Below are 72,089 nucleotides of genomic sequence, written 5' to 3'. Positions count from 1 at the left end.
TAAATTAACACATATAAATATATATGCATTATAAGAGTAAGGAAAGTGTAAAAATTTTTTCAGATACAATAAATGTTGGCCAAAGCCCAGATTTTTCTGCTTTATTGAAATTTGGGACACAGGTATAAATATTGGACATCATTTATCCTGTCCCTACTACCTTTACTACTGTGTGGCTAAATTATAACATTGGTTTATTTGACATAGAATTCTTCAAGACTTGAATGGCCCTTTGAGCCCTTTTCAGCATCCATTTACATGTATGTCTCTTGCATTGCATTATGAGCCTCCTGAAGCAGATGCATGTGCCATTCAACCTTGCATATTCTACAGGATATGTGCTAACTATAAATATTTATGAAGTTTTTCCTACATATAACTTAATGAATGAGTGTGTATTCTTTAAGTGTTTACTGAATGCATGAATAAATAAATGGATAGAGGTATCTTGAATTGTTTAAAGGAATAAGGCTTGCTACTTTTTAATGTATTATTTATGATCAGAAATATATTCCAAATGCTTAATCTTCCCCCAAAACCAGTGCCATAGATTTTAGTACTTTCTCCATATTTTTAGTGATGTAATCTTAGTTTTGGCAGATTAATTAATGTGTTCAAAGTCATGAATTTGGGGAGTGGCAGAGTCCAGATAAATTTCAGGCCAATCTGACCATATAGGACATGTCCTTTACCATTTCTGAAGGGAATGTAAAACTGTTTCTCTTATTAGGCCAGCATGCGCTCTTTTAGGTTGAAGTCGGAGAAACCATATGATTCAGATACTGAACTTATTTCCTCTTGCTATATTCTAATGAGAATCATGCAATGGTATCAATTTTCATATTATTGGGGATAAAACTATTCTAGAAATTTCAGTCAATGACCTAGCATAAAATATTTGTCTTGTTTTATAAAGTTTTTCTTCTTAGTCTCCCATCAGAAAATGTGTGAATGTGTATTATTAGTTTTCTTTGTTCAAGTTTGTAATGCACTATTCACAATGAAAAATTTGCTTTGCCTTCTTATACCAGAAGCCGTTTTGAAAGGTTAAATGTAGCATTTTTAAAAATTAAACACAATTTTAAAACACTGAAACTATTTTCCATTTTAGTAAATTCTGGAGGAAAATGTTTTATAAAAAATTTAACCATATACTCTTTCAAAATTAAGGGTTTTCTCTACACATTTCTATCCCCAATACTTTCCCAGGATTATGTTTACTTCCCAGTGCATCAACTGAAATTCTACCCTTTCCCGCCAATTCAGTAAAGAATATTGAAAACAGAGGGTGGTATTATTAAGTGGATAACTTCTCAAATTTGTTTAAGTTAATAATTTGTTAAATGCATTATTTTTGTCATTAATAAAACATTTTAACACAAATCATATACAACAAGCCACAATGGAAGTAAAACATTTTAACACAAATCATATACAATGAGCCACAATGGAAGTAAGTTTTAGGTAGCAAAACTTCCCATAGTGTAAAAAAAAAAAAAAAAAAATATTTTCTCTTGGTGAATCCTTTTTAACAAAGTTTCCTAAATAATATGGGGACGTTAAAGAACATGATACTATAAGGAATGACATTAGTTTCTCACTGAGAAGGAGGTCTATGCCAATTTAGCAAAGATTGTGGATTTAGATATAACAAATTTGGAATGACTCATATTAGAACTGACAAGACCATTCCCAGGTAGCAGAGTAGCAAATACAAGGAGAGATATGTACCAAATACTCAAGGTATTCTGACAATAGGTTTATAAGCTTTATTTCCTTTAATAATTTCTAATCTGATTCAGCAATGTTGTGTGGTTAGTATTTTTAGTGTCCTTATTTTATAGATGAGAAAATTGATACCCAAATTGGTTAAGTAATTTGGTAGAGATCACAAAGTTAATCCTAACTTCAGAGTAATACATAACAAAATAAAAACAAAAGTTAAACTTAGGAAAATATTCACCTTTGCGCATAAAAGGGGATTTACTGTGATCCATCACTGAACTTGGTATATGTGTATAATTCACCAGAGGGTTGTCCTTCATCATTCCAAATGAGGTGTGATGGATGATCTTATTTAAGATCTCATCATTTAGGTTTTTCTCTAGAAATGTAGCAATCTTCTTGATTTCCTGCATTGGATTCTATTAGTGGGTAAAGAAACATATCCAAGAAAATGGTAAATATAATGTAAAAACTATATTTATAATATGTATTCATAAATGTTTATTTTGAATAGTGAATCAATATTTTATGTTTAGCAAAAATAGAGTAGAAATGTTTTGTTTGTTACAAATCTTATATTTTTAGTTTACATTAAAAGTACAATAAGAATAAACCTTGAGCTAAATATTAACAATACTTACAGAAAACAATCTTAAAACCCATTGTAAGCTCAATTTGTAATCAGATTTGAATTGTGCATGTTTTAGAGACCCAGTATCTTTTTATTCTTCCCACCTCTCTTTTTCTGCTTTTAATAAAAACTTATTTTACCCAACCAGTGTGGCTCAGGGGTTGAGCGTCGACCAAGAGGTCACTGGTTCAATTCCTGGTCAGGGCATATGCCCGGGTTGTGAGCTCAATCCCCAGTAGGGGGCATGCAGGAGGCAACCAATTCAATGACCTCTCTAATCGATGTTTCTATCTCTGTATCCTTCTTCCTTCTCTCTCCAAAAAAAATCAATAGACATATTTTTAAATTTTTCTTTCTTGTTTTTAGTAACAACATTTAAAAACAAAAATAATAAATTCATGGAAAACTTCAAGTACACTTGCTTTAAGATATACTGATTAGACCTTGCTTAGACATAAATTATGAAAAATAAACTCTAATAAATGAGCAAAGTCATTGAGACCTAAATTATCCATTAGCTATTGGGGATAAAAAGAATAAAATATAAGAAATGGGTCATTTTCCAGATTCTAATGACATAAATTTAATTTTTATAGCTTTTTAGGATGCCAAACTAAAATCTGGATGAATATGTCTAGAAAGACTTTGAGGAAGTGATATCTATGCTGAGTTTAAAATGGTGAATATAATTTAGCAACATGTGTGGTCTTTTGAGGTGTTGGACAGTGAATTTTCAATAATGAAAAAATTAAAACTCTTGGAGGTATTAGTTTCTCATAGTTCAAGGGAAAAAACCCCACACAAAATGGTTGGAGTTAGATCTGAGATTTTTTGTAGGAGTGAGAGAGGCTATAAAACTGTAAAGATAAGTTGTGTTTAAATTAGGAATATCTTTAGATATCTTGTTGAAGGATTTGGACTGTATCTGTAATGCCAAAGGAAAGAAACAGCTTTTAATAATGTGTCTTATTAACTCTGTGCCTGTATGTGTGCACATGCATTTATACACATGCCAGAGGCTAAAACCAACAGTAGTTAGCATATTAATGCAAAAAGACCCATTGGAAGGCCAATATTCAGCAGGGCTGAAAATCAGCATGATATTGTCCTGCTGTGGGCTCAATGCTGAAGGCAATTCCCTAACCTGATAATCCTTTTACTGTTTACCAAACTTTACCTTTGATATGCCTGTATGCATTGCTAAGTGCAAATGTGTATTCAAGTAAATAAAAAGCAGACCGGCCAGAAGTCAGAGAACTTCTCTAGAGAGAGGTTTCCACCTGACCCCCCATGCCTTCTAAATTCATGTTTCTTATCTAGTGTTTTCATTTGTGCTTGGCCCCCTCTTCAGATCCTGTATCCTCACTGCAAAAGGTTGCAGCATACACGTGTATGTTTTGGAAGGGAGGTCTCTAGAAGGGAAGTTATGATAATAGTTTATGCTTGCGACCTTGATGAGAGAAAAATAAAATGGCTAATTAAGGCGTGGCAATGCTTAGACTGAGTAAAAAGTCAGAAATGATGATCGTGAAGAAAAAGCCAAAAGAAAAATTAGTAGTAGTACTAGGAAAACACCTAGATGAACAGGCGAATAGAGAGCAATTTCTCTTAGGGATTCAATGTGTTTGGAGAATAATCTGGCCATAATCAAAGTATCAATGGAGACTTTGCTTTATAAACCAGCACAAATTCAAATACAGGGTGCTGACTCCTTTTGAATCTCCCTCTCCTGCATTTCTCTTTCACCTCACTGAGAATTTATGCAGCCACTCATAAACTAGATGCAACTAATTAGGCTTCTCTCTGAATTTTATTCTTGATATGTAATTGTAATTTTGCTCTAATATTGTTATATTATACATCTTTATAATAGCATTGTCTAGGAATATCTGTGTGGCAGTAGAAAACATTATATTTTAGTAATTATTATCTGTGTAGAAGATCTGAGTGGGATTCAAGTATCTGGATATGCTTACAAAGCTGATTAGACTACACTGCAAATCAATCAATATAAATGAGTTGATTTGAATAAGGCATGTTAACTGAATAAAGAGGAAATGTTGACACCAGAGCGTCATGTGGGAGACAGCATGATGTGTGACTCAGAATTTGGATGTCAGCCCAGATCAGGAAATGTATTTCTCCATTCTGTGGAGAAAAGGAACTATATTAAGAAGGAAAAATTGCTCTTTTCATAAAGCTAACAAGTGCTACTCATGTGTGTAGAAAGAGAGATACTTGGAACAGAAGAGCAATTTTATATCTTATAAAGAATAGGTAATTGAATATGATTAATCAACACCACTTTAGTTTTACAGCTGTGTATGCCACCAAGTTGACATTAATTGCCTCAAACACTGGTAAGATTTAGACCACAGATTCTCCATGGGCTGCAAACAAGTGTGACAGAGGTGGGAGCCTGTGCAGAACAGAAACACTGAGGACTCTATAGATATGATGTGAGAAATAATCTGGGGGTTAATCAGAAATACATGGAGCAAGGGAGATTTTACCGGAACATGATTCCTGGTATGCAAAATGGGATTGTCACTAAAATGTTTCTTAATACTGCTTACTCATTTATTTATTAACTCATTCAAGCAATCCATTATTCACACAATATAGGTGCTATATTAAGTATTGTGGATGCAATCACAAGAATAGTAGCTATGATATCTTCCTTCATGAACCTGAAAATCTAAAAAGTATTCTCATTTGTAAGCCCAAGCTTTTAAGAACTAGAGAAACTTGATTTCCACATATTTCCCATATGTGTGCATGCACACACCTACATATTTGCCTAATTTGAGTAAAATAGCCCCTGAATAGGCCTGGAGCTTTGCAGTAGTATTTGAACTAATACTGGTTCATAAGGAGACTAGATGAATAATTATGAGACCCTGACTAAGAGGGAGGTAGTAAAAAAATAAAGGAGGGGAGCACATTTGAAGAATATAGTAGGGCAGGTGAACCCATGGGATGTTCTAGTTGAACTAGATTCACTATATGGAAGCTAATGAGGACAATTTACTTTCAAGTTTTGAAAACTGAATGGACATATAACTAACATCATTAACCAAAAGAGAAGAAAAGAAGAAAATAAGTACATTTTGGAGAGAAAGAAGCAAGGTAAGTTTAGTTTTAAACATATTAAATTTGGTGTTCATGTTAATAAAAGCATGGGTTTGAATTCAGTGTAGGAATTAAAATAAAGTTTGGGGGACATTACTAGCACATAAATAGTTTTGGTAATAGTGTGCATGGGCATGAACACCAAAATATAGCAAACAGCTTAAAAAGAAAAATGACCAAGTGATAGAGATACACTAATAAACCATGAGAGAGTGATAATGTGTTAGATGGAGGAGAGATTTTCAGAAAGTAAAGGTACTCAAAACAAATAGGATCAGAAGAATAAAAATGTTAAAGTTTTCACAATTAGAAAGTCATTAATGATCTGAACAAGATTTGGGTAAGCAGACATGAAGAATTGGAAAAGCAACCATATCATTTTGAAAATTTTATATTAATCCTTTTATCCCAGAATGTAGTGAGGAATTATTCAGAATGAATTTTTACCATTTTACCTCTTTCATATCTTCATAGTGCAAGAAAAGTATTGGGTGTTCTTCTTTTTTCTTCCACCAGCTCTTAACATGATTAAACCAGGAACCATAGGCCACTAAAACAAACAAACAAACAAAAATATATTTCCATAGCATTTCATAAAGATTTGTTCCTGAAAAATAAGTGAAATTGTACAACCATTTTGTGGATGTTAATAATCAAAGGAACTGAGAATGTAAGGGCAATTTAACCATGAATTTATAAATAATCAGATTTTAAAATATAAGGTACAAGGAAGCATTTCAATTGAAAATACATTTACCTTCAATAGGTTATACTTAGCCTCACATGGAAGGAGACTATTCTTTTTATGAAGTACTCATATCAAATATTTACCTAAGTACTATGAATATGTGTATAACATTTTTTACTAATGGTTTTGACAAGGTAAACAATTTCTATCATGAGCAGAAATTGAGAATGGATTTCTAGCAACTAAAAAGAGGCTAGAGAATATTTTCATTAAGCCAATGGTTTTGTTTTTTTAAATATTTTTTTATTGATTTCAAAGAGGAAAGGATAGGGAGAGACAGAAACATCAAAAGACGAGAGAGAATCATTGATCCAGCTGCCTCCTGCAAGGCCCCTACTGGGATTGAGCTCCCAATCCAGGCATGTGCCCTAACCTGGAATTGAACCGTGACACTCAACTACTGAACCATGCTGGCCCGGCATGCCAATGTTTAACACCAAGTTTATATTGAAAATCATAGGAAAATATTAGACATATTTGATTTAATTTTTTAAATGGTATTTGAATATACTTGTTACTGACTGGGAAAAATAAGTGTTTTAAAAGGAAAAGTCATAGCAGTAATAGTTAATGGTATTATTAAAAATTAAAAATTAATTATTAATTTTAAACCAAGGTCTACCTACCATTTCCAGCCATGAATCTCTCTAGATATTCATCCCAGGTGCCAGGAAGAGGTTGCAAATTATTCATTAAGTCAAAATGATAATATGAGACTGCAACATCCTTGGCATTTCGAGCCAGATAAATCATCTGCAGGAGGAGAAGGAAGAAATGGATGGCATTTTTAAAGAGAAAAATGAACAAAATGGCAAAGAAAGCATATTTGAAATCTATGAAATATCTACAAATCAATTTAAACATTTTAAAAATAAACATACTCATACCATACAATTTAACGATTGCACTACTTGGTATTTACCCAAAAGAGTTAAAAAATAAAGTACACAAAAAAATGTGCACATGATAGTTTGTAGCAACTTTATTCATAATTGCCAAAACTTGAAAGCAACAAATACGTCCTTCAGTAGGTGAGTGTAAAAAAACTGTGGCACCTCCAGACAACAGAATATTATTCAACACTAAAAAAAAAAAAAATGACTATTAAGTCATGAAAAGACATAGAAGAATGTAAAATGCATGATAGAAAAAATACAATCTGTAAAGGCTACATACTGTGTAATTCCAATTCCATACTGTGTATTTCTCCAAATCCATAAGATATACAACACCAAGAAAAATTCCTAATTATGGACTTTGGGTGATAATGATGTGTCAATGTAGGTTCCTCAATTGTAACAAATGTACCACTCTGGTAGGAAATGATGATAACAGAGAATCTAAATGTGTGTGAGGGCAAAATGTGTATGGGAAATCGCTTTGACTTCCACTCAATTTTGCTGTGAACCTAAAATTGGTCTAAAAATAAATAAATTTCCTATAAAATAACATATTTTTTTAAAAAAAGAAGAAGGGAACATTATGAATAGCTTTTCAAGATTTACAAGATTCAACAACTTAGAATTTCTCACACATCACAAACTAGCAAAAGTCAGCTAAGATAAAATAGATAATCTGAATAGCTCCACGATTATTAAAGAAATGAATTTAAAATTTCTCCAAAACAAATATCCAGCCATAAATGTTTCACCAGAGAATTTTATCAATCACATAAGAACATCCTATGTTGAATTTTCAGAGAAGACCAGACTACCGGAGACAGCTGGGAAACAACAGCAGCAATATTGTGCTGAGATGAGAATCCTTTTGCTACATAATGTTGGAAACCTTTAGTATGTAGGATTAGACTAAAATAATTGAGCTCTAGGCCAGGAGGCTCAACTGGTTTGGATGTTGTTTCATACACCAAAAAGTTTGCAGGTTCAATTCCCAGGCAGGGCAGTTAACTAGGTGGTAGGTTCATTTCCCAATTGGGGCACATAAGGTAGGCAATAAGTCAATCTCTCTCTCTCTCTCTCTCACTCTCTCTCTCTCTCTCTCTCCCCCTCCCCCCCTTCCTCTCTGTTTAAAATCAATAAAGAACATAACTTTGGGTGAGGATAAAAATATATTTGAAGCACATTCATTGAAACACTTTCTTATGTAGCTCAGTTCTCAAGGTAACAAGTAAATAAAACATCTGAGCAATTATTTACTATGTGAGTGAGTCAAGAGTCACATTAAAAAATTGACTGGCACCTTGCAGTTGTTCTTCCAAAAAGACTCAGGAAGGAGATCAATGGGTAGATGTGTCTTCACAAGCCGGGGTGATGGATTCTTCTCTAATTGCTCTACACCTGGGGAAATTTAGTTTGGTATATAGAGATATTAGAGTCTCCAAGGACCCTGCATTTCCTGATTTTCTCAACCAGCCTTTCAAAATATTTCTGAACAGTATATAATGTCACTGAATTTTAAACTAATCATAGGCATTATTTACCCAGATTCTAAGAGGCGATATTGTATGATGGTTCAGGGCATAAGATATGAGATTAGTCTCCTTGGATTCAAATCCTAACTCTATCACTGACTCACTGTGAGACATGTGAAAGTAGCCCAGTCTCTATGCTTCACTTTCTGCATCTCCAAAATGAGGAGTAAAACTATCAATCTTAGCACTTTGGTTTTATCATACCTGTGTATGTTATAAATAATTATAAAAATGTTTTCTCTATGTCAAAGAGATATTAATATTTAGTAAGTTTCACATCAACTATAGTTTTACATCAGCTATTATAGTAACGGTGATGTCATTTTTGTGTAGCATCAGCTTTTTTTTCTGCATTTTCATTCTTTCCTTTATGTGTCATATGTATATGCAAAATGAAAATGGTGTGCAACTTTTAGGTGTTAGCTGAATTCCCCAAAGTCATACAACTAATATGTGGTTGAAGTCTTTGGACAAAGGCTATATAAACTCCCCTGAGGCAGAAAGCATCCATTTATTTTCTATGTGAGAATCAGGAGGATCTCACTACATAAGCGACTTGGCCAGCCTGAAGGCACCTGTGGAGTAAAGACAGAGAACTTGTGACATAGGCTAGGAAGAGCTGTGCTAACCCTTTTAACTTACTTTTCTCTTGATGGACTTGTGGCCTTTATCATACACCAGATATAGCTGTTACAGATGTCATTTCCTATAGGTTCATCAAGGTCTCATTATTTGTCGCCTCCTCTTTCAGGTTTCACAGACAATAAATCATAAAGTCCTATTCACAATATTACTTATATCCAGTTTAACATCTAGATTACCTGTTAATCCTACATTATCTTCCCACCTTTTGAATATGAAGACACACCTGCCCCAAATTTTATCTGATTCACTCATTCAAAGCAATCCTATGTTTCTCCTGTTTACAAAATTTTATTGCAGATGCTAAAAAGTCACCCAGTATCTCTCTACTAAAACATCCTTTTAAAATGTTCTATATAGCACTTATTTTTGTTTCATCATCCATTTGCCATTGTTTATTGTCAGTTCTCATGTGTCTTCCTTGTCACCACCCCCAAACACACAGGGATAGTGTTTGTTTTGTTTACCAACAAATGCTTTCTAGAGAGCAGTGCATAGCACATGGTTGTATTAGGAAAACCCCTTAATATCAATGAAGATAGAATTGGAAGACTTAGAACAGTGGTTCTCAACCTGTGGGTCGCGACCCCTTTGGGGGTCGAATGACCCTTTCACAGGGATAGCCTAAGACCATCGGAAAACACATATATAATTACATATTGCTTTTGTGATTAATCACTATGCTTTAATTATGTTCAATTTGTAATAATGAAAATACATCCTGCATATCAGATATTTACATTGCAATTCATAACAGTAGCAAAATTACAGTTATGAAGTAGCAACAAAAATAATTTTATGGTTGAAGATCACCACAACATGAGAAACTGTATTAAAGGGTCGCAGCATTAGGAATGTTGAGAACCACTGAATTAGAAAATAAAGATGCAGAAATTCTGGTTAAAATTGAATTTCAGATTAACAACAGATGCCTTTTAGTATAAGTATCTCCCATGTAATATTTGAGATATACTTATCTAATCAAATAAAAGAGAAACATGCAAATTGACCACACCTCCACTATGCCCGAAGCCATGCCCACCAGCCAATCAGAGTGACCATATGCAGATTAACCTAACCAAGATGGCGGCTGGCAGCCACAGAGCTGGAGCAAGCAGGAGGCTTGGTTGCTCCGGTGATGGAGGAAGCCAAGCTTCCTGCCTGCCCTGGCAGGCTGTGGCCTCCGCTCAGGGCAACAAAGTTTCAATTATAGAGGATAAATAAATCCCAGATACCTGCTTCCAGCCAGCCTCCACTGGGAGCTTGGGTGGCTGTGGGCCGTGGCCAGCCTGCAAACAGCCATCAGCCTCTCACCCAGGATGGCCACACCCTCATGGGGTGAGGTTCCCTGCTGGGGGCCTTTGCCGCCCTGCAAACAGCCATCAGCTACTCACCCAGGCTGGCCAGGCACCCCAGCGGGGACCCCCACTCTTAAGGGGTTGTGACCATCCTGCAAACAGCCATCAGCCCCTCACCCAGATGGCCACACCCTCATGGGGTGAGGGTCCCCGCTGGGGGGCTTGGCCAGCCTGCAAACAGCCATCAGCCCCTCACCCAGGCTGGCCAGGCACCCTAGTGGGGACCCTCACCCTAAAGGGGCTGTGGCCAGCCTGCAAACAGCCACCAGCCACTCACTCAGGTTGGCCAGGCACCCCCGCAGGACCCCCCTCCCTGAAGGGGGTTTGGCCAGTCTGAAAATGGCTCTCAGCCCCTCACCCAGGCTGGTCAGGCACCCGAGCGAGACCCCCACCCTGATCTGGGACACCCTTCAGGGCAAACCAGCCAGCCCCCACCCATGTACCAGGCCTCTATCCTATATAATGAAAGGGTAATATGCAAAGTGACCCTAACAGCAGAAAGACTGGGAATGACTGGTCACTATGACCCACACTGACCACCAGGGGCCAGACGTTCAATGCAGGAGCTGCCCCCTGGTAGTCAGTGCGCTCCCACAGGGGGAGCTCTGCTCAGTCACAAGCCAGGCTGATGGCTGCCAGTACAACAGTGGAGGGAATCTCTCCTGCCTCCTCATCAGCGCTAAGGATGTCCAACTGCAGCTTAGGCCTGTTCCCCGCTGGCAAGTGGACATCCCCAGAGGGCTCCCAGGCTGCCAGAGGGATGTCTGACTGCCAGCTTAGGCCCAATCCCCCGGGGAGCAGGACTAAGCCAGCAAGTGGTCACCCCCGAGGGGTCCCAGACTGTGAGAGGGCACAGGCCAGGTTGAGGGACCCCCTACCCCCGAGTGCACAAATTTTTGTGCACCAGGCCTCTAGTACTAAATAAAATTGTTATCTGAATTTCAGATTCAATTGATTATCCTGAATTTTATAAGAAAAAATTAATTATACATCTATAAAATTCCTATTTCATTATGCTTGTACTGACCTGGTAGTTACAGCCACTTTACTCAGCATATAGAAATGAGAGATCATAACATTCCACAACTCACTATTCCTCAGTGCCATGACATGAACTCATGTTTATTTCTTTTGTGGAGTTTTCCCACATTGTTGCTCCTTTTCCCTTCCTCAACTTTCTTCTGTCTTGTAATTGTTTTGCCATTGATATTCTTTAAATGAACCCTTTGCATGCACAGATATAAATGTTGGCAATATGTAATGACACCATAAGTATTCACATTCAGGCTCCAGACTAAATCTGAGTGCCAGTTTATCCTCCTTTACCTGGTGTACCTCACCTGCTCATTCTCTGGCAATGCTACACAGCCTTACTAACCACCTCCAGCCCCCGTCTCCCACAAACAGTCCCTGACTCCCCTATTCCTGATTACTTTGATTCTACCACTTTCTTATTTCATACTTTTCTATGGGCCTCGAGTCTTAGGTCACTCTAACATTCATTTGGTTGCTTGTCCTTCAGTTCCAAGCTTTAGCATTTGCCCTCTGACTTCAGGCAACCACACAGGAAAAAGGACACATGCCCAGTTGGTCTTTCTCTGCCTGTGTAAACAACTAGCTCCAGTAGGCGACAGCATTTGGATTCTGCTCTTTAAATTGCTGTACAATTTCTTCACTGTAATTATTCCGGGTTTCCAATAGCACTAGAGAGCCAGGCCTCACTTCTTAACATCTCTCACTTGCCTTCAGGACATCATACTTTTCTGATTCTCTCTCAGCTCACTGTTTCTTTCTTTCTTTTTTTTTTTTAATAAATCTTTATTGTTCAGATTATTACAGTTGTTCCTCTTTTTCCTCCCAAAGCTCCCCTCAACCCAGTTCCCACCCCACCCTCTACACTTACCCCTCCCCCCACTGTCCTCATCCATAGGTGTAGGATTTTTGTCCAGTCTCTTCCCGCACCCCCAGCTCACTGTTTCTTAAAAATTACAAATTCTACATGATCTGTCCCCAGCAAGCCTCCAATTGTTTTGCATCCCATTCTTCCCTTCTTTCATTGTTGTTGTTGGTTATTGTAGTTTTTTTTGTTTTGTTTTGTTTTGTTTTGTTTTGTTTTGTTTTTTAATCCTAGGACTATGCCAATGCCTTTTCTGCACTTAGGCCTTTATGGCTAATATTTCACCTTCCGGAAATATGCTTTCTCCAACTATATGCATGGTTTTAGGTCTCAATTCAGGAGAGCTATTCCTCATCATCCAGTCTAAAGTAAACTCTCCTGTTGTTCTCTTTCATAGAGTCCTAATCTCTGGATACATAAGACCAATAATATGCACGTGTTGGTAGTTTATTTATTTAATGTCTCAATATTACCATAAGTTTCTTGTGGTTAGGACATCTAATTTACTAATCATCTTGTATCTAGTTCATATAATAGTACATAATTATTTGGAAGCACTTAATAAATATTTGTGAAATAATAAATAAATTTTATTAATAATAAATTTTATTTTTAAAAGGGATTGGTACTTATTTATTTATTTATTTAACTACAGCAAAGTTCTAAATTAGGAACTTATTGTTCTACTCCACCAAATTCTATACAATAAGTCAATAAAATATAAGGAATTTTTATATTATCAACTAAGTTTTTAGTTGTTTCCTACAACAAAACTCATTCATTTTTGGTTACCATACCCAAATATGTCATAGGCTAAAACTGCAGTTTTTCTATATGCCTCAGTTATTGTATTGCTTTCAAACTTCAATTTTATGTTACCAAATTCACTCCATTTTTAGTGGAAATCATAAACACAATAATTAATATGTTAGATAAATAATCTTGCAAAATAATAATTACCAAATGGTTTAAAATTACCTGACGTTCTTAATCCAGGGACAGCCACTTCCAACATTGGAACTTTCACAGTTATAAAATCTCGCTTACATTTCTCAACATCTCCATCATTTAAAACCATGTCCACAATTTCACTTACCCAAGTGGTACCTGTGGCAAAAAGCAACATTTTTTATAAACCATAATCTGAATCTGAGGGGAAAAGTACCTATTGGAAGCTTGCTATCATGATATATTTCATTAGAAACTTAATTCTGCAGTTTCATTTCCTATGCCCCAAATGCCCATTTTAATATATTTGAAGTAGATTGCTAGACTGACTGATAGGCATATTAATTTTATTTAGGATGATAATATTTTATAGAGAAGTTGATTTTCAGAAAACAAAAGTTGATATGAGACCTGCATTTTTCAGGCCACAGAACTCACCTGATTTGGGGTAAGTGGCTATCACAATGTCATCTGGCCTGCTGTGGAACTGTTCAATCCTTTCCCAGTTGTCCACAAAAGCATAGATCATGGGATAGCCATGAACCATCTTCAAATTTTTTCTCAGGACGTCTTTGGGAGTAGTCATTTTGTACCAAATTGTACAGATTCTTAATAGAATATTTTTTTTTACAGTAAAATCCTGGAGAAATAAAGAGAATGAAAATCAGAAGCTGAGTAACTGATGTTATTCATAAGAGACCGCAACATGGCACAAAGTAAAATTGGCCTCTAACACACTGAGCACAGAGATCTAAATACAAAGGGCGTTTTTGTGGGTATATAGCTGTAGATTGCAAGAGCAGCAATTGGCCCAGTGACAAGCAGAACAAAGGTCTTTGGTGGAAGCTTTGGAAGGAAAGGGAACTGCATATCTTACTTTGAATTTAAAAAATCAGACTTCAGAGACTTATGTTAAAAATATCTGGACTTAATGCAAAGTAAGTGTATCACTCATGATTATACTTTACCTCATTTTTCCTTATAGAAATATGTTTTCTTTCCTTCCATTCTTTTTCTGTCCAGAATGCATTTGTTTTCTCTGTCTGCTTGTAAGTTCGTGGTCACTGATTTTGAGCAATTAAATTACGATGTGCCTTGGTGTGGTTGTTTTCATGGGCGTGTGTCTGTGCTCACGCATGCATACTTCAGGTTTATCAAGCTTCTTAGAAATGTGAGTTTTACAGTCATTATTTCTCCAAATCTTTTTTCTGTTTCTTCTTCCTTCTGGGATTTGAGATCCCATACAATTTCTAACAGCTAACTGATGCCCTATTCGTTTTTAAAAATCCTTTTCTCTTTTTGTGTTTTAATTTGGATGATATCTATTGCTATGCCTTTATGTTCACTAACCATTTCTTCTACAATGTGTAGTCTGTTGTTAATCCCATCCAGTGCATTTTTTTCAGACATTGTGGTTTTCATCTCTAGAAAATCATTTTGGGAATGATTATATATTCCCTGTCTCAACTTTTCAAACGTATTGAACACAGTTATACTGACATGTTTGCAGAGTCTGCTTAGAGACACAAAACAAGTTAATGGCAACCCAGAAATAGACTTAATTTCACCAGCTCTGCTCCCTTTGTCACAGTGCAAATCTACCATGGGTGGGATCTACCCAAAGTCAACAAATGTTCGTGATTTATCCTATTCAAATAAGAGGTTTACAGTATATAAGGAAATCTTTCTTTGACAAAGCAAACTTTCCCTGACAAAAAGCACAAGCTCTCCACACTGTGAAAATGTCAGAGATTAATGGTATGAGTAACAAGATGAAAATAAGGCAGCTGATCTGAATACACCCTGGTCACATCTAGGATGTGGGTGTAACCAATTTAGAAACCCAGGAGGATTAATCCTGAATTAACATGGCTCATTGTGACTAGTGGCTGACGATGATTTCAGAATAATATTGGGAGATGAGTCCAGGGGGTAGGACTGGAAAATATAAGAATACTAATCTCATTGAACCAGATACATTGGAAGATGGTTCATTATGATATTCACTTTTAAATATAAAGTTAGTTCATAAAAAATCTTTTAACTATAAGCATGCTCAAAATGGAAATCATTCAAAAGAGCACAATTATCTGTGGATACAAGACAAAAACTTAAAGAAGAGAGATTTAAAAAGCAAACTTTGCCTCACAATTTAATCCCCTATTTTAGTTTTCATTGTCTGTCGATAGTGCTGCTGTTGAAAGGAACCCTGGGAGCCTGAAGTAGTCCAGGAAGGGCAGGGCTAGGGAGTCCAGGGAGGAGGGAAAAGTAGTTTCAGGATATGATCTGTATGTAGTAGTCGGTGACTTTACAGTCAATTAAGATATAAAACAGAGGCAAGGCCTGCTGTTTCAACAGCTGGCAAAGCCAGGAAGCACTGAGGAGGAAATGAATCAGGGTGGTGGACAGAATTGAGCAAAGTAAAAAATTGTATAGATTTGAAGGTTTCCACAAGCCTTCGAAGGATCTGAGAGGAATGCATGGACCAAGAACCAGAAAGATCAGTGGATGAAAGACCGTTGCTTCTCTAGCACATATAAGAATGACGTCTAATTTTGGTTGTGATGAAAAGTCATGATGTTTGTGTGTATGTGTTTTCATCTGGAAGAAGCATAAGTTCCCAATATCGTGGAAAGAGCAAACATATGCTGAAGCAACAATTTTGGCAGCAGAAACAGAGAGGCTAGAGCTAATGGTTTAAGAATGGGCAGATACACAGAGAAGGAGTGAACAAGAAGCTTGTGTGTGGAGGAGTAGAAATGTGCTTCTGCCCTCTACCCCAACTACATCTACCGCCCTATAAGATTCCCCTTTTGGTCTAGTTTCTGGTATCAATCCTTTTATGAAGAACATTTGTTTCAAACTTAAATACAACTATAATCACCAACCCCTTACTCTGGTAATTACACTGATCAGGGTAGGCTTGGTGAAGTCAAAAGGCCCAGAAAGAAAGTAGCACACTTTTATATATCCCATTTTACTTACAGATTTAAAAAAAAAAATTCTAGACATATTTGTGTTTCTAAAAGACCTTGCCATTAACAACAGATTTCTAATTTTTTTCAGCCAGTGCTTTAATTTTTAATTTGTGTGGAAGGTAGAAATGTGTGTGTGAGGGAGAGAACCTGGTTTATTTGTATTTTGCTGCAATTATGGGAACCATAATCCTTCTCAGTGCATGTGCAGTACAAATCTGGAGAGTATTGAGACCCATCCTGTTAACCCATCCTGAGACCCATCAATGTGGCTCTCTTTGAGGATTTGGAACATATGATTTTTTTCTGTGATATTCTCTAAGCTAGTTTGTTCATTTTTTGTATGATTTTGTAAGTCTGTAGACTAAGGAATTTTCTTTCCTTTTGATGACACATGCAGATATTGGTTTCCACAAACTACCACCTTCCTGCTCACCAGGCAATCAAATGACATGTTCCAAAGACACAGGGTCAATATAGTCCTACCAAAGTTTAGAAATAATATTTTAAATTGGATATACAGATTTGCTATTAAAAATTAACTTTTTCAGTGTTTGTTTAAAAATAACTGGGGCAAGATAATAATGGACATCTAGACAACCTGAAATCAGGCAAAAATTGGAGAACTCATAAATAAATTCATCAGTATAATAGATTATTGGACTAGCCCAGCCACAATTAGTGAAGCCATGCAAAATAACAGCAGGACCACTGAAGTCAGTGCAGGGAACCTATGGGCAAGAGGGTGGCCTCTATAACCAAACCCCCCGAGCTTTAAATTCCAAACTCAAGTTTCACCTTTCTGTACCTCTACAAGAAAAAGAAAATTCTAACAAAAATATTTAAAACTTGTTTATCTTAGTTGAAGTTAAGTTTAAAATTATCTTGTAATATAAGTTCATGCATCATAGGATAATAAGGGGGAAAAATGATGAAACCGCATGCTGTAGATTTAGGCCAGGCTGTTGGGGTAGTAAAGAGAAAGGTGTGTCAATTAGGTCAATTTGTTGTATCAAATATATGAAGGGTAAGGAAGCCCTAATAATGAAATTTTCCATACAATAATAGGCTTTTGTTACTCTTTTTTTATTGTTTAAAGTATTACATGTCTCCTTTTTTGCTTTTGTTATTCTTGTTTGCTAGTTGTTCTCATAAAAATGTACACACTGATAAATGTGTACATTTATATAGCACACAAGAATATATATACCACACAAGAATAAACTCAAAATGGATTAAAGACTTACATGTTAGATTCAAACCCACAAAAACTCTAGAAGAAAACATAGGTAGTAAAATCTCAGACATTTCTTATAGCAATATTTTTTCTGATATATCTCCTAAGGCAAGGGAAACCAAAGAAAATTAATAGGTTTACATCAAACTAAAGAGTTTTTGCACAGCAAAGGAAACAGTGAAAAGACACCTCACTTAATGAGAAACATATTTGCCAATGATACATCTAAGAAGAGGTTAATATCCAAAATTTACAGCAGAAACCGGTTTGGCTCAGTGGATAGAGCGTCGGCCTGCGGACTGAAAGGTCCTAGGTTCGATTCCAGTCAAGGGCATGTACCTGGGTTGCGGACACATCCCAGTAGGAGGTGTGCAGGAGGCAGCTGATCGATGTTTCTCTCTCATCGATGTTTCTAACTCTCTATCTCTCTCCCTTCCTCTCTCCCTTCCTCTCTGTAAAAAATCAATAAAATACATTTTAAAAAAAATTACAAAGAATTTATAGAACTCAATACCCAAAATACCAACGATCCAATTAAAAATGGGCAAATAACCTGAATAGAGACTTCTCAAAAGATGACATATAGATGGACAATAGACATATGAAAAGATACTCAACATCACTAGTCATCAGAGAAATGCAAACTAAAACCACAATGAGATATAACTTCACACCTCTCAGAATGGCGATCATCAGTAAATCAAAAAATATGTGTTGGCAAGGATGTGGAGAAAGGGGAATCCTAATACAGATTAGTGCAGCCACTGGGGAAAGCAGTATGAGTTATCTCAAAAATTAAAAAAATGGAACTGCCTCATGACCCCGTGATTCCTCTTCTGGGAATTTAGCTGAAGAAACCCAAAACACAAATTTGAAAGAATGTATGTGCCCCTATGTTCCCTGCAGTATTGTTTACAAATAGCCAAGATCTGGAAACAGCCCAAGGTCATCAGTAGGTGAATGGACAAAAAACTGCTGTACATTTACACAATGGAATACTACTCTGCTGTAAAATGGAAGAAAATTTTACCCTTTGTGACAGCATGGATGGTCCTGGAAAACATTATGCTAGGTGAAATAAGCCAGTCAGAGAAAGACAAGTACTGTATAAATTCACTCATATGTGGAATAATGAACAAACTGAACTACCAAGCAAAATAGAGACAGACTCATAGATAGAAAGCAGGCAGACAGGAAGGGTTTGAGAGTGGTGGAGGGATTGAGAAAAAAAAGATAGAGAACTAATGGACATGGACAGCAGTGTGGTGATTGTGGGGTGGAGGTGGATAGGTGGAGGTAGTAGAGAGCATAAAAGGGATAAAATGTGGTGGAGCCCTGGCTTGTGTTTCTCAGTGGTTATAGCTTTGGCACATGTACCAATGGTTGCAGTTTGTATTCCCAGTCATGGGTACATACCTGGGTGGCAGGATCAATCCCAAACCCTGATGGAAGTGCATGAGGACCACAACCAATTGATGTGTCTTCCTTACATCAATGTTTCTCTTTCTCTCCCTCTTTCTTTCTTTCTCTCTCTTCCCCTCTCTCTATCTTCCTTTCACTTACTCTAAAAAAAAAAAAATCAATGGAAAAAATATCCTTCAGTGAGGATTAACAACAACAACAACAACAAAAATAGTGATGGAAAAAAATAAAACAAATTAAAAGAATAAATAAATAAATAAATAAATAAATAAATAAATAAATAAATTCCTGAGAACTGGGCCATCTGTTACCACCTGTGATGGAATAGTAGTAAGAGTCACCTTCTTGAAATTCTTGGTGTCTTCATACCTCACCTACCTGAGAAGGCAGGGATTACCAGGGAGATGAATCTACTTCCTTCTCTGAAAGAGGGTCACACTGACAGTTTTCACTAGAATGCTTTTTCCTCACTTCCCTCTTTAGAATTGGGGAAGTTCCTCATCTGAATATTGACATCCCATATACATCATTCATGAGAAAGTAGGATAATAACAATGAAGGAACATTCCTGGATAAAGAAATATCCACAAGAAATAAAAATTATTTACATTACAAAATAAGAAATATCCAAATAGAGCCATATAGAATCTGAATATTCTTTCTTTAAATGTCTTCAAAACCAATGGAATCCACTCCTGAATTCTAGTTTAAAGTCCCTTGATGGAAAAACTTGGGGCTTATTACTCTTTATAAAGTAGCTATCCTTCAAAGTCCATGCTGTGACTCTGCGTTGTGTGGGGCAATATGAACGGCACCTTTTGGAACTGAAGAGTGTACAAGATGCACAACTGTAGTTGCTGGTGCCATAGATGAACAATATAATCCTGACCCTTACAATACACTTGGTAAATATTTTGGTGAATGAAAGGCTTTAGATTTATGTTAATAATCATAATTTTATGATATATTAATGAGTTTTAGTTCCTAGATATGGAAAATAGCTTAATCTTAGTCAGTTGTGCTTGGCAAATATTAGAAGACAATTATTCTCATATTGTTTTATCTTTAATTATTAGTTTGACACAAAGTCCTAATAATCTGCCTTCAATGGGAACAGAGTATAGTGATGAGATCATGAATTTCAGTAACTGAAGGATAAGCTTGAGCTTAAACCCAGATTCTGTCACTTGTTCTTTTTGGGTAAACACAACTGAAATAAAAATGAGCATAAAAGTAAGTTCTTACATACAACTGCCACCAACCAGATGTAGGCTCTTCTTCCTCAAGCAAGGGAGGTGTGTTTGGTTAGGCAAGTTCAGGTTCTTGGGCTATGACTATGTATTTTTTTTTTTCTTTCCTTCTCAGTAGTAAATTGAATTTACAGAACAATAGTCGGTGACCATCTCAGCACCAAAGTTGTCATCTTGGGTGCTATGACAGTACTTATTCTCTTATCAGCCCAGAGAAAAGCCCTGTTTGACAGCTGTGGGTTTTGTATGCACAGTTATCCCCCATGTTTTCAAACTTCACTGTAGGCCATTTGCCTTTTACAAAAGACCTGCATTTGTACCTGTTTTCACTAATCAAAAGATATCTGAAGAGAATTTTTTGCTTTTGTGAAAAAAAGGTGAAAATCAAAAATAGCATTAAGCATTTGTTTTGTGCCTTTAGAGAGGCAGCCAGCACCCTGAGCAACAAGAGGTCCCTGCCAAACGCCTTCCCTGGGTACTACACTCAGCTAACTCTGCATCAAGCCATCAGAGCTTTGAGCTGTGTCTGTGAGCATCTGGGCTTTATCTCGATTTATTTTGTGCATTTGTTAGCAAATTGCTTCTTTGCTTTCCACCATTTCAGCTTATGAAAGCTTTCACAGGAAGACTCTACATTTGGATAGTGTGGGAAACCTCTACTCCTGACCTCATCTTGTCCCTGGAGAAGAAAAGAATAACAAAGTTTGTCCAGTCTCCATTTATATATACCTCACCCACTTCCAACACATACACACACACACACACACACACACACACACACACACACACCCCTCCTTTCTACGAAGAAATGGAGGATAAGAATTGCTTTCCTGGAAACCAGACCAACACACACACTCTGACTCAAAAAATACAGGGAGGGCATAAGCCCCACTCTTGTTCTCCATAGAGTAAAAGGGCTTGAACTGAAACATTCCTTCTCTTTTCCAATGTAAGTTGGTTCTTTCTTTCCTTTAGTGGCCTTGGGAAAGATAAGCAACTGCCTGTACTACCCCATAATTCTGCCAGTGGTTTCCACTTCCAGAAAAAAACAAAGTTTAAGGAAGGTGTCTTTGGCCTGAGACCTCATAAATTGCCTCAGCAAAACATTAAAATGATATATTCTATTAATATGTAATTTACTCTTTATAACCCAAATTTATCTTCTCATTCCTCCCTTCCTGACCTGAACAGCTATGAAGATACCTCCACCCCATATCTGCACCTCCTTCACTCTCAGCCTGACAAAGTTTATGGTTGGGCAAGAGTCCCTGTTGACTACATTGCTTGGTCTAAGTCTTAAAAATTGAATACTTAATGGTTTGTATTTTAGATTGAATAGAAGCTCTTTGTGAATATATTAACAACTGAATCAAAATAGTATATAAGCAATTAAAAATATATCTTGCCCTGGCCTGTTTTTCTCAGTGGTTAAATTGTCAGCCCACAGACCGAAGGGTCATGGTTTGATTCCTGGTCAAGGGCACTCACCTGGATTGAAGGTTTGATATCCTGTTGGTAAATGTTTCCCTCCACGTCCCGCGTGGTTCAGGGTTCAGGATCTGGAACAAGAGCCACACACAAATGAAAGAGAAAAGACACAAGATAATTTGGGAATATTGGGGGCCAGGTGGGAAAGTCCAACTCAAGAGGAAAGACTTCCACCCGTGCTCAGGCCGCACCGACCTTTTATAGTCAGAGGTAAATAGGGCAGGGGCCACCATAGTTACACAGTTCTTGTGAGGTTCACTTGTTTTGACCATAGTTACACTTCCTGCACTTCCCTCAGCCCATTAGCTTCCCAGATAAGATCAAGGGAGTGTTATAAGGTCAAGCCTAATTATGCTAAGAGGACTGTGTCCTCTAAGCTGAGACTTGTTTGTGACTTTGCCAACAGGCCAGTCTGAGGCTTAACCCTATATCAGTTCCCCACAATATCCAGCTCTGGTCACCAGAAGCAACCAATAGATGTGTCTCTCTCACATCAATATTTTTCTCCTCTCCCTCTCCTCCCTCTAATCCACTCTCTCTAAAAAATCAATAGAAAAATATCCTAAGGTGAGAATATTTTGTTAATCCTCACTCGAGGATTGATTATATGTATATACTAGTATATACATATATATTTCTAATTGATTTCAGAGAGTAAGGGAGAGGGAGAGAGAGATAGAAACATCAATGATGAGAGAGAATCGTTAATTGGCTGCACTCATTCATAGGTAGACACTCAACCACTGAGCCACGCCTGCTGGGATATATATATATATATATATATATCATAGCTATATTAGTCCTTAGAATTTTATGCTATCTTTTAACTGTCTACCTTCTAAATTTTTGTACAAATTGTTTTTTGCAGATAATTGTTACATTTACTGCTTTAGAAGTGCTGCTTTTAATACTTCCGACTTTCAGAATTGGATGAGGTGAACATGTATTAAATGGTTGTTTTACCACTATGAGATGCTAATGATTGGTTTGATTTTATTTGCAGGAAATAGAACGGATCTTTTTCTTTTAAAGAGAATAATAACATATTAATTTTGGTTTCAGTAAGATTAAGGTGATATTATACATTACAGCTGTTAAACTTTCCAGAGTTTATGCTAACTTGAGAACTGTGAGACCCTTTAAGGTTTTGTATATTTTTAAATAAATAAAGAGTGAATTTAGGGTTTAATTTCATGTCACTTGTCTATACAGCATTTTAATTGATATGGTTGGATAAATAGACATGTTACAACTATCTCAACGTACTCAAAAATAATAAAGTACTTTAAACAGGAAATAAATATAGAATGGTGATTCAGACTTCTTTAAATATAGGTGGCTCAGGCATTTGCTCTTCTGGGTATCATTTTTAACTTTCTGGAAGAACTATAACTTTCTGAGACAGGATTATTACATCGAAAATCCCTAAGGGATAAAGCTATAGGAAGCAGAGAATGATATATTACAACACACACTTACCTCATGCACTATTGTGCATCATTTTCCCAGGATGTAGTTAACAGTTTTATTTTTCCCTTACTTTATTTTAAAATCCCCTTCACTCTCTGGTCTACACCATCTTCAGACAATTATATTAGAAATTTAGGATTGAAGGTCAGAACTAAAGATACTTTCTAACCCGGTCTCTTCCACTCTGCTATCAGTAGTAGCCTGAGAAATATTCTTTCATTTCTTCACTGTCAATTTTCTAATTTATAAAGCACTGACTGACAGGATGAAATAGGATTTTATAGCAAAGCAGAATTGCCTAGATTCAAATGTCAGTTCTGCTGGACACTGGGGAACTTATATATTATCTCTGCACTTCACTTTTATACTCTGGAAAATGGGGATTATACTGTATCAGATTTATACAGACAGTAGGCACATTGAAAAAGGTGTTTGTGAAGGACTCATTACAATGTGCCACTGGTAGTCAGCACCATGCAAGTGTGAACTTTTATCATTATTATTCCTGCATTCACTTTCTAATTCAATAGCAGAAAAGGCTAGTACAATGGAAATGGCTTATGAGCAGTGATTAGGTAGAAATGAGCTGTTTAGTTGAATTCTTAATGAGCCAGAGGCAGTAAGGCTTACAATTTTGTAAGTATAACAGTGGTGACTTTACCCACTAAAAATTGCTATTGAGAGCTGGCTGTGCTTATACTACTTTTCATGAGAGGACATTCCTAGAAATTATGTTTAAATTTTCCTTTCCATTGTCTCAGAAAACTCCATCAGGCTCAGCTGGCAAGGTTCAGTGGTTGAGCATTGACCTATGAACCAGGGGGTCTCGGTTCGAATCCCTGTCAGAGCATATGCCAGGGTTGAGGCTGGGTCCCCAGGGTGGGGTGTGCAGGAGGCAGCAGATCAATAATTCTCTCTCATCACTGATGTTTCTATCTCTCTTTACCTCTCCCTTCCTCTCTGAAATCAATAAAAAAGTATATTAAAAGAAAGAAAGCTCCATCAGGATGCCCACCACTGCCACTATAGACCTACCTCCAGGTGCAAGTAAATCTTCAGTGCATGTCTGCATTTGTCCTCTTCTCTAGCTGTCTTACTATCCTATCTAATAAAAGAGAAACATGGTAATTTGCCATACGTCCGCTACCCTTCCCATTGGCTAATCAGGGTGATATGCAAATTAAGATGCCAGCCAAGATGGCGGCCAGCAGCCAGGCAGCTTGAAGCTAACATGAGGCTTGCTTGCTTCAGTGACAGAGGACTCCAACGTTCCCCACCTGCTGCTGCCAGACTCTGAGCTTGCAGTTTGAAACATTGTTACAGATATAGAAGCTAAACAAAACCCCAGAAACCTGCTTTCAGCCAGTTGGGATCTCAGAGCTGGAGTTGAAACAGTGTTTCGATTATAGAACCCAAACAAACCAGATACCTGCTTTCAGCAGCAGAGGCCTAAGAGCTGGAGCCAAGCCTCAGAACTAAAGCTGGCCCAGAATAAAAAAGAAAAAAAACGAAAAAAAGGAGCTGTTGGGAGCTTCAGTCATCCGCCAGCCTGAAAACAGCCCTCAGCCCCTCACCCAGACTGGCCAGGCACCCCAGTGGGGACCCCCACCCTGAAGGGAGTGTGACCAGCTGCAAACAGCCATCATCCCCTCATCCAGGCTGGCCAGGCACCCCAGTGGGGACCCCCACCCTGATTCAGGACACCCTTCAGGGCAAACCAGCCGGCCCCCACCCATGCACCAGGCCTCTATCCTATATAGTAAAAGGGTAATATGCCTCCCAGCACCGGGACCAGCATGACAGGGGGCAGCGACCAAACCCCCTGATGGGCCCTGCTCTGTGCATGACAGGGGGGAGCTCCCCAATCCCCTGATCGACCCTGCTCTGCGCGTGGGTCAAATTCAAGCTGGTTTTGACTTGAGGAGTGTTCGTGGTCTGAGAGTGAAGCCAAACATCTGGCTTCAGAGTTAAAATTATTTTATCCCCTGATGGTCCCTGCTCTGTGCGTGACAGGGGGTGGCGCCACAACCTCCCCATCGACCCTGCCTTGAGTGTGACAGGGGGCGGTGCCCCAACCCCCCAATGGCCCTACCCTGAGCATGACTAAGGGTGGCATTGCAACCTCCCGATCCGCCCTGCTCTGTGCATGACAGGGGGTGGCGCCCCAACTCCCAAATCGGCCCTGCTCTGAGCCTGACCAGGGACTACACCTAGGGATTGGGCCTGCCCTCTGCCACCCAGGAGCAGGCCTAAGCCAGCAGGTCGTTATCTCCCGAGGGGTCCCAGAATGCGAGAGGGCACAGGCCGGGCTGAGGGACCCCCCATCCTCCCCACGAGTGCACGAATTTTTGTGCACCGGGCCTCTAGTACTATATAATAAAAGCCTAATATGCAAATTGTCCCCTCGTCCAGGAATTCCACCTCTTGCTATGATGTGTGCTGACCACTAGGGGGCAGTGAGGAACATGGCGGGCATCAGCGACGTGGTGCTGGCAGCGAGTGTCAGTGGAGGAGCTGCTGGCCCCAATGGGCTCCGATGAGAGCAGGACCGTGACAGGATGGTGGAGCAGGTGAGTGGGCAGCTCTAAGCCAAGGCAGGTACGAGTGGGGTCTGATCACCCCACTGATGGCCCTGCAGATGGCGACCAGTGGCGGTGGCAGGTGGCGGGGCTGCCGCCTGGTTCCCAGGCGCTGAGCCAGGTGGGGGCCCGATCATTCAGGCAGGGGGTGGGGGGCGTAGGGGCTTGGGGGCCCAGGTTCTGCCCAGGACCCAGAGTTCAGCTGGGACCTGCCCTTCCATGCCATACACTCACGCTTTGATTTCTGTCCAGGCCTAGGGACCGCACCCATGCATGAATTTTGTGCACCGAGCCTCTAGCTCTCTTATAACACCTCAACACCCAGAGCTCCCACAGACTCCATTGCTTATTACACTGTTTACATTTGTTTTTACCAAATTTGTCCTCAGGAATTTTGAAGCTGTTCTAGTGCCTTGGACATAGAAACTTTTACCACAGACACAGCTGAAGAAATTGTAACTTCTGTTCTGTTGAGAATTTTTTTGCTTTCCCCCAAAAAGTATACCATGGATTGCTGAGTTAAAAGCTGGTTTTGATTTATTAGGCCTCATGTTATAATCTTTAGCAGATATCTAACAAGGGGATGTAAGTAAGACACACACATCATTGCAAATTGGTTGACTGTCAGGACCATATAGGCACAGATGTTGTTTTTTCCTGAAACTGTTGTAAATGAGGAGTGTTGGTGGTCTGAGAGTGAAACCAAACATCTGGCTTCAGAGTTAAAATTATTTTATTAAAGTTTGCTTAATGTAAAACTATTCTTTTTACTTTTCCAAGTTTTATTCCAGCTGAACACTAACTGAATCTGTTTTCATGGGCACATTTTAGGGAGTGTTGCTTGCAATAAAAACCAACACAATTCATCAGAAAACTCCACAATATTGAAGCCAGTGCCATTTTCTATTTCATTTCTAAACTTTTGTGTGGTTCCTGCTTTTTAAATTTTGGTAAAATATGCATTAAATATTTTATTTTGTGCCATTATGCAGTAATTTCACCATCAGTTCCTAGAAGTCAGAAAGAAAAAGTGAAAACAAGGTTTTAAAGTGTAACAAACAAAGAAATTCATTCCATGATGAAATAGAATTTATTATAGCACATATTGCAGGGCTAATGAAATCAAGGTGACCCTGGAATGAAAGCTGCCTGTCCTTGATAAGTCTCTGAGCTGATAATATTAATAATAACACTGCATTTGAATTTGTCCCTGCAAGCCTGCGGCATGTGGGTCTGTGATTAAATGTACTCTCTAAATAGGTTTGAGAATTGGAACTCAGATATTAAAGCTACAGTAAAATTATTCTAGGTTGGTATGAATACTGATATCTGAGAGATACAAACACAAATATTTACTAAAGAAAAGTATTTTAAATATGGGTCTTTAAAAATTCCAATATTTACACAATTATTACCTTACAATAAAATCACATGACACAGAAGAAAAATGCCCATTATAAAAAAGAGAGTTTTAGAAGCAAAGATAATAGATGTAAATCTTTCAATATGTCAGTTGTTAGATGTATCAGACAATTGAAATTTTCCTATATAGTAAAAGCCTAATATGCTAAGTGTCCGACCATTTGTTCCACCATTTGACCCATGCACTGACCACCAGGGGTGGTAGGTTAACTTGCTGCTGGGGTCTGGCCAATCGGGACTGATCAAGATGGGCAGGACATGCCCTGGAGCCCTTCTGTGGTCCCTCCCCAGCTGGCTGGCCCTGATCAGCCCTGATTGGGACTGGATGAGAGCCTCGATCAGCCCCAATTGGCCCCGATCAGGACTGGGTGAGAGGGACCAGGCATGCCCTGGACAAATCTGTGCACTGGGCCTCTAGTGTATAAAATATTTTCAGAAATAAAATATAAGAAGTCAAACTATCAAACTGATTATCTATGTAGCCATAATAAAACACTAAAATAACATTTTAAAAATAAAATTATTGAGATAAAAAATTCAATAAACTGGCCAATAGCAAAATAGTAAAACTGAGGAGCACTAAAAAACTGAACAGTTTTTTAAAAGGACTACAGCAAGAGAGAATATGAAAGAAAAGAGTAAGAGATGTAGACAGTAAGATAAAATGAGAAATTCTAATAGAATTTTTATCCCTCCTCTCTATGTCTTACTAATTCTTTAATTTTTTAAAAAATATTTGTTTTAATTTTGCTATTTAATATTTAATATAGAAATTCTGATCTATGTCTAGTTATGGCTTTGATTCTAATAATTTTCCTTACATATTCTCAGTCCTTATATAGAGCAGTCAATGTTTAATTGTTTAGAAAATTTATTTATACAATCCTAAAGAAAAAAGTCCACCTCTTTTTTTTTAGAGACAATAGACAATGTCAACAGGCAATATGTACTCTGTCTCTCCCAGCTGAAATAAATAACATATCAGAATTTCCAGGGCTATTTCATATCTGAAGAAGACAATTTAACACATAATATGTACTCCTGCATTTCTCTTTGTTTTATTCATTTGTGAGTTCCCCAAAGACAGACAGAAGCCACCTGCTCTCCTTTTTTTGTTTGTTTTGTTTTGTTTCTAACTTTGACTAATATAGTGATAGAAATATAGATCCACATGGTCATTATTCAATTGATGGTAACAAGAGAACCAGCTATAGAAAAGCATGATTTAGAAAAACAGTATCTTTTAATGATTCTTTAAGAATTCTATTTATTTATATGTTTTGTAGGTTTTAATATTTTTAAGTGTTGCCATTCTAAATAGAACATGTATAAATTTAAATCATATAGATTTTGACTTATATTCTTCTTCCCTTTAAGAAACTCTAATTTTTGCTCTTCTTTCTTTGGGTTCTTTATAAGCAATAAATATCCCAAGATATATCACCTACACTTGGTTTTCATCCAAGTGTAGGTGATATATCTTGGGATATATATAATGTAAAATATTATATGGTTACCGAATTTATCAAACATTTTGTATACTTTATAAAATTGTTTACTTAATTAGAAATGGGTCATTTAAAATAATGCATCAGTGGGCCATTGGTTTGCTAAATTAATTACTATTACAAGAAAAGTGACTACATATTATTTGTTGTAACATAAGACTGCTGCTTTGAGAAACCACCTACAATTTTAATCTTGAATACCTATTCGTTATTTCTCCATTTTAGTTTTAAAAGTGTCATGTAGTGCCGGAGCCCATTCATTGTCTTCACTAGCTGAGTTTAGACAGAGACCCCCAAAAGCTAGTAACCTTTGAAGTCCTAGCAAAGGTCAGGACTGCGCACCACCCAGTTAATCTAGGAACCGCCCAGTTAATTTAGGTAATGGCAGTTGAAGCATCATCCCCACCTTAGTTCACTTAATTCCTTAGATTCTTGTGTAGATCCTTGTTGATTATTGTTGATCAGATACTCTGCCTATTCCTGGAAATTGTCTACTGATGAGCTAATCAGATACTCTGTATATTGCTGGAAATTGTCTGCTGATCTGTGTGTCATTGAAACCTCCTTACCCTAAGGGCTACTCCAGATCAATAAAAGATTAGAGCGGCCTGAGCATCGGTGGAAGTCCTTCGGGACTTGCCCGCCTGGTCCCCCAATATTGCAAAATTATCTCGTGTCATTTCTCTCTCATTTGTGTGCGGCCCCTCTTTCAGATACTGAACCCTACTTCACACAGAACGTGGAGGAAGTCTTACATGACAATGTAGCTGTATTTATCTGAGCAACTGTCTTATAGTTTGTTTTAGGTGAGCATGAGATACTCAAAACTACCACATTTTCTCATAAATACTGAGAATATGCCAAACTCAATTATTCAACTGCTAATTTCAATAAATTGAGATTTCCTAGTTTTAAGTCAGAGCTTTTGATGGTTATTATAAAAGTAGAATAGTTGAGAGTTGAATAGGACCTGGTTGTCAAAATCACATGATATTATACTATTTATCAATAACTTTCACATCATTTGAACATCAAATGTTTTACATCAATTCTACATTTTAAATAAGTCCATGTGAACTCATCCATGTCAACTATAGGAAACATTTAATATTTTTAAAGCCCAAAGTATTATTTTTATGTTGATTAAGTCAAGAATTACAAGTGCAGTGTCAATTCTTTCTGAATCAAAACACTGGTAACATGATTTGAAAATTATATATATATATATATGAAAAAAAATAAAGCATATTAATTCACTCATTAATTGGTTGTGAAATTTTTTTATTGTAGAAAAACGTAAGATAGTTTTCTCATTTCAAAATATTGTGTGCTTTTCTATTTTGGAAGAATAAATTTTCTATTTGCATAATTTATTTGAGTAGATAAACACAGTTGACCAAATCAAAGAGAATAAAAATTACAATGAAAGCAATTATACTAAGGTAGAGAATTAATCTAAATTATTTTTATACTTAAAATATGGCATTCTAAAATTTTAGAATTTGATGCACAAACAGCATTTTGAAATATGTAGAATATTTTATTTCACTTTGGAGAATGCCTTTATTTCACTTTTGAGAACCTGAGAAGCATTTATCTAATGTATGCTAAAGGTGTGTGTAATTGAGAAAACAAATAAACAATGAACTTTGGCCCAGGAAAAAATGAAAAGATTTACTCCATCTGGCTTAAAAGACCCACTCTCAATTCTACAGCATGGATATATTATTTTTCCTTTTGGAACAGTTGAAGTGTAGATTTTCTTCCTGGAAACTCAGTATCTTTAATCAGCTTTCATTAAACGCTTTTCTGTTAGGAGATTAATGAATAAATAATTCAGTCACTAGGTCACATACAATTGAATGATGTGAGGCCATTACTAAAAGACCACCAGAGTGCTAACAGGTATTATTTCCTGTATTTTCCATTCTATAAACAATAATTGAAAACTCAAACTATTGAGAAAAATATTTGATCCAACCTTCCTTCAGTCAAGGTCATCATAGCAGTTTGAACAAATTTCAATGTTTATTTTTTTAATATTTGTCTGTTGATATAGCAAGACTATTAATCTTTTTTTTTTTTTTTTTGAAGAGAGACCTTTTCCCAACTTTTATTTGTGCATATTCAATTGAAAAAAGATAACTTTTACAGGTTCTTTGGTGCCCATATTCAGCATACAAAAATGTAAAAGACTATTCACAAATAAAACACATTAGCTCAAACTGGAAAAAAATAATAACACAACAATTTAAGGTAGTGCACACTGTGACAGTTCTGCTTATGGGGACATGAGAATTACTGCGAAAATAAATAGAATGTCCTTCTGTAAAAGCAGCAATGTCATGTCTTGTAAACTTCCTTTTTATATTACAGCAAAGTTTGAAATAAAATCCAAAGGGACTGGAGCTTTTTACACTGTAGCTGTGAATGAATAAAAGAGTCTATTTTCTCAATTACTGTTGGTCCAGTTTCCTTTTGTTTTGAGTCCAATGTGCAGCAGGTCTTAAAAGGTGCTCAGTTAGGGATTCTAACCAATTAAGTGATGAATTATAAAATCTCTTTCCTGCTTTCAAACACAAACGGGTAAATCTGTTCCACAGCAGTAGCGACAGCCTTTACATTGGGCCCTGTTACTGTGATGCTTCCTGTTGAAAAAATCTGTAATGTAGCTCGTAGAGATTTTATCGGATAGCACACAGCAGGATGAAGTTCAGGTTCATAACTGGCATGAGGTCTATTGTTCTTCCTGAATTCTGGCAAACGGATTTCAAATGGCATGTTACACACTGCTAAAACGTTAACAACCTTAAAATCTGTAAATATTACCTGAAAACCTAGTTTCTGCAGACTGCGGGCTAGACGTCTGGCACCAAATTTAGCTTCTTCTTCACTTGTTGCTCCAGTGCAAATAATTTTTCCTGAGGACCAAATTGTAGCTGTAATTCTAGGTTTTCTAAGTTTCATTAATACTTTTCCAACATCACGCTTATAAATTACACTAGGGGCCCAGTGCACGAAATTCGTGCACTGGGTGGGGGGCGGGAGTGTCCCTCAGCCCAGCCTGCCCCCTCTCACATACTGGAAGCCCTCAGGCGTTGACCCCCATAACCCTCCAATCGCAGGATCGGCCCCTTGCCCAGGCCTGAGGCCTCCAGCAGAGGTGTCAGGCCTGGGCAGGGGACCCCCAGCTCCCCGCAGTTGCAGGCTCCACCCCTGCCCAGGCCTAATGCCTCTGGCCAAGGCATTAGGCCTGGGCAGCAGGGATCACCAGCTCCCCGCGATCTCCCGCTCTGCCCCTGCCCAGGCCTAACTCCTCTGGCCAAGGCATTAGGCCTGGGCAGGGAACTCCCAGCTCCCCAAGATCTCCCGCTCTGCCCCGCACGTGCTTCATCCCACATTTAATGGCACATGCAGCACGGAACACGGATAAACAGCGGGTACGTGTCACAGTCACCCACACCACGGCCACACGCTGGCACCCAAACGGGCTCATGGCACTATTTCCACTGTTTCCGGGGCCACCAGAAGCTGCCAAGCGGCCTGCAGTGGCTGAGCCCTCCTGGCCTGGCTCAGGGTGTTGCTGGATTGAAAATGCATCGATGGGGGGTGTCCAAGCTGGTGATTGGGGGTGTGGGCCCCGGGGCCTGAGCTCAGGTGGTGGACTGCGCAGGGCGAGGCCCCCACCACCGGGATGTGGTCCTGACAACTTTATCCAGAGTCGTCTGGGACCCCTCCCCACTCGGGGCCCAGGAGCGGCTCTGCAAACAGGACGCAGACCTGGCTCGGGCCCCGGCTCCAAGAACAGCGCTCACCCGCCTTGGCAAGTCCTAAACTCATGCATGAGGTCTCCTCCATCCTGGGCACCTCAGCCCGGCCGGCTGGGGCAACAGTGGGACCAACCGGCACCTGGCGAGTGCCCCAGACCCGACAAAGGCTTTCCAAGACAGGTGAGCGCCCGCCACTCCTGTAGTGGGGGTCACCTGCAGGCGGCTCCTCCTTCCTGGGCGGCCATGACCTGGAGCATCTCCCACAGGACCCCCTGGGGGCGGGGCCCTCTCTTCCCTCAGCTCTCCCGGGTTGAGGGCATGAGTGCTGTCAGACGGCCGCAGTCGCCCGCCGGCCTGCATCCTGGTCTGCAGGCGGGATCAGGTCTCGGGCGACTGATGGCACTCACACCCCCAACCAGCTCTCGGATGGCGCTGTACCATCCTGCCTGCAATATGCAAATTAGCCGCCATCTTTGTTGGCGGTTAACTGCCATCTTAGTTGGCATTTAATTTGCATATCTCGCTGATTAGCCAATGAAAAGGGTATCGGTCGTACGCCAATTACCATTTTTCTCTTTTATTAGTGTAGATTTGCTCCCTCCAAAGCAATCTTCCTTAAGTTCAAATGGCATCTTGTTCTATAAACACAGACTACATTTGTAATTAGAATGTCCAATGCAACATCACTGTCTGCATCCACTGGGGTAGTTTAAAAACTTAGCTTCCCACCACGAAGATCACATCTGGGGGAAGAGGGTACGGCGGCAGGAGCGCTGATGCCAGTGGCGTCGGTCAGGAAGGATAAGCTGGAGGACGAGGATGATGATGAGGCGGGCGCGCTCCCCGGTCTCCATGGAACTCCCGCCCCAGCCCATTGCTAGGAGCCCCCGAGGCAGAGGCTCCCTCTTTCGCGCTTTGGCGTTCCGAGTCCTGGAAGACTATTAATCTTAAATACAAGGGCATATTCATCTCTGTGTCTCCAGGGCTCAGAACTAAATGAGCCCTATGAATAGATAGTCATGTGCCCCATAACAAAAGGTGACTTCTTCATTGGAGCTTCCTTTTATCACCCCACCCCCCTTAATCAAGCCTTAGAAGCCTCTTAAACTGCAAGTTGATTTTCTTTACTTAGGTTTTTTTATCAGACTTCTAGAGGCCCAGTGCATGAAATTCGTACATGGGGGTGTGTGTGTCCCTCAGCCCAGCATGCACCTTCTCCAATCTGGGACCCCTAGAGGGATGTCTGATTGCCCGTTTAAACCCAATTCCACTGGGATCTGGCCTAAACGGGCAGTCAGACATCCCTCTCATAATGTAGGACTGCTGGCTCCCAACAGCTCATCTGCCTGCCTGCCTGAATGCCCCTAACTGCTTCTACCTGCCAGCCTGATCACCCCCTAACCACTCCCCTGCCAGCCTGATCAATGCCTAACTGCCTTCCCCTGCAGGCCTGGTCACCCCTAACTGCTCTCACCTGCTGGCCTGGTCACTCCCAACTGCCCTCCCCTGCAGGCCATCTTGTGACCACATGGGAGCAGCCATCTTGTGTGTTGGAGTGATGGTCAATATGCATATTACCTCTTTATTATATAGGACTAGAGGCCCGGTGCACAAAAATTTGTGCACTCAGGAGGGAGGGGGAGGTCCCTCAGCCCGGCCTGTGCCCTCTCGCAGTCTGGGACCCCTTGGGAGATTACAACCTGCTGGCTTAGGCCCGCTCCTGGGTGGCAAAGGGCAGGCCCAATCCCTAGGTGCAGCCCCAGGTCATGCACAGAGCAGGGCTAATCAGGGGTAGGGCACAGCCCCCTGTCACACACAGAGCATGGCCCATTGGGGGGTTGGGGCTCTGTACCCTGTCACGCACAGAGCAGGGTCACTCAGGGGGTTGGTGAGCTTCCCCCTGTCATGCACAGAGCAGGACCTATCAGGGGTTGGGGTGCTCCCCCCTGTCACGTACAGAGCAGGGCCGATCAGGGGGTTGAGGAGCTCTCCCCTGTCACTCACAGAGTAGGGCCAATAGGGGAGTTGGGGCACCGCCCCTTGTCACACACAGAGCAGGGCGGATCAGGGGGTTGGGGTGCCACACCCTGTCACACTCAGGGCAGGGCCGATGGGGAGGTAATGGCTCTACCCTGTCACACACAGAGAGGGCCCGTGGGGGGCGGTTGGGGCATCGCCCTCTATCACCCACAGAGCAGGGCCGATCAGGGGGTTGGGGCACCACAACCTGTCACACACAGAGCTGCAGGGCGATCAGGGGGTTGGAGAGCTCCCCCCTATCAGGCACAGAGCAGGGCTGATCAGGGGGTTGGGGCACCTTCCCCTGTCACGTACAGAGCAGGGCAGATAGGGAGGTTGTGGCTCCGCCCCCTGTCACACACAGAGCTGCAGGGCGATCAGGGGGTTTGGGCGCTACCCCCTGTCACGCTGATTCTGGTGCCGGGAGGCCTCGCGGCTCAGCTGATTCCGGTGCTGTGAGGCATATTACCCTTTTACTACATAGGATAGAGGCCTGGTGCTTGGGTGGGGCTGGCTGGTTTGCCCTGAAGGGTGTCCTGGATCAGGGTGGGGGTCCCGCTTGGGTGCCTGGCCAGCCTGGATGAGACGATGATGGCTGTTTGCAGCTGGTCACACACCCTTTTGAGTGGGGGTCCCCACTGGGGTGCCTGGCCAGTCTGGGTGAGGGGCTGAGGGCTGTTTTCAGGCTGGCGGATGACTGAAGCTCCCAACCGCTCCTTTTCTTCTTTTTTTCTTTTTATTCTGGGCCAGCTTTATCTCTGAGGCTTGGCTCCAGCTCTTAGGCCTCCGCTGCTGAAAGCAGGTATCTGTTTGTTTGGGTTCTATAATCGAAACACTGTTTCAACTCCAGCTCTGAGATCCCGACTCGCTGAAAGCTGGCTTCTGGGGTTTTGTTTAGCTTCTATATTTGTAACAATGTTTCAAACTGCAAGCTCAGAGGCTGGCAGCAGCAGGTGGGGAACGTGGGAGTCCTCTGTCACTGAAGCAAGCAAGCGTCATGTTCGCTTCAAGCTGCCTGGCTGCCGGCCGCCATCTTGGCTGGCAGTTAATTTGCATATCACCCTGATTAGCCAATGGGAAGTGTAGCAGAGGCACGGCTAATTACCATGCTTCTCTTTTATTACATAGGATAGTTACATAACTTTCTCAGAACTGTTCTTTTCTTATTTAAATGTTAAGGTACTTATAGATTTCTATGAAGTTATAAAAAATAATACAAGAACCTAAATGCCCTTTACCTAGTTTTCTCCAATGGTAACATCTTGCAAAACTGTGGTATAATATTAACACCAGAATATTAATATCTAGGATACAGAATATTTCTATCACCACAAGATCCCTCCTGGTGTCCTTTTATAGCTTCACCTACTTCACTACAGTTCCTTCCTTAAATCTAAATTCTAAAGAATGTTCATAATCATTAGTCCTTGTGGTCAGGATGTCTGCTTTATCCTGTTAACTTTACAGTTGTTTATAAGAGAATGCTGGTTTAGCCCAGTCCAAAGACTATTTTTCCCCAGTTAAACATTCCAAAGGGTTCAAGGAGTAAGACGCACAAAGCATTTCCTCTGGACTGATGTCTCCGACTGCATTTTGCAATGCTCGTTTATTTAATTTTTTACATTATACTAGTAAATGAAATAATATAGCCTTTGACTTTTGGGATTTACTGTTTTTACTCCACATAAATCTCTGGACATTTTTCCAAATTGTTTGATGTATCAATAGCCTGTTTCTTGTTATTGCTCTGCAGTGAATCTTGGATAAAAGGTTTTTTTTTTTCCATAACTGAGAATGATTAATGCCAGAGGGAGAAGTGCTATAGCAAGTGCTCTGATGTAGGCCAGACTCCAGGTAAAGAGAAGAGGTCTGACTGAAAGTTGATTCAGTGTAAATAAAAATTCTGACTGAAGCCACCCACATCTAACTAAGTACAAAAGGCTGGTCATTGCTGGGAATATTTTGAGTAAATATCACTAGCTGCAGCAGCAGAATTTTACAACAGCTTCATTATGTGACATAAAAAGTGAAAGTAATTGGGTCATCCTAACCTTCCTTGCTTCAGATTATACAGAATTAGTAGTGTGATTCATTTTTTAAAAATGTAATGTATCTAAAACAAGGTATTCTGACATCATGATTGATAATATTGTCTGTGTCAAAGTCACGATATCTAAGATATGAAATAACTTCAAAGTAAGTCAGTGAGTTGATTGTAATTTCTGTCTAGAACAGGGGTGGGGAAAATCTGGTCTGAATGCTGAATAAGGCCTGCAAAATCATTTGGTCTGGCTCTGCCAAGGCATTAGGGGTGAGTTAATTAAATGTTTGAGAAAATATCTAATTTTTAAGTTGATAAATTTGTATAGCTCGTGAATGATGTTATAAATATCCAAATGGTCCTTGGCAGAAGAAAGGTTCCCCATCCCTTGCCCTGACCAGTTTGGTTCAGCGGATAGAGCGTTAGCCTGTGGACTGAAGGGTCCTGGGTTTGATACCAGTCAAGGGCATGTACCTGAGTTGCGAGCACATCCCCAACGGGAGGCATGCAGGAGGCAGCTGATCGATGTTGCTCTCTCATCGATGTTTCTAACTCTCTATCCCTCTCTCTTCCTCTCTGTAAAAAATCAATAAAATGTATTAAAAAAAAGAAAAGAAAAAGAAAGATTTCCCCATCCCTGGTCTAGATGGTGACCTAAATGCTGGATTCAAATGACATTCTTCAGAAAGTTTGGTTTTAAGAGCATGAGGAACTAAGTATAGAGTTATGGGAAATCCTTAGTCAGTGAAAGGTAGTGGAGCCTTTGAAATGAATACATTGGTGGAAAAAAGAAAAAAAAAGGGTGTGGACACTAGTTAACTCTTCTTTTATGGCAGAGACCAAGTCAAGGATTATTATCTGTGATTTATGAGACTGGTCTCCAGTAGCATGCATGCACTCCACAGAACAGCAAAGTCAATAAAATGTGACTCAAGAAAAAAAAAATTATTCATATTTCTCTCTGTGTGTCTCTGTCTCTCTCTTCATTTATATATATATACTAGAGGCCTGGTGCATGAAATTCATGCATGGGTGGGTGTGGGGGGGGGCTCAGCCCAGCCTGTACCCTCTCGCAATCTGGAACCCCTTGGGGGATGACCGACTGCTGGACATCCCTCTCACAATCTGGAACTACTGGCTCCTAACCGCTCACCTGCCTGCCTGATTGCCCCTAACCCCTATGCCTGCCTGCCTGATCACCCCTAAGTGCCTCTGGTTGCCTGCCTGATTGCCTCTAATCACCTCTGCCTTGGCCCCTGCTGCCACTGTGGCTTCATCTGGGAGGACATCCAGAATGACATCCAGAAGGTCATTTGGCTGTCTGGTCTAATTAGCACATTATGCTTTTATTATAATAGACCAGAGGCCCAGTGCACACATTCATGCACTCGTAGGGGCCCTCAGCCTGGCCTGTGCCCTCTCACAATCTGGGACCCCTCGGGGATGTCGGAGAGCCGGTTTCAGCCCAATCCTTACAGGCCAGGCTGAGGGACCCCACCGGTGCCCGAATCAATACACCGGGCCTCTAATACATATATGAGATCTTCGGTTAATCTCTTTCTGCCCTCTCCTCCTTCCTCTTCCCTCTGAGATTCATCAGTCTGTTCCATATTTCCATGCCTGTGGTTTCTGCTCCTACATTAAGTGACTGCCCCGTGGTGGTCAGTATGCATCATAGCTATTGGCCGGTTGGGCAGTCAGCTGGTCACTTAGACTTTTATATATATATAGATAGCAATTATTTATAATTATATATATACCATATATAAGGACAAAAATTTTAAAAAAATATTAAGCCTTCAGTACAATTACAGATTCACACTGACATCTTTTTTAAAATTTATCTTTATTGTTGAAAGTATTACCGATGTCCCCTTTGGTCCTCCCTACCCCCATTGACCCCCTCCACCTTGTGCCTGCCTCTCCCAAACCTTCACCACACTAACACTGGCATCTTATTTTGTCCTTATGTCAGATGACCATGAGTCATGTGTGATAGCACCACAAATATTCCGAGGAAACAGGAATTCTAAGGAAGACAGAGGAGTTGACAATGGTACTCTTAATTGTTTTTGTTGTTTTAATTGAGATATAATTGACATAAAACATTATATTAGTTTCAAGTATACAGCAAAGTAATTCACAGATGTTTATATTGTAAAATGATCACAATAAGTTCCTAGCTAACATTCATTACCATACATAGTTATCATTCTGATCATATAACAAAGATAAACTAAAACCTTTTAAGGGGATATTTTTGTTCTAGTCACTCTATTTTGAAGACTCCCCTAAATATCTTCTTTGCAAGTTCAAAGACCCAGAAGTTGGATTTAAAGAAATAAACCAGGTAAATTTATAGATTTAAAACTTTATTTTATTGTTTAATCATTAAGAATAGTAAAAACATTGTGGGAAGTAATTAAAAATCACAGAGTACTAATTTTTGATATGGAGACTTTTAAATTCTTTGAATATTCTATTATAAACCACCATTATTAGTAAATAAGGAAATACCACATGTAAAGTTTATTTCACTAAATGTTTAAAGAGATTTTTTTTCTAATTTAAGTGCCAGCTAAAGGAGTTAGACAAAGAGCAGGTACTTCTTAGATTTCTGAACGAAACTGCAATGTAGACCCTTTCATTTTCTTTTCATAATCTTCTTCAAATGTCTCATTTTGGGCTACAGTGAACTTATTCTTCCAGTCTCCTGAAATACCTGAAAGGAAGCATACATGGTAAATTTGAGATTACTGTCAAATTTTTATCTAAGATGAATTCTAATTTGAATTATCATGCTTATATTTTAAACCTTCAGAATGTCTCATCTACCCCAAAACTCCATTAGTTACCTCCTGCTACCACTCCCAGACTCCTACACCTTCTTAGTTCTCCAAAACTTCCATGCATTTTCCCTGTATCTTATATGAAGAAAAAACCTTCTAAGTAGCTTCAAGAAATGCCACTGGGAAAATATCCAACATATTCTCTTTGACTTCAGAAGATTTGTTAACAAAAGATACAGAAAATGTTTCAGTGCTTTTAAGACCCCTTTTCCAATGTCAAATGTAATTTATTTTGAAAAGTTCCATGATCAAGTAAGATTGGGAAGTCACAGGGTTAAATGTATTTAAGCATATGTCTTTAATATAGGTTGCTCAATCTTCAAAATACTAACTGTACTTAAAAAACTTCAAAAGAAGAATACACACAGGGCACAGCATGTGCAATAAATATGTGATAAAAAAAACAATGTCATTTCCATAGAACATCTCACAGGAGACACATCTAGAAGTTGAGTTTTAGATTTAAAAAATGGAAGAGAAGATGTCAAAGTAAATTTTTCAATCTGGCCTGGGATTTCTAAACTGTGGCATTTTATTTATATCTCCACTCTTAACATTTGAAGCCAGAGGATTCTTTGCTGGGGAGGATGTGGGGTTGCCCTATGCATTGTAGGATGTTTATCAGCATCCCTGGCCTCTGTTAGGAGCCAGTTACATACCCTTCTCATGACCATCAAAAATACCTCCACATGTTTCCAAATGTCTCCTGGGAGGCAAAATCATACATGCTTGAGAGTCAGATATCTCCAGCAAGACACTCATGGCATTCTTCCTAACCTTTTAAAATAAAAATCTCTAGAATACATCAAGATACATTATAATTAAAGTTACCTTTAACATTCCCTTTATAGGCTCTCTCCAAAACTGTCTCGGTGTGTATTATTCTCTCTCTCCGTCATGGTAAGGAGATTTTACATCTCTGAAAATTGTCAAGTGTCATGTGATTCATCTTTGCCTCACTAACTTTGGGCTTGCGTTTTTGATATGCTTTGGCCAATGAAATTTGAATATGTGCAATATATACCAGATCTGAATTGAAGTTTTTAAAAGACATTGCAAGTTTCCACTATCTCTCTTGCTTTTCTTCTATACCATGATAGTGGTTGTATCCCACAAACAAGCAGTTGTATCAGCCTGGGCTTCAGAAAGAGAAAACACAAGATGCTAAGCCAGTGATGGCGAACCTTTTGAGCTCGGCGTGTCAGCATTTTGAAAAACCCTAACTTAACTCTGGTGCCGTGTCACATATAGAAATTTTTTAATATTTGCAACCATAGTAAAACAAAGACTTATATTTTTGATACTTATTTTATATATTTAAATGTCATTTAACAAAGAAAAATCAACCAAAAAAAATGAGTTCGCGTGTCACCTCTGACACGTGAGTCATAGGTTTGCCATCACTGGAAGCCCATGATAGTCAATAAACATTGATCAGACTAAAAAAGTGCTGAGCAGAACTGCAGCCGCCACAAATGACCAACATCCGCCAACATTAAGTGAAAATTAAATATTGTGGTTTTAAGCCATTGAGATTCTTTGAGTTGTTTGTTTTATAACAAAGGTGACTAACATGTACACAACTAACAAATCTCCCTCTCTCTCTCTCTCTCTCTCTCTCTCTCTCTCTCTCTCTCTCACACACACACACACACACATGCAATTCAATTCAACTCATATTTATCATTTATTAAAGAACTATTTTTGTGCAAGATGCTAGCTATACATTGAGTTCAATTCTGAGGATGCAATAATTTACCATAATCATAGCAACAACCTCAAGGAGTTGATACTTTCCCTCATTAATTTAGTATGTGTAATATCATATAAGCTTTTTACCTACCACAGCAAAATTTCTAAGGAATGATGGGTACACATCTAGATAACTCAGAAAAATAAAGGGTATTCTATTCTTCTGCTATAGCAATGGATACCAAGACTCATGCTTATTGATACATAGGCACTTGAGTAAACATTTCTTATTAAAGACTTGTCTTATATGCTAATATTACAGTAATCATAGAGCTTCTTTGCCATAAATTATTTTCTCAAATGTTTTCAGTTTTCCTACATTTTTATCTCAATCTCTTTCCATTTCTTATAATATTGCTCTCAATAATCCACCTATATTCTCTTTAATGTGACTAACAAGCACTACAGAAACTAGTATATGATGTCCTCACCTTTTCTCATGAAGGGCGACACAGAATGATCCATATCAAATGATGGTACAGTAGTATAATTTGCACAGGGATTCTGCTTCATTACATCAAAAGAACTATGATAGATGATTTTATTCACAGTTTCTTCTGGAAGGTTTTTATCTAGAAATTTCATCAACTTCTGAATTTCACGCTTTGGATTCTAAAAAATTATAAAGACAACAAATTATTTCACATAGATTTAGTCATGAAGTAGTTAAACACGTTAAATTATGTTCTATATGTCAATGTGGTAGAGGAAATGATTTTATATTTTATCCATACTTTTCATTTTGCTTTCCCAAGTACATATCCTACTCTTGGTTGTATCTGCTAGAAGAATTTTTTTTCCCCAAAAATACAAAGAAAAAGACTGAATCAATTCAACTTTTTACATTAAAAAATAGAATTAACCTGTAGAATAAAAGATGTTGATAAAGCAAGTTACTATTATCATAAGATATAATTTTCAAAATCCCATAGGGTTTTTTTTATAGCTAATATCAAGAATAGGTTACCTACTAAAAATTTTCTTAAGAATGAAATCCTTCTCAAACTCTTCAAAAAACAGAAGAGGCAGGGAACATTTCTAAAGTTATTTTATAAGGCTAGCATTACCCTGATACCAAAGACCAGGGCAGTACAAGAAAAGAAAATTAGATGCTAACATCCCTGATGAGCACAGATGCAAAATATTCAAAAAAATTCAATAGTACTTTTAAAGGAACATACACTATGATCAAGTGAGATTTTTTTCCTGGGGTTCTAGGATGGTTCAACATTTGTAAATCAATCAAAGTGATGCACCACATTAACAAAATGAAAGATAAAAAGCATATTATCATCTCAATAGATGTAATTAAAAAACTCTCGACAAAATGGGTATAGAAAAAACGTATATACAGGGCATATATGACAGGTCTATACCTAACATACTCAGTGGTGAAAAGCTAAAAGTGTTTTCTTTAAGACCAAGAATAATTGTTAACTATAGTTAATAATATTATATTGTATATTTGAAAATTGCTAAGAGAGTATATTTTAAGAGTTCCGATTACCAAAAAAAAAAATTTTAATTATGTGTGGTGATGAATGTCAACTAGACTTAATGTGGTGATAATTTCACAATATATACATATATTGAATCATTATGTTGTATACTTGAATCTAATATTATGTTATATGTAAATTTTATCTCAATAAAAATAATAGGTTACTTATCTCAGAGAGTTCTTATATAGTGGAAAAAAAGGATACTCTTTTTATCTTTCACACTTACATAGATTTTTTGATAGTATGAGTACATTAAGAGAAAGTAAAATAAAATCCTGTTCATTTTCCAGCATAAGGAAGGATGGGGAGGAGAAAGAGGCAACAATGAAGAATAAAGAACCATTTGATGTATTTATTATGATTTCCCTTTTCTGTGCATCAAACTATACATAGGACAACATGTTAGATACAAATGAAAGAATGGTATTCAGGCCAAAGAGTTTGTACCCTGCTATTCATTGGTGAGGTGACCTTGGTGGTACAAACCAAACTGAGGCAGAGAGTCATAATCTTAGTGACCTGGTAAGATCAGGCATAAGGGCAATCTGAAAGTTAGCTTTTTGGAGCTACCCATCTCAATTCATGGAAACAGAACTAGAGTTTCTGTAATGGCTCTAAAATAATCTATTTCTTGTAGCTAAAGAACTAAATTTGCTGCAGATTAAACACACAATTTAATTATTCTAGTGGGGGAATTACAATGAAAGTTTAATTCCCAGTTGTGCCAAGTCCATGATGTGAAGGTTAAATGGAAGAGTGATAGGTAAGTGTGGACTGTTCAAGCTTGTAATGAGAATTTGGGGGTGATCTGATGACGCAAGGACTCTAGGACCCTTGACTAACTTCGAACTTTTTTTCTGCCAGCAGATATAGATTTTCCTCCCATATTTGAAGAGATAAACTTCCTTTGCTGGAAGACTGGATTATGACCTCATTTGGGAATTTTCCTCCCAAGATAATGCCTATCCTCTTCAAGATCCACCCCAACCACTACTTATTGCTTCTAGATCCAAAACTAGGGTAATAAATCACCATGATTCAGAGTCACAGGTAAAAAAATGGTTTAAATAGGATTCAGAAAAGTCAAAGAATTAGACTGAGGAGTCCACCAGAGGGGGTTACCTTAGCTGGGTAAGGTGGTTTCCCAAGAGATGGTAGAAGAGATTTCCCAAATAAGAGATTAATGGTAGTCATAATCATCTAAAGGATTTCAGAAAAATCTAAGGGACCAAGATGAGGCTGAGTCAAGGCACTGGATTCTGAGAAATTGAGGCAGATAAACCAGATAGTATACAGGGAGGGAGGTCAGTAGACATTGTTTCCAGGGATCTCAGCCCATCCTCATTCTTGTGATGTCTTATATAATTTACCCTTTGCCCCAGACACATAGGCTCCATGTTAAAGAGAAAAGAGAGCTGTAGACAAGCTATTCGAGAAACATTTAATTTAAAGAAATGTGCAACAATCCTTAAATAGATTGTGTAAACAGATCAAAATAAGTTTTTTTTATCAAATTAGGGAGTGAAATATATTCCATGCTAATAATCAGACAGAAGATGAGAAAAAAAATCTAAAATAAATAAGGAAATTAAATTGTTTTCCCATATGTTTGCCACTTGGGGAAACAATCATAGATAAATTAAATTTGGTCTCTATGTTCAAGGAGCTTACATTAGAGAACAACAAAACATAAGTAAAAAAACACATACATAAAATAATTACAAATGGTGGTGGATACTATTTAAAGAATAATAGCAGCAAAACAGAGTTTAATAGAAAATAATGAGGTAGATTATTTGACATTGTGGACATAAAAGAACTTTGTGGAGAAGTTACATTTAATTGAAGACATGAAGGATAAGAAGAAGTTAATCTGAAAAAAGTGAGAAGAAATATTTCAGGTAAGCTCACTTACAGAGAAAAGAAATAATGGCACCAGAAGATATTGGAGAGATAGACAGGAACTAAATATTCTGAAATTCATAAATTACAGTAATGACTATTTCTCACATAGGGATAGAAGCCATTAAGAGATTTGAAACCTTTTTCAAAGATGAAATATTTTTATTTAGGTTTCAAGATCATTCTTTCTAAATGGATAATAGATGCAAAATGAGATAGAACAAATAAATCAAGATAGTTGCCTGAACTAGAGTAGGACGCAGTAGATTTAGAAAGAGGTGGATTGCCTAAAAGATGAATTTTTCAAGTCAAGTTAATAGTCATATTTATAGATCAAGAGGAAAGGAAAGTGTGATACAAAAAAAGGTGAAGCATAGGTTTCCTCAAAAAATAAAGAAGAAATTGTGGTTGTTTCTTACCTCTTTCATGTCTTCATAGAATAGGTAGAGGATACGATAATCTTTCCTTTTCTCCCACCAGCCTTTCACATGGTCATACCAAGAACCAAAAGCCACTACATTAAAAGATAAAATGTTTGCAACTTAAAACTATTTACATGGAGTCAAGAATTATTAAATTGTTAAACGTTACTCTAAGTGTAATTCAAAACAAAAGTGGTAAGGAATATATACTGCTTATTTACTAGTTCAAGAAAAAGATATGATAGTATAAGGGAACTATATCAAATCACCCTTGCTCTCACTGAATTTACCATCTACTTAGAATAAAATACTTCTATTATGGGACAAACTGTGTTCCCCAGAATTCTTCAGCTGAAGCCCTAAACATCAGTCAGTAGTTCAGAATATGACTGACTTTAGTCATGGGACCTTTAAAGAAGTAATTCAGTTAAAATGATGTCATTCAGGGCGGACCCTAATCCAGATGACTATTCTTAAGCATTGAAATCTAATGGAATTTGCCTTTTGCTAAATTTCAGCTTTTTTTCCCATCTTATTTATTTTTTCCACATGAGAATGTTTATCTTAATGGTTGTCCCACCATTATATTTTGGAAGAAGACTATCTGATTTCACAAGTTCACAGTTAGGAATTTTATCCAGGGAGGATTTTGCAACCAAGGTACATGCCTCTGACCGGATTTGAACCCGGGACTCTTCAGTCCACAAGCCAATGCTCTACTCACTGAGCAAAAGCAGCTAGGGGTGATTTATATGATATTTAGATGAGATTTTAGACTCAGAATTGATGCTGGAATAGTTTAAGACTTTTGGGGTTTGCGGGATATAGTGAATGCATTTTGAATGTGAGGACATAGATTTGGGGGACCCAGAAAGCAGAGTATTATGGCTGAATTGTGTCTAACCTGAAATTCATGTGTTGAAGTCTGAAGCCCAATACCTCTGAATATATATATATATATATATATATATATATATATATATATATATATATATATAAAAGGCTAATATGCTGAGTGTCCATCCACCCATCCAACTGGTCGCTATGATGCACACTGACCACCAGGGAGCACTGCTGAACTGCAGTGACTTGGCAGCGACAGTTCTCAGGTGATGCGCCCCAAAACCAGAGGAGGGAGCCTGATTCCTAGTGTGGCACATGATTTCACCTTCGGCTGTGGGTTATGTTGTTGCTGGGGCACTGTGGGCCCCGAATCTGGTTTACTGCACACTTGCATTTGCATTCCACACCTTGTACTACAGCAACTTTGCAGAGTGCCCTCTCGCACTCTGGGACCCCTCAGGGGATGTCAGAGAGCCAGTTTCAGCCCAATCCCCACAGGCCAGGCAGAGGGACCTCACCTGCCACAGGGACCCCACTCACTCGGCAGACTCAGGGGAGAGACTGCAGAAGGTTGGCTCCAGGATGTGTCTAATTAATTTCCTTTCAATGTGCATGAATCAGTGTACCAGGTCACTAGTGTGACTATATTTGAAAATGGTGTCTTTACAGAGGTAAAGTTAAAATGAGCTCATTAAGATGTAGATCAAAATCAGTCTCACCAAAATGTGCCATTCTGGCATGCAGATTACATATTTCAAGCTAAAAATAATCAAGGCTCAGAGGCTCAGGAAGAAACTTTGGCCTTCCCCTTCATTGACTAAAAAAATTTAAGAGAGTGGACATGCCCCAGGAAGGGAGATATCATCATGGGATATTCCAGTTTAATTTGAATAAGGTATGGTGCAAGGAGGAGCCTGGCAAAGCCCATTTCCTCAAAATCCTTCATGTGTCTCATTGTTTCAAAATGGCCCATAAACACTTGTTTACTAAAGATCTCCTTGTACATTTTTGCCTTACTTCCCTGGTTTCTCCTCCTTGATCCAGAATGACATATAGACCTCATATTGCCTTCCTGTCTTTGAAATTTTCATGCTTATGTGATTTCCCCATAATGCAAGTATTAAAACTTTTGTTAACCTGCCTTATGTTCATTCTGCCCGCCAGAGGAACTAAGAGGGAAATGGGAAAGTTTCCACATCCCTGACAGGTCTTAATCCAATATAACTGATCTCCTTCTAAGAGGAGATAATTATAACCCAGACATATACAGAGAGAAGACCATGTGAAGACACAGAGAAGACGGTCATCTACAAGACCATGGCAAGGGCCTCGGAAGAAACCATCATGAGGATACCTTGATCCTGAATTTTAGCTCCCAAAACTGTGGGAATATAAAGTTTTGTTGTTTAAGCCACTCAGTCTGTGGTACTTTGTGGCAGCCTTAGCAAATGAATACAACCTTTGGTAAATAAAATTAAAACTAGAAGAGCAAGATGGCAGGTAATAATACAGACAGTGAGTGGTACAGATGTTCATAGCAGAGGGAAAAAGGAAGAGAAAAGCATAGGGATGGAGAGATGAAGAAAGATCTGTGGTGGAAGTAGAGTGTATCTAGTTCTAAGAAGAGTTGGGCATTGATAGTAAGAATGAGTAGACAGTCTATGAAAACAGAATAGTCCAAACAATGGCAAGAGTAAAAAAAAAAAAATTGCAAGATGCCATTGAGATGTATTTGCTTTGAAAAGAGACTTAGAAAATGTTTATATGAAAATTAAAGTAGAGTTACTACCATGGGTATAAGTATGTTTTCCTGAAAGAGAAAATACACAGATAGAAAAGAAGAACCTTGAAGTTAAAATCTTCATTCAATAATTTTTAGTTTATAGAATTAAACTGAAGAAATGGTTAAGAAAAGAGAGTCCATTCATTTGCAAAGGCTGCCACAAAGATGAAGAAAAATAGATCCAGAGACAGAGAAGCATCAATCAGACCGTCAAACCTCAGAGGGAAGGTAGGGGAGGGTGGGGGTAAGGGGAGAGATCAACCAAAGGACTTGTATGCATGCATATAAGCCTAACCAATGGACACAGACAACAGGGGGATGAGGGTATGAGTGGGGGGGGGGGGCAATGGGGTGATAAGGACACATATGTAATACCTTAAATCAATAAAGAAAACAAAACAACTTTACAAGCTTTCCTTTATTGCCAACTTGGTGTCTATATAGTTTGTATCAGTTTATCATCTCACCAACAATCCGTGAGATGGCTTGGCTCCCCACACTCCCATCAACACAATGTGTTTATCTTTGTCAGTCTGATAGGTGAAATATGAATGGCATCTCATCATTTTAATTTACATTTCTCGTCTTATAAATATGGTTTCATATGTTTAAAGCTATTTTTATTTCCATTTCTATGTTCCATTTAATTGGATTATTGGTCAGTTTTTAATAGGAGTTTAAAACTAGGAGTTTGATTTTATCAATTTACAAAAGCTCTGTATACATTAAGAAATTTAGTTTTTTTGTATTTCATGTGTTAAATATGCATTTGTACAGTTTGTTATTTCTATTTTTTGTTGATTTTTTCTTCATGCAGACTTAAAAAAAAACAGTCAAATTTGAATTTAAAAAAGAGAGTCGAAGAAATATGTATAAAATCAAAACAATACAATGACATACAACAAGGCAGTAGTCACCAAGTACTAATGAAACAATGAGAGCAAGGGCTTAAAAACCTGTGTGTCATATATTTTCCAAAAGTCCTTATAGGGAAGAGATGGCAATGTATTCTTTTTCTCCTATTGTCTCCCTGATGCATTAGTAGAGTGCTGAGGGCACATTAGGTTTATAATAAATACAAAATTTATATCTGAACTTTATATAGCCTTGCAAAAATAAAAACTTTTCATTATGAAACTCCATGATTAAAGTAAGAAGTGGACTCACCCTTCCCAGTCATGAATTTACCCAGAAACTCCTCCCAGGTACCAGGCTCTGGGTGCAATTTTGCCATTTGGTAGAAATAATAATAGGACACAGCCACATCTTTAGCATTCCGTGCCACATAGACCATCTGTGGAAAGAGATGATAAATCATAATTTTTTTTATATTCTTTAAAAATGTGTAAACTTTTGATTACCTTGACAGAATGCCTTTTTCTTTTCCTCATTTCCCGATCTGAGTGTGTGTAGATACATCCTGACATAGAATATTGATTAAATCCTAATTATTTTAACACAAAGTCTTCTCATCTCTCACACCTCAGGGTTCTCTTCAGCCTTTGAAAAGACACCTCTTGAAATATGGAATACCAAGTGAAATAAGAATTAAATATTAAATTAACAAAAATTAATATTATTCTAACATTTAGAATATTTTTCCGTAACATCACTTAGAAAAGCTAATAAAAAAACAGCAATTTTTAGACTTGAAAAAATGTCATATTTTTCATTAAAAATAAAATACTTTTGGATAAATTCAGTCAATAAAGATGAAACATTATTCACTCTATCCCTGTTTATAATGATTATAATGAAGAGGAAGGAGAATGAATAGTAGTAGGAGAAGAATAAGACAAATAAAAGAAAAACAGAGGAACATAACTATAAAGAATAAAATGGCAGTAAATACATACCTATAATAATCACTTTAAATGCAAATGGCTTAAATGTTCTAATGAAAAGACACAGGGTTCAGCCGTGGGCAAACTATGCCCAAGGGCCAGATCCTGCCTGTTTGAAATGAATAAAACTAAAAAATGATGTTTACTTTGAATTTATATTAGTTCACACAAACACTCCATCCATGCTTTTGTTCCGGCCCTCCGGTCCAGTTTAAGAACCCATTGTGGCCCTGGAGTCAAAAAGTTTGCCCACCCCTGGCCGGTAGCTGAATAGATAAGAAAACAGGATCTATATATATGTTGTCTACAAAGGATCCACCTCATAATAAAGAAACACACAGACTAAAACTAAAGGGATAGAAAAAGATATTTCATGCAAAAGGTAATGTAATGGAGTAGTAATACATTTATCTGACAAAATGGACTTTAAAACAAAGGCTATAAAGACACAAGGAAAGACACTGCATAATGATAAAGGAATCAACATAACAAGAGGATATAACCATTGTACACATTTATAAACCCAACATAGGAGCACCTAAATATATAAAGCATATTTTGATGGACTAAGGGAGAGATTGACAATAATACAGTCATAGCGGGGGATTTTAATACCCCACTGACATCAATGCATAAGTCTTCCAGACAGAAAATCAAGGAACAGCAGCCTTAGATGGCACACGAGACCAGATGGATTTAATTGATATCTGCAAAGCATATCACCCCAAAGCATCAGAATTACAGGATATTCATAGAACATTTTACAAGATAGACCACATATTAGGGCACACAATAAGTATCAGTAAATTTAAGAAGACTGAAATCGTATCAAGCATCTTTTCTGACCATAGCGGTATGAAACTAGAAATCAACCACAAGAAAAAAACTGAAAACACACAAAGCAATGGAGGCTAAATAACATGTTACCAAGCACTTAATGGGTTAAAAATTCGATTAAAGAAAAATGAAAACATTCCTTGAAACATATAAAAATGAAAACCCAACCTAAAACATATGAAGCACAGCTAAAGCAGTCCTGGAAGGGAAATTCATAGAGATACAGGCATATTTGAAACAAGAAACATCTCAAATAAACAATCTAATTTTACATTTAAATAAAGTAGAAAAAAACAAAAAACAAATTCCAAAATGAGTAGAAGAAAGGAAATAATAAAGATCAGAGAAGAAATAAACAAAATAGAGTCTAAAAAAAGTACAAATCATCCATGGAAACAAGAGCTGGTTCTTTGAAAAGATGAACAAGATTGACAAACCTCTAATCAGACACATCCAAAAACAAAAACAAAAAAGAGAAAGAGGAACAAATAAATAAAATCAGAAATAAAAGAAGTAACAAATGACATAGAAATACAAAGGATTGCAAGAAAATATTACACACAACTGTATGCCAACCAAGTGGACAATCTGAACAAAATGGATTAATTCCTAGAAACATATAATCTTCCAAAACTGAATCAGGAAGAATCAGAAAATATGAATAGACTGATTACAAATAAGGAAATTGAAGCAGTAATAATAATAATTTTTTTAAAAAAACTCCCAAAAAACAAGTTCCTGGACTGGATGGCTTCACAGGTGAATTTTAACCAAAGAAAATTTGACATCTATCCTTCTCAAACTATTCCAAAAATCCAAGGGAAAACCCCCAGCTGCCCCTCTGCTGGCCTGCTCACCCCCAACTGACCTCCTGTGCTGGCCTGCTCACCCCAAACTGGCCCCCCCGCCAGCCTGCTTACCCCCAACTGCCCCCCCCCCCACCAGGCTGATTTCCACTAACTGCCTCTGCCTCAGCCCCACCACCATGGCTTTGTCTGGAAGGATGTCCTGAAGGTCTCCTGGTCTAATTAGCATATTACTTTTTTATTAGTATAGATGTTTATAAATTGCAATGACACTGAATTCATGAATAAGCAGTTCTGGGGTATTTAAATATCTATTGTTTACAAGTGGACAGTGAAAGGATTTAGACAGAAAGGTATTTTAGAGAAGGGAAACCTGAGAGAATCTTATGGCTTGGGCACTGAGTATTAGAAATCCCTTAGCTATAGCAGTGAAATCCATTGGTATATTTTGATCTTTAATATATGGACCACATTATTATTTTTTTACAATGATTTACCCAGGGGTTGAAAACTCATCTTAATTCCTACATAATTAGTAAAAGAAATTACAACACAAATAAGAATCTTTTTATTTAAATTTTGCTACCTTGCAGTTATTCTTCCAAAATGAAGAAGGAAGAAGTTGAACAGGCAAGTGTGTTTTCACTAATCGAGGAGACTGCATTTTTTTCAAATCCTCAATGCCTATAAGCATAAAAGTTAAATTACATTATAAATGTGGAATCATAAAGGTCAATTACAATAAAATCTAAGACTTTGTAAACTTTAACCCCATTATATGGCTTGAAATGATTATATGGCTAAATGACCTCATATAAATCTAAAATCTACATGAGATTAAAAAATGATTAATTTTGGTTAGTTAGGCTGTTTTATTGCCTATGAATTGTAGAGTTTATTATCTTCGTAATATATATAAAATCTTCATATATAATATCTGATGAGACAGAAACAGCAGTAGGTCAAGATGTCTAAATTTTTCCTTCATTTATCTTCTTCTTTGCCTCATTTACAATGTGAGAAAATGGAACTAGAGAGTTTCAAAATCCCCTTTCTTCTTTATTTTTTGGCATTTTAATATATATTTTTAAATTTATTTTTTAATTACAGTTGACATACAATATAATATTCATTTAGGTGTACAACATAGTGATTAGACATTATAATATCTTTTGAAGTGATCACCCTGGTTTAAGTCTAGCACACTTTATATCCCCATGACTATTTTTATAACTAGCAATTTGTTTTTCATCCCTTTCCAGCTTTCTTGAGATCAAATTAAGCTATGAGGTTCATGACTAATTTAAAAAAATTTAATAATGTAAGACTTTATGACAATGTAATAATGTAAAAATTTTTTTCAAGCTCTAAGAAAAAGGTGGGTCGACTCAATACTACATGTGAATAGTTTGCGGCCCAATCTGCAAAGGCTTGAGCAATGATTCATAGAACAAAAGAGACCTAAATTCAACATTTTTTTTCTCGAGTCTATAAAGATAAGCTAACTAGCAGTAGATATGATTCTATATTGAATCAAACACTGAATATTTTTGTGTGTAATGATCACCAAATATTCAAATGTTAAAGACTTCCACCGGTCCTATTAACAAAAAAATATATATACTCATCAACATTTCTTCTTATTCAGATATTATCTTTGGGTGGAAGTGGAGTATAATATGATTATTAGAATAAGTAAATACTCTTTTATTATAGACACTTATGATTCATATCTATCACTAAAAGATAGAGGAATTTACTCCTATGGTGAAAAAGAACATTAAGAGAAAATACCATTTTCCATTCCAGGAACTATAAGTTCCATGAATGGCACTCGGTTGTATATTGCATCCCGTTTACATTTCTCTGCATCTCCATTGTTATAGATCAAATCCACTATTTCACTGACCCAGGTTGTTCCTAGAAAAAAAAAGAAAAGAAAAAATGAAAGAAAGAAGGAACTAAACTTTTCTGTCAAAAAGAGTATGAGACGGTCACAAGACATTATGTAACATCAAAAACAAAACCGTGCTCTTTGAATTCATGCCTTTTTTCTCTTCTCTCTTTTTCTAGTAGACATCCTTATTTATCTTTAACATATGCTGTATGCATGTATTGTGCATATGTGTCAAATCTGATTAAAATGTTCATAAAAGTAAAGCCTGAAAAGGAAGTAAAATATGGGGTATAAAAGAGACATTGTGGGCCCTGACTGGGTAGTTCAGTTGGTTAGAGCATCCTCCCATACATCAAGGTTGCCAGTTCCAATCTCTGGTCAGGCCACATACTGGAATCAGCCAATGAATGCATCAATAAGTGGAATAACAAATCTATGTTGCCCCCCTCTTCTCTCTCTCTCTCTCTCTCTCTCTCTCTCTCTCTCTCTCTCTCTCCCTCTCCCCCTTATTTCTCTCAAATTAATCAATAAAAAAATAAAAATTAACAAACAAAATTTTAGAAAAGAGATGTTGTGGAAGCAATGATAGCTCATTTTCCTGTGTGGGATAGATGGGGGAAGCAGCCAATTTTAATGACTCTGAACTCCAATTTATACATTTTTATTAATATCAAAAAGACTATTATTCTTTGGGACTGAAGGGCACTTTGGGTAAAACTGAATTTTTGTGTGTGTAATGATCACCAAATATTCAAATGTTAAAGACTTCCACTGGTCCTATTAACTATATATATATATATATATATATATATATATATATATATATATATAGTTTTATATATATATTCATCTAGATCTAGATCTAGATCTAGATCTAGATATATATTCATCAAAATTTCTTCTTATTCAGATATTATCTTTGGGTGGAAGTGGAGTATAATATGATTATTAGAATAAGTAAATACTCTTTCATTATAGACACTTATGATTCATTTTGGTGAAGAGAAAAACAGGGGTGAAGGAAAACAAAGAGAACTTTGTCATTTTATCTGTGGTGACCGGTGTGACACTACCAAGTCAAAGACAATATATTCTGTTTGAACACAGTGGATCAAGTTACTCTGTTGTTTATGAAATTGTGTCTTACCAGATTCTGAGAAATTGCTATAATGTACATGAGCATATGCTCCATTTAATTGTCTATGTCACTCGATGATCTGGTTATCAAGATACTGTTTAAAAAGTGATTACAATTCATAAGAGAAAAATATCTTCTTAATTGTTCCCTGCTCTTTCCCCTTTACGAAACATGAAATGATAGTCTCTAAACTGTATAATCATTGAGGGTGGGAACTAAAAAATTAAATAATTAATCCTTGCAAACAGCATAGTTTTTGAAGAGTGATCTGCATATGGAGGCACCTTTGAATTGGTTCCAGATATTAGAGTACTTTAGGCCTCATTTTTATTTAGTCCTTTTTGTGGACAACTCTTACTCCTTCATGTCCCTAAATCACGAGTACAAGACTCATCTCTATCCTTCTAACTCAGACAATTATAGTACTAAGAAAAATGTGGGTCAACTCAATACTATACTTGAAGTTTTTTTGCCTAATATGCATAGGCTTAAGCAATAATTCATAGAATAAAAGAGACCTAAATTCAACATATTTCATTTCCTATGTTGAAATGGGTGGTTCAAATTGTGGCCAATGAAATTTTATAGAAAGAAATTCCATTTTAGATATGCTTTCAGTTGAAAATGTTTATTTTCTAGGAGTTTTGAAAAAAAGATATGGTTTAGTTAGCTTTCCCTGGCTGGTATGGTTCAGTGGAAACATCCTTCTGTACACCAAAAGGAGACAGGTTCAGTTCCCCATCAGGACACATATCTAGGTTTCATGTTCTATTGGGAGGCAACAAATTGATGTTTTTCACCCACATGGATGTTTCTCTTTCTCTCTCTCTCTCCCTTCCTCTCTCTAAAATACAATAAAATTTTAAAAATTATTTAACTTGAATATTTAAAAAAATTTATCTTTATTGTTGAAAGTATTACAGATGTCCCCCTTTTTCCTCCCCATTGACCCCCTCCAACCCACGCCTGCCCCCTCCCCAGGCGCTTCCTGTCTGTCTACGCATATATACATATAAGTTCATTGGTTAATCTCTTCCTGCCCCCTCTCTCTGAAATACATTAGTCTGTTGCATGCTTCAATGTCTCTGGATCATTTTGTTCATCAGTTTATTTTGTTCATTAGATTCCACATATAAGTGAGATCCTGTGATATTTATCTTTCTCTGGCTGGTTTATTTTGCATAGCATAATATTCTCCAGGTCCCTCCATACTGTCTCAAAGGGTAAGAGATCCTTAACTTGGAACAAAAGAAAAGAAAATGACCAAAAAGAGTACATGATTAATTTATGTGTAGCCACCTAGCCATCTAATATTTAGTACATTAGAAAAAATTCAGCATCAAAGAGCACCTTTGTAGATGAACTATTTGTGTAATAGTACCTTCCAAGGACTTTCTTAATAGTTTCTTATTAATCTACACTAATAAAAGACAAACTGCAAATTGATGGTACCTTTGCTATGCCTTAAGCCACACCCACCAGCCAATCAGAGCGACTATATGCAAATTAACCCAACCAAGATGGTAGCTGGCAGCCACGGAGCTGGAGCAAGCAGGAGGCTTGGTTGCCCCAATGATGGCGGAAGCCAAGCTTCCCAGCTGCCGTGGCCGGCTTTGAGCTCCACTCAAAGCAACAAAGTTTCAATTATAGAAGGTAAATAAACCCCAGATACCTGCTTTCAGCCAGCAGTAGCCACGGAGCTGGAGCGAGCAGGAGTGGGTTGTCTCTGGCTATGGAGGAAGCCAAGCTTCCCTCCCACCCACTCGGGTCATCTCTGAGCTTCTCTCAAGGTTACAAAGTTTCAATTATAGAAGGAAAATAAATCCCAGAATAAAAAAGAAAAAAGAAAAAAAGGAGAGGCTGGGAGCTTCTGTCACCTGGAGGGCTTGGCCAGACTGAAAACGGCCTTCAGCCCCTCACCCAGGCTGGCCAGGCACCCCACTGGGAACCCCCACCCTGAAGGGGGTGCGACCAGCCTGCAAACACCCATCAGCCCCTCATCCAGGCTGGCCAGGCACCCCAGCGAGACCCCCACCCTGATCCAGGACAACCTTCAGGGCAAACCAGCCGGCCCCCACCCATGCACCAGGCCTCTATCCTATATAATAAAAGGGTAATATGCAAACTGACCCTAACAGCAGAACGACTGGGAATGACTGGTCACTATGACACACACTGACCACCAGGGGGCAGATGCTCAATGCAGGAGCAGCCCTCTGGTGGTCAGTGCGCTCCCACAGTGGGAGCTCTGCTCAGTCACAAGCCAGGCTGCCAGATGCCAGCACAGCAGTGGTGGTGGGAGCCTTTCCCACCTCCTCAGCAGCGCTAAGGATGTCCAACTGCAGCTTAGGCCTGCTCCCTGCTGGCAAGTGAACATCCCCCGAGGGCTCCCAGGCTGCTAGAGGGATGTCTGACTGCCAGCTTGGGCCCGATCCCCCCAGAGAGCAGGCCTAAGCCAGCAGGTGGGCATCCTCTGAGGGGTCCCAGACTGCAAGAGGGCATAGGCCAGGCTGAGGGACCCTCCCCCCCCTTCAGTGCAGAAATTTTTGTGCACTGGGCCTCTAGTAAATATATAAAAATGGTAAAACCAAAACTCATATTATTTCTCAGTTTCTTTCCTTAAGTCTTATAGTTTTCAGTGTGTAGGGCTTACATTCTCTTTTTTGAGACTGTTTATTAAAGAGAGCAGTTGTTTAAATTTATAACAAAGTATTTTTAAACATATTTATAAAACATGTTGAAAACAATGAAATATTAATATTTTACAAAACATTTTAAAATATTAAAATGAGCAAAATATTTAAACATTAAATTATATAGAAGTATATATATCCATATATTCATATTCTAATGTACCAAATCATTTATATGTACAGCATTAATTTTTCTTTAGATAGAGCTTCCAGTAGGAAGTGAGTTTGTCTAATTTGAAACAAAACTACACCAGCAACAAACAGCTACAATGATCCTTTAACAAGTAATCTGCTAATCATTGGGCTTACACATACGGATCAATAAGTAATCATCAAGTACAGTGCCTTTGAACAATGCAGGGGTTAGGGGTTCTGACTAACTTTTGACTCCCTCAGAACTTAACCACAGACGTCTGTCCTTTGTATTCACAGAAAGTTTCAGAATCCCTGCAGATCCCCAAGTCCCCAGAAGCTCATGTGTCTTATATAAAATGATGTAGTAGAACAATTCAGTCAGCTCTCAAAATCTTTGAGTTCCCATCTGAAGATGGAAAATACTGTTACTGTAAAAATGAAGAAATTCTTACCATTTGCAACAGCATGGATAGAACTGGCGAACATTATGCTAAGCGAAATAAGCCAGTCAGAGAAAGATAAATATCACATGATCTCACTCATTTATGGAATATAATGAACAACATAAACTGATGAACAAAAAAAGATCCAGAGACAGAGAAGCATCGATCACACCGTCAAAACTCAGAGGGAAGGTAGGGAAAGGGTGGGGTAAGGGAGAGAGATCAAGCAAAGGACTTGTATGCTTGCATATAAGCATAACCAATGGACACAAACATCAGGTGGATAAGGACATGAGCGGAGGGGTCGAGGGGCTCTGGGGGCATAAGGACACATGTAATACCTTAATCAATAAAGAAGAAAGAAAAGAAAATACTGTTTTCCATCTACAGTTGGTTGAATCTGCTGATGCACAACCTGGGAATATGGACAGTCAACTGTATATATATTTTTTAAATCCTTAAGTAAGTAGATCCATGCAGTTCAAATCCATGTTGTTCAAGGGTCAACTGTGCAAATAAATGAAAAGGTCTTACCAGATTTGGGATAGGTGGCGATCAAAAGGTCATCTGGTCGGCTTTCAAATGACTCCACCTGGGACCACTCCTCAGCAATGCTCCAGAAGAGAGGAACACCCTGAACATCCACTAACTCCCTTCTGTAGATATCCAGCTTGTTGTCCATGTTTGAGAGACTATATTTTATGCAAAGAGGCACAAGTTAAAAAGCCTTTGTTTTACATAACATCAATATGATTAAAATTAATTACATTTTATTCACCAAGGTCATATTTCATTTCTCTAGGTCTAGCAGCGTCAGATCACAGTACTGTGCATTACAAATCAGCAGAAGAAAAAAAGTATTATAAAAACCAATGAGGTCTTGCACAATTTATTTTATATGTACTGGTTATATGATAATATCATCAATATTTTTAATGGGTATACAAAGACTTCTGGGATATGTAATAAAATTACTGGACTTTAGAGTTAGAAGAAAGTGTCCTTCTTAACCATATTGCTGCCAATTCATTGCAGTGGGAATGTGAATAACCCCCATGACTACTCTGAATGTTCTTAACTATAAAATCAGGAGTGGCCTAACTTAGTACTTCCTTAAATTACAGACTGAGCCACTGAATGCAAATTAGCTAAAAGTAAATTATTCTACAACAGACCACAAGAATAAAGGGGGGGGGGGGCGGGCTTGAGGTAAGTGTAGCGTTGGAAATACATTGCTCTGATTAAGGTTTTTAGCTTCCTGAGGTCCTCTGGCAGCTGCTGAATCTTACTTCAATAATTAAAATCAGAACCCTCTGAAACCAATAGACATAACCTAACTGTATCTTTCCCAAAGTGCAATTTCTTATCTTCTTTATTTCTCTTTTTTCAAGTCCTTACAACTCCACCCTTATCCTACCTCAACCAAATACCTTTTACTTTAAAGGTTTATGAAGTCACAGGATACCAAATCAATATACAAATACCTGTTGCATACATATAAGTTAATAAAAAACCATCACAAAGAGAAATTAATAAAATAATCCCATTTGCAATTACATAAAAAATATCTAGGAATAAAATTTAGCCATAGAAATAAAGACCTATACACTGAAAACTATAAGACATTAAGGAAAGAAACTGAAGACACAAATAAATCAAAAATATTTTGTACTCATGGATTGAAAGAATTAATATTGTTAAAATGTCCATACCATCCAAGGTAATCTATAGATTCAATGTAATCCCTGTCAAAATTTCAAAGACATCTTTCACAGAAATAGAACAAACAGTCCTAAAATATATGTGGAACCACAGAAGACCCAAAATAGCCAAAGTAATCTTAAGAAAGAAAATCAAAGCTGGAGAGGCATCACACTCCATGATTTCAAAGTATATTACAAAGTTATTGTAATAAAAACAGTAAGGCAGTGTCAAAAAAAAAAAAGGTACATAGATAATTAGAACAGAATAAAAAGCAAGAGTTAATTTGGAAAAGAGGAGAACTTTCCAGCCAGGAAGTAGCATGTATAAAGACCCTATGTTTCATTCTGGGACAGAGAAATAAGGTCTATGTGCCTACAGTGCAAAAAGTGAGGATGAATTGTGAATACTTCGCTAAATTATGTGGTAAGAAACTAAAGATTTCAGGGTTATTTCTGGGTAACTAAGTGTGCCTGGGATATACTGGGTTTCTGACTAGTCTCACAAGAATAGGAGGGTCCACTGACTGCCATTATGCATACGTCTAGCAGTAGTTCTGCCTATTATATGAGAGAATGGTGATATGCAACTGAATCTGGATGTACCTGAGTGTCACTGAGGGTAGAGTATATAATTAGATATTAGTTGAAGTTTTGTGTTGTTGTTTGTTTTTTGCTTTTACTAAAAATCTTGGGATTTATAAATACCATAAAATTTCAAACTTAATAATCACAAGTATAACTTATGAGCCTTGTTCAGTGAACAGTTTTTGTCCTAAAGTGCCTATGTAACTTACAATTTGGTGATACCATATTCACCTCACCACTCACATCAGCAATCTAGAGATTCTATCTTCTCTTTAACTTTTCCAAATCCAATCATTTCACAAATGTGATTATTTCTTTTTCTTTCAAGTGTCCCTGGGAAAAGCAGCTTCTCTTCATGAACTATCTTAGTAGTTAAGACTGTTAGGTCCCTAGAATCATAAATAATATGCTAGATCTGTCATTCACTACCAATGTGACTCTGGACAATCAAAATTCTAATTCAATTTTTTAATCTTAAAATGGAGGTAATGATTTACTAACTTTGCACAACTATTGTGATGGAGAAATAAGATGATGGATGTAACATTGATAAAACATGGTGTATATTTGATAAAGCATAGCCATTATTAATATTATCATTACAAGTATCCATGCACATTGAAAGGAAATTAATTAGAAGAAATATTTTAATATCGCTATTCACCCTTTCTCTATAATAGAAGTGTCAACCAAATTCATGATTGACAATGACAGATCAAAACACATGCATGTGATTGGCACCTGTGAGCTATATATATATATATATATATATATATATATATATATATATATAGATAAACTTGCTTAATTAGACCTGCTTTCTGATTTAGTTAAACTTTTTCCAGCCCAGTGAAGCACCCCAATTTCTCTTTCAGGTAATTGTCAGCAATACAGCAGTAAATATCAACTCAAAGCAGATTATTATTGTAGATCATGCAGGGAGAACAAAGGGTAAAATATTTAACTGTAGCAGTGTTTGACTATAATCTGCGCAGTGAGAAAACCTGAAGTCATTTTCAAGGTCCACCATTTCTTACTTCTTTTAAGTCGGATCAAGTTTCTAAACTTTCTAAATCTCCATTGTCTGGCTAATGAAAAGAAAATAGGATTCTACCAAGTCTCCTATCTACCTACTCCAGGACTTCTGTAAGGATCAAATTAGATGAGGCACATGAAAACCTTTCACAAACATTTGGTTAAATTGTAAAATACTTGAACCTGACTATAAAGCAATTCATGTTCCTGGGCTGAAGAAACTGCAAGGAGGCTAGTCACTAGGGAGAGGAAGCTGGGTGTTGCTACATGATGTCATTACCTGGCGCCCAAAGCTACTATTTCCAGGCTGGGCTGGGCTGTGGACCGCATTTTGTGCCATGGGGTCTCAGCAGCACTGGCTGCAATTTGGTGGGGTGTCGCTCTGGGGTAGTGGTGCTCCGGTGTGTACCACTTGGGGGAAGCTGAGTGTTGGTTTGTCAGTGCCAGGTCCATGGTGCCATTTATTTTTCAACTAGAGGCCCGGTGCACAAATTCATGCACAGGTGGGATCTCTTGGCCTGACCGGCGATCAGGGCCAACTGGGGCCGTGGGAGGTTGGCTGGCCATTGGAGGTTAGCTGTGGGAGTGCACTGACCACCAGGGGACAGCTCCTGAGTTGAGCGTTGACCAGTTGTTAGGTAGTTCAGTCGCTTAGGCTTTTATATATATAGATGGACAGTGTGCATCATGGTAGCTCCTGTATTGAGCGTCTGTCCCCTGGTGGTCATAACTACTGGTCAGATGGATGGACACTTAGTCTTTTATATATCTATCTAGATTATTATTACCCAGAAAAATCATTATTAGTATTATTACCCAGAAAAATGCCTTAATTTGTGTCCTTATCATCATAAATCCTGGCAATGGCCTTTGAATTAGTCACCTTATCTCTAAGCTCAGTTCCTCCCTTCTTCCTGCCAACTCTCTGTAAGATACCTTTAAAAATCTGAAAGGGTAAAGTGTAAAGAACTTCACCATGGTTTTTTACACTTAAACTCCTCCCTCTGTTTACCTGCCACTGCAGTTAGACTTTAGCCTCTAGCAACAGGCAATTAAAAAAAAATGCATCCACCCCCTCACATCTAGATGTTGCAATTGCATGTTCCTATCTTTGAGCTCATACTCTTACTTTTCTTGTCTACCTGGAAAACTCCTGTTCATTCTCAAAATCTTGTATGAATTGCACAACCTCTGAAAAGCCTTCCTGGTAACCTAAAAAAAAGTAGTTATTCTCCCTTTTCCTATCTTGGATGTACTGATGTTATTTTATACATTTTTAGTGTCTTATCAGTTTACAATGTCTGTTTCTTTGATTAGAATTTAGATTCTTTTTTTCCAGGAGGACTTGACTTTATCAAGGTTAATGAATGTGTATTGAAATGAAATGAAGCTTCCCTAATACTCTAGCTGGAATAGTCAGGGATTGAGTTATTTTGTTACGATTATAATTTTGATTAGCAACCTAACACTCTGAGATATACTGGGAAGTATCAGTAGTCCCAATCAACAAGAAGTTTACGTTCTAAATCGTTTTTCAAAATACATACACACTCTCATACACATGCACCCCCCCACGCACACACAAAATCCTGTTTTTAGTGAAATTTAAATCTATTGCCCTCATTTTACCAAAAGGGGAATTAAAATTAACTTCCAGAAAGCTTTAGTAACTTACCCAGTTATAAATTTTAGTAACAAACCCAGTAAGTGGCAGGACTGGGTTTGAACCCAGATAGTCTGACAACAGAATCACTAATAATAATTACTTTCCTATATTCCCTTCTAAATATAAACATTAAAACGATAAATTTCAACACAAGGCAACATAAGAGAAGTGCTAAATTATGGTAAGGTGGTCATCAGATCTGTAGCACAGTTTGGTGTGATTTGATTTTAACCATGAAGTTTGGTTAATTAGAGATACAAAAGAATATTCCAGGTAGAAAAGATAAGCAGTATTCCTTTTTGCTCAATATTGCACACATTAAGGTGCTTCATAAATACATGGAGATTTAATCTACTATACTGCATATTAAAGGACTTTAATAAAACCTGATTCACACTGATCGTTTTATTAATATTTTTCACTAAATATCCATATATTTTAGATGATGATATAAAATTTTATTGGGAACCATTTCTAAAGGGAAAAATTGTACATTTTAACATTATTTTATGTTTTAAAATTGTATAATAAAATATTTTAATTTATGTACAGTATTTGGCAATTTTTGGAATATTTGTGTTTTTGCCATTATCTTTTTTTTTAGGCCATCCCTTGAAGAGGAACAAATCAAATAAGTGTATCCAAATTTTGCATGAGTTCAATATCTTAAGTTAGCATTATGATTCCTAAAACACCCCAATGTATTCATGGAAGAAATGCAGTCATATTGAACTTACCTTTAAACTCCTGAGAACTTTAAATGAATATCCTCAAGAATCAGAGCCAAAAATCATTAAAAGGATGAAAGGCTTAGTGAGATATAACAGTATGTGAGAGAAATTGAGTTGGAAAAAGCTCAGGAAATGTTGCCGAAGCTGATCCTGTCCCTTGGGCATCTTTTGTTTACTACTCTGAAGAGGTCCCTTGAAACATGACTTCCTCTAGAGGATGACTGTGAGACCTTGGACACAATTTACTATCCTTTATGTTGTTAAAATAAATGTTAGTCCATGTTAACCTGGATGAAATTATGGATTCTTATGCCCATTGGTGAGTTAAAATAACAAAATATTATTATACCTAAGAGCATGATGTGCCTTAATTTTTAAGAAAAAATTGAATATTAACCCTTTGCGGTCATTTGTCTACTCTCAGCCACCAAAGCTTTTTTACCGTTCCGGTCGTATGTCTGCTCTCAGCCACCACAGCAAGGAACCGTACGAATCTTAACTCTATTCATTCATGTATCAGTTCATAATTTCTCTGAAAGCTCTTAAGTGTCTAAGCGACCTTGTCACGAACCAAAACATTGCCCTGACCAATCAGAGATATCGAAACTCAATATAAACAAACGCGTTCGTTCCATACTCGCCATGCAAAACACCGTGGCGAGTCAATTACCTTTTGAGAGTGAAGGAATCGACAAGCTTCGGAGATACTTCACAGAATTTCAAATAAAGCTTTACAAATTACATTTAACTGTAGTTAGGCATTCTCGCTTGTTAAGATAATTCAAAATAGTACTCCAAAATGGCAAAAAGAAAGTTACCGAAAGAAGTGTACTGCGAATCTGAAAGTAATGATGAAGAGTTTTATTTTGGCACCTTGAATACTGACTCTGACGTAGAAAGTGATAACGTTTGTAGTGATTCTACTAGTAGTGACGTAGTTCCAAAAAAGAATTAATAAATCTTGTTTATCCTTCATAATCTTGCATGTTCTGTATCACTGCTCTTTCAATGGAAATTAATTCCGACCAGTACGACACCCATGTCCAAATTTAATATGACCACAAAGGGTTAAACTGATACAACATTATTCTCCTAGAAAGTGGTATTTTGATATTTAACAGATTATTTACCTAAAGAGAATGGATTTATTAGCTTCTTTAATGTAAAACTAATATATTTTAACAATAGAAATGCTATATTTGTGGGGTTCTTTTAAGCACAGCCTTGGGAACCTGAAGAGACTTTTGGTCCAGCTCTTCCACAAACTAGCAGTCTGACCTGAGCAACTTACCTCATATATCTGAGCCATACTTTACCTATCTAAAAAATATGGGATGCTTAGCTAGCATGGCTCAGTGGTTGGGCATTGACCAGGTTAGATTCCGGGTTAGGGCACTCGCCCAGGTTGCAGACTGGATCCCCAGTGTGGGGCATGCAGGAGGTAGTCAATCAATGATTTTCTCTCATTCATCATCAATGATTCTCTCTCATCATATATTTATTTTTATTTTTTTAAATATATTTTATTGATTTTTTTTTACAGAGAGGAAGGGAGAGAGATAGTTAGAAACATCGATGGGAGAGAAACATCGATCAGCTGCCTCCTGCACATCTCCCACTGGGGATGTGCCCGCAACCCAGGTACATGCCCTTAACCGGAATCGAACCTGGGATCTTTCAGTCCGCAGGCCGACACTCTCCACTGAGTCAAACCGGTTTTGGCATCTCTCATTTATATTTCTACCTCTCTCTCCCTCCCTCTCTGAAATCAATAAAAATATTTTTAAAACAAACAAATAATATGAAAAATGTACAAAATGGTCACCCTAGTTTGTTTCATCTGTAACATCATACAATTTTAAGTGAAATTGGTATTCTTTGATTAATAAACTATATTTTGTAAGTCACAACAGAAGAAACAAGAAAAGAATGAGCAGTTGAACAGAACACTCCTTTATTGCTGAAAGATCCCTTTAGGATACTGCTTCACTTTTACAAAAACTTAAAGTAGACATTTACAGAAGCTTCTGTTATGTACTTTTCACATGACCTATGGTAGTTTCTCTCTAAAATAATTGATTCAATTACTTGGCTTTTAACTGTTGCATTCTGTTTGTTCCCTGAATTCCTAGAAATGAGGCCATGTTCTTTTCCCACATACTGCATCTTACAAACAATATTAATTTACATCATAATCAAATTTAGTTGGCTAAAGCAACATGGAGTAATATTAAGACAAAGACTATGAAGAAGGTTAATATTTATTGAGCACTTATAGGCATTATAATTTCCACTTCTAACTAAAGCTTTGATTCATATCATCATTAGAAATTATCAGAGTTTATGCAACTTGCCCAACTACAAAAATATGGTAAAATCAGGTTTCAAATTCTGTGATGTAATACACCTAACGGTGAAAGCATTTAGCTTTGTTGCTGGAAAAGACCACTGCTAGAAAAATCTAGAGCTTAGCAGCAAAAATCTAGATCTTTCCAACACTTTATCAGTTAGTGTCCAATTCATAGAATCATTGTCACTGTTATCGTCATTGTTATAATCTCATAAAGAAATGATTTAATGTGTATAAAGATGCAGCATGCTGTCTGGCATGTAAAAATTGCTCAATGTAGCTTAAGTATTACTAAAAGTATAATATTATCTCCATTTATACCATCCTAACCTAAGAGTTTGTGCTCTTTTTTAATTTCAACACTGCCTCAAAGCAGAAGAAAAATGCATTCTCTTCGCCTAGAGAACCATTCACTATCCTTCACTCAGTCCCACACAAAAAGAGATGAGTCTAAGTTTTTATATCTAATCTCTGCCTTTTAATCACTCTTGAGCAAGTCACTAATCCTGCAAGTGCTTGGGAACTTTAGCCTTTAAGAGGAGATAATTGCACCTATCTCCTCCATCTCACAGAAATTCAAATGTGAAATATTCCCTGTTCTTTGATGTCCTCAGACACTTAATTTTACATAGTCAGGAAGTACTGGATGCCATGTGCTATTAGGCGGTATTTTATTGTTAGGGTCTTTTAACATAGCTATTTTTTTTTGTGAAGAGTTAATTTGGGGTCCCAAGGGCCTAATAAAATCCAGAAAACAACCCAGCCAGTATGGCTCAATGGTTGAGTATCAACCTATGAACCAGAGGTCACGGTTCAATTCCCAGACAGGGCACATGCCCAGGTTGTGGGCTCAATCTCCATTAGGAGACATGCAGGTAGCAGTCAAATAATGATTCTCTGTCATCATTGATGTTTCTTTCTCTCTTTCCCTCTCCCTTTCTCTCTCTGAAATCGATAAAAAAATATTTTTTAAAAATCCAGAAAACGGCTTCCCAGTATCATAGCAATGGAAGACATATCAGTTCCTAAAAGTATAAGCAACTCTGCTTTATAATAGGTTTGGCTCATTTGTCCACCTACATGGAATATATGTTAGAAATAAGACAATAAACATGTATCAACATTAAAAACATAACTGTGTATGTGTGTGCTTGTTTATGTGGGTATTTTGAACTTTATTTATTTTTAAATATAGTTTCAGGTGTACAATTCTACAATACATCATCGGTATATTGTATTGTGTGTTTACCACCCAAAGTCAAGTGTCCTTAGCCATTTTTCTCCCCTTAGCTTCTTCTAGCTCCCCCAACCCCCTTTCCCTCTGGTAATCACTGTACTGTTGTCTGTGTTTAAGAGTTTTTTTCTTTTTTCGCTTAATCCCTTCCATATTTTCACCCAGTCTCCCATACCTCCTCCCCTCTAATAACTATCAGTCTGTTTTCTATATCTATGAGTCTGTTTCTATTTTGTTCATTAGATTCCTCACATAAGTGAAATCATATGGTATTTCTATTTCTCTGGCTAGTTTATTTCACTTAGCATAATAATCTCCAGGACAATCCATGCAGTCACAAAGGTAAGATTTCCTTCCTTTTTATGGCTAAATAGTATTCCATTACTTAAATGTACCACAGCTTTTGTTATCCACTCATCTACTGATGGGCACTCTGGCTGCTCCCAAAATTTGGCTCTTGTAAATAATGTTGCTATGAACATAGGTGTGCATATATTCTTTCAAATTAGTGTTTTGGGTTACGTTAAATATATTCCCAGAAATGGGATCTCTGGTTCATAAGGAAGTTTCATTTTTAATTTTTTTAGTAAACTCCATACTGCTTTCCAAATTGGATGGCTTTTATTTATTCTTCTTATCTGATTGCTGTGGCAAGGACTTCCAGTACAATGTCGAATCAGAGTGGATAAAGCAGATGTGCCTGTCTTATTCTTGATCTTAAAGGAAACTCTTAGTTTTTGCCCATTGAGTATGATATTGGCTGTGGGCTTGTCAATATTAATATACTTTTAATCTTTAAAATCTTTTTAAATTTAATCTATTGAATAGATTATTATTGTGTAAGATATTCCTCTGCATGTTTCTACTAATTTATCCCAAATTTTTTAACATATCGTATATGAGATTTTATTTTTACTTTGAAAATATACTATTTGAAGCATAAAATGTTAACTGTTTTGTATTTATTATACATTATAATATTTATTACCATAGATTCACTTTTTTACCACTTAACTTTTCTTGTTTTGATTCTGTCTTAGACAATAGCATTGTTACTTTTTTTTCACCTATTTCTGTATCTGTTTCTCAACTCAAATACATATATATGTACACATTTATAAGTGTATTTATTTATCCAGAGGTATTTAATTATAATATATATATTTAATTTAAATATATATTTAAATATATATTTAATTATAATATATAATTTAAATATATATATATACATATATATATGTGTGTGTGTGTGTATATATATATATATATATATATATATATATATATATATTTCAGAAAGGAAAGGAGAGGTATAGAGCGAGCGGGATAGAAACATCAATGATGAGAGAAACATCAATCATTGATTGGCTGCTTCTTGCACTCCCCACACTGGGAATCCAGCCTGCAAGCTGGGCATATGCCCTGACTGGGAACTGAGCCATTACTTCCTGGTTCATAGGTTGATGCTCAACCACTGAGCCACACCAACAAGGCTCATTATTCTCTTTTAAAATAAGTTTCCTTTTTCTTTGCCCATCTTTAACTTCTATGAGTACAGTAACTTTTGTAGTAGTTTCTTTTGAGGATAGTAGACAAAATGAGTTGTCTTTGAGAAATAATGGAATTTATGTAAGCTAAAAGCATTGCTAATTCCTGATAAATTGAGAAGACTAGAGTTAGAGTTAATTTTAATCCCATGTTTCCAACAGCAAAGTGTTCTATGATGAGCTAAATCAGACCTAATGAAAATCAACTGGACAATGTTAGATCTCTTATCACCAAACCTTTTCCCTAACAATGAATTTCTCTTCTCTATGAAATATTAATATTATCTCCACTTTTATTCCTATTTAATATCTATTTTCAGGATGTGGTGAGATGAGATGGAGTGAGAAGTGTACACTGTGAAGCGTAATAAAGTTACCCTGCAATTCTTCCTAGAAATAGATAACTACTTGCTTCAACTCACTAGTGTATCTTAGACAGGAACATTTTAAAATCTGCCTTGTCATAAGTCCTTTGCCACCTGGCCACAGGTCCAAGCAAATACTCTGCAAAAGCTACCTCCTATCGACTTTTGAAATCAATATAAAAGACTTCCATGGTCATTTGTACCAAGTTTCAGAACACAAGAAGACATTGCTCTTAGATTCAGTTAACACAGATAAAACTTTGCTAATATTCCATGGAGAACAAAGAATGGAATTGATGTTGAGAACATCCTCTAACTTCTTTGGGCCATCATGAAATACTAAATGAGACTGATGAGCCAAAAATGAACTATTTTTAATTGCATAAACACTTCTTTTAGATTATCTAGGAATTTAGATATCATATGATAGTATAAGGTTTCAACTATATATTGTCTATATTTGAGGATGTCATGATTTTAAAGCTCCATATAGCTTTATACAAATCTATATGCCATCTAGAATAATAAAAGCATAATATGCTAATTAGACCAGACATCCTTCCAGATGACCTTCCAGATGAAGCCGGAGCTGAAAGGGAAGCCCGGGTCCCACTGCTAGAAGGAAGCCAGTGCCGGCAGCTGGGGGAAGGAAAGCCTACTCTTGCACAAATTTCATGCATCAGGCCTCTAGTTTAGAATAAAAACATAATTTTGGAACATTTCAGTAGATTGGTTTATGAATTTCAAAGACTTTAATTTTTATGTATCTGAGGAAAATATTTAGATTTTTTTTAAAAAAAGAATAGTAATAGTGCAGCATTTGTCCATTGAAAAAAAAGTATATTGACTGGTCACAAACATTAGCCCAAATACTGACTTACTACAACTTTAATTTAAAATATTTGCATTTAAAGTATATTGAGTCTTTTTCATTTATTGTTAAAATGTTAAATATTTTCATTACTAAAACAAAATAATTATACTGTATGACTCTTCATTTATCAGAGCTTTCTGTACTGATGTTAGAATATTGCTTTGATAATGAACCCAAGGAAAAGACAAAGGGATGTAAACAAGGGCATACTGAAATGATTATTCATAAAAGTAACAATAGGATAGTCACAATAGTGCATATGAAAAAAATAAATAAAGTAGCTTAAATCTTGTTCCAGAAACCTTGAGGAAGTAATTAGTATTCAGAATGTCAAGAACACATTATCACTGTAGTAGTTCTGTGATTTAATGATAAAAAAGATGAAGTACATATCGTGCTGAAAAATATTCCATATATTTTTGAAATAGGAAATAAAGCAGTCATTGGTGGAAAATGCATTTATCTAGCAGCTGAAGGATACATTGTCTTTGGGAATCTGAAAACTATTTTTGGAAAGATTTGGTTTTCATGTCCCCATAAACAGAATTTTTAAAAATGCACCCTAGCAGAGGATCATACAAGAATATTCCTTTAAGTTAAATAGAAATACTGAGAAGGCAGAAGACTAATAGCTTTTACAATTACATTTAGGTTTTTAAACTTAAAATTAGTAGAGTAAACTACCTCAGCACAGTTCTAAATATCCACTTATGACAGAAAATCTGGGCCTAATAATTCCAAAACAATGTTTTCCCTTTATAAAGCAAAACATCCATAGTAGAATTTTCCAGATCTCATTCTTCAACTTTTCAATTGTTGAGTTTAGTTTTATATAAAATATGGGCACTTTAAAGACAGAGTTGATAAATCACTTACCCAGGTACTTGTCTCGAGGAGCTGGAAGTCCAGGTTTTCTTTCAACAGTAACTGGTTAATAAAACTTTCACTTCGTAGGTTGTTTCTGTCAACCAAGATAATCTGTGTTATGCATTAAGAAATCAAAAGATACAGTCTGTAGAGCAGTATCAAGTTAATTATTAAGCTGTTCAGTCTGTTGTTTTAAACATTAAAGGCTTAAGAGAAGGCCTTTTGCTGTCACTTGTGGGAGGAAATAGAGTGAAACAAAGAGCCCATAGAAAGCATCTAGAATTAACTGCTTTGAGGTGATTATGTGTAGTAAATGAAGGCTCTTTACATTTACTTTTGCTTCTGATTTCAGCTATAAAAGCCTAGTGTTGTCTCATGGCTCCAGAGCTCCTATTAGACATGCTTCCCGAAAGGTGGTTTATTTGTACCTCTAGAACTGTGTGGGCAAGTTAGACAGGCAAGGGCATGCTCCCCATGTAGAAGCACAAAGAAAAAATGCAGCCAAAAAGCTGGAGCACATTCTACATCTTAAATTATGCATATACCGCCGTCCAGAGGTAGATCTGTATATCACCTTTCTTAGTTACCTGGTAGCTGTGGTAAAAATGCCTGATTCAAAATAGAAAAACTGGTTTGAGAATATTGTTATTTTCCATATAACCAAAATACTTTCTTTTTTATTTGTTTATTTATTTTTATATTTTTATTTTTTCAATATACAAAATAAATCAGTGTCTATGTGGTCTCCACGTTTGGTTCTTGGGTACCAGGGTTCTCTCCTGCAAGTTTTCCGTTGATTATTCAGGAAATTTTTCTGTATTTAGTTGTACTTCCAGTTTGTTCCTGGGAGCATGTCTGTGCAGCACCCACTTACTCTGGCTGCCATTTTTAGTAACCCCGAAATGCTTTCTATGATGTACTTCCTTTTGGTCTCTAGGCCCTGAAATCATGATGTTGAGAAAGAACAAAGTTTTTAAAATCTTTGAGTTTATCCATCTGTATAATATCTATCTGTATGATAATGGAATTTGAAACCTCTCATTCAACAAAATATGAAGATGTGAATATTTTATATTAACATCCTCTGGGAACACCTCATACAGATATTTTCTTTGAATCCCATGAAAAATTGTAGATTATGATTTTTTTTTTTTTCATGAGGTCTCCTTCAGAGAAGAAACCAAGAAACAATCTGAATGTTGGGCTGCAGAATTACAGGAAGGCAAAACAACTGGAGGCAATTAGATACCTTTACCTATTAGTCTGAAAAACAATGTATAAAGTATTACTAGTTTGCCTACATACATACCTTGACAACCAGATAATCATCATCAGGCTCTCAGTATGACCCTATTTCTGCCCCTTGTAGGAGATTGGAGATTTATGTTCTAGAAAAATTGTAATAAAGGAATATAGTTTTAGAGTCACTAGATATAGCTGAAGAAAGTGTGTTATAATGAAAACAAAGAAATTAAGTGTTAAGATCCTTTCAGTTAATTTGACTGAAGTATTTGGTCGACTTAACTTGATCTCATGGGAAAGAGCCAGGGAAATAATCAACTTGACTTCATTTTCCCCTTCCCGCAGGTCTCC

The 72,089-nt window shown here is 37.4% G+C and overlaps 3 protein-coding genes across 4 annotated transcripts in view; all 3 read right to left on the bottom strand.

The window, feature by feature from the left end:
• SULT1B1 (sulfotransferase family 1B member 1) overlaps positions 1–14,637 on the bottom strand; it is a 16,141-nt gene extending 1,504 nt beyond the window's left edge. The window contains exons 1-7 of one of the 2 annotated variants that reach the window (XM_081111834.1): positions 14,481–14,637; positions 13,951–14,152; positions 13,543–13,671; positions 8,436–8,533; positions 6,863–6,989; positions 5,944–6,038; positions 1,964–2,144 (exon numbers count right to left, since the gene is read on the bottom strand). In XM_081111834.1, the coding sequence (XP_080967960.1) occupies positions 1,964–2,144; positions 5,944–6,038; positions 6,863–6,989; positions 8,436–8,533; positions 13,543–13,671; positions 13,951–14,098 (778 nt within the window). In that variant the 5' untranslated portion in view covers positions 14,099–14,152; positions 14,481–14,637. Of the gene's footprint in view, positions 1–1,963; positions 2,145–5,943; positions 6,039–6,862; positions 6,990–8,435; positions 8,534–13,542; positions 13,672–13,950; positions 14,243–14,480 lie in introns of those variants that run through there. The other variant, XM_081111835.1, reaches the window with a different exon arrangement.
• A 16,776-nt stretch (positions 14,638–31,413) lies between these two features.
• On the bottom strand, positions 31,414–33,487 carry LOC308533756 (TATA box-binding protein-like 1; the record flags this gene model as incomplete). Its single annotated transcript, XM_081111864.1, has 3 exons — positions 31,414–31,864; positions 33,224–33,271; positions 33,375–33,487. 3 exons carry the CDS (start codon positions 33,485–33,487, stop codon positions 31,414–31,416), a joined length of 612 nt encoding a protein of 203 aa, XP_080967990.1.
• A 5,041-nt stretch (positions 33,488–38,528) lies between these two features.
• Positions 38,529–70,629, bottom strand: LOC308533750 (sulfotransferase 1 family member D1). Its single transcript, XM_081111850.1, has 8 exons — positions 70,506–70,629; positions 58,074–58,231; positions 53,028–53,153; positions 51,820–51,917; positions 48,914–49,040; positions 45,118–45,212; positions 41,726–41,906; positions 38,529–39,415 (listed from the first exon to the last, which is right to left on the bottom strand). The coding sequence occupies exons 2-8, from the start codon at positions 58,219–58,221 to the stop codon at positions 39,303–39,305; spliced, it is 888 nt and encodes a 295-aa protein (XP_080967976.1). The 5' UTR covers positions 58,222–58,231; positions 70,506–70,629; the 3' UTR covers positions 38,529–39,302.
• Positions 70,630–72,089: the final 1,460 nt, after the last annotated feature.

Source organism: Myotis nattereri, assembly GCF_964212035.1.
Source record: "Myotis nattereri genome assembly, chromosome: 1".
Classification (NCBI taxonomy): domain Eukaryota; kingdom Metazoa; phylum Chordata; class Mammalia; order Chiroptera; family Vespertilionidae; genus Myotis; species Myotis nattereri.
The sequence above is the reverse complement of the archived record's forward strand: the minus strand, read 5'-3'. Positions and strand labels throughout refer to the sequence as shown.

Coding starts and splice junctions, on each gene's coding strand:
- LOC308533750 (XM_081111850.1), bottom strand. CDS start 58,221: ATGGACAACAAGCTGGATATCTACAGAAGGGAGTTAGTGGATGTTCAG. Junction 51,918..53,027: donor AGTTCCTGGAATGGAAAATG/GTATTTTCTCTT, acceptor TTATGCTTATAG/GCATTGAGGATTTGAAAAAA. Junction 41,907..45,117: donor TCTATGAAGACATGAAAGAG/GTAAGAAACAAC, acceptor ATAATTTTTTAG/AATCCAAAGCGTGAAATTCA.